Source organism: Bidens hawaiensis, unplaced genomic scaffold (assembly GCF_021521415.1).
Source record: "Bidens hawaiensis isolate Kalapana, Puna unplaced genomic scaffold, B.hawaiensis_p1.1 tig00046762_1, whole genome shotgun sequence".
In the NCBI taxonomy this organism is placed as follows: Eukaryota; Viridiplantae; Streptophyta; class Magnoliopsida; order Asterales; family Asteraceae; genus Bidens; species Bidens hawaiensis.
The window spans coordinates 67,978-140,066 of record NW_027498348.1 but is presented as its reverse complement, the minus strand read 5'-3'; positions in this window follow the sequence as shown (position 1 = coordinate 140,066).

Genomic DNA, 72,089 nt, shown 5'->3' with positions numbered 1-72,089 from the left:
ATTCCCATTTATCCTTTGGAACAAGATTTCAATGTTCATTTGTTATGGTGTACTATGATAGGACGAATCGGGAAGCGGTGATTGTTGTGGAACTGGGTGAAAAGAAATATGATGTGATTACTGTTCTAGATCCCATGTAGTTGATTAATTGTTCAGATGAAGATATTTATATTCTTCACGTGAACAAGATCCAGATCTACAGTGAAAAGGATGAAGATCAAGCTCAACAATAACAATCACTTTTGAATTTATGTTTTTCTTATAAGATTCATTATAGTAGGACTTGGGAGACCTAGTGAGGAAAAGTGGGGGAAGAACAAGAACAAAAAGAGGCAGAGCTTTAAGATGAATGCTAAGATAAATTGAAAAGAGATTCTTGGAACAGATTTTGATATATGCCTTCTGGAATTTAAAGACCAACACCTCAAAGTAGGTCTACTAAACCATAGTTTGAATTATCACATAGGAAGTATCAAGAGAGAGTGTTTGGGCAAAAAGATTAAATAGTTTTGAAGATCAAGACGTATCAAAATCCAAAGGGGAGTTTGTTAGAGCATAAATGTCTATCTCTAGGGTTTTGTATGTATTAGAATCAGCCGAGCATATATTTTGTATTGAATGTAGCAAATAAGTCATATACGACGTATAAGACTTATATGGTGGACAGGTTATGCGTCAGAAAAGACTTATGAGGCGTATATGATTTTGTCAAGTCTATAAATAGGTGTTTGGACTTATGCGCTGAGTAGTGATCATATCATTCTAGAGTACCAGTGCTGTAAGAGAGTCAAAACTTGATTGTACTAGAAGAAATTGTTAAATGCTTTTGCAAAATGTTACATACAAGAGATTTGCAATTTTATTCTGAGGCAATCTAAGTGTGGGTTTCTAAAATGGACTCCATAACAACCCAAGTTACATATCTCACGGGTGAAAACTGATCCCGAAACAAATGATGTTGTGAAGAAGTTGCGATACCCCGACATGATACGTTAAAGGTTATTCCCATTTATCCAATGGAACAAGATTTCAATGTTCATTTCTTATGGTGTACTATGATATGACGAACCGGGAAGCGGTGATTGTTTTGAAACTGGGTGAAAAGAAATATGATGTGATTACTGTTCTAGATCCCATGTAGTTGATTAATTGTTCCGAGGAAGATATTTATATTCTTCACGTGAACAAGATCCAGGTCTACAATGAAATGGATGAAGATCAAGCTCAACAATAACAATCACTTTTGAATTTATGTTTTTCTTATAAGATTTATTATAGTAGGACTTGGGAGACCTAGTGGAGAAAAGTGGGGGAAGAACAAGAACAAAAAGAGGCAGAGCTTTAAGATGAATGCTAAGATAAATTGAAAAGAGATTCTTGGAACAGATTTTGATATATGCCTTCTGGAATTTAAAGACCAACACCTCAAAGTAGGTCTACTAAACCATAGTTTGAAGAATCACATAGGAAGTATCAAGAGAGAGTGTTTGGGCAAAAAGATTAAATATTTTTGAAGATCAAGACGTAACAAAATCCAAAGGGGAGTTTGTTAGAGCATAAATGTCTATCTCTAGGGTTTTGTACGTATTAGAATCAGCCGAGCATATATTTTGTATTGAATGTAGCACATAAGTCATATACGACGTGTAAGACTTATACGGTGGATAGGTTATGCGTCAGAAAAGACTTATGAGGCGTATATGATTTTCTCAAGTCTATAAATAGGTGTTAGGACTTATGCGCTGAGTAGTGATCATATCATTCTAGAGTACCAGTGCTCTAAGAGAGTCAAAACTTGATTGTACTAGAAGAAATTGTTAAATTCTTATGCAAAAGGTTACATACCAGAGATTTGCAATTTTATTGTGTGGCAATCTAAGTGTGGGTTTCTAAAATGGACTCTATAACAACCGAAGTTACATATCTCACGGGTGAAAACTGATCCCGAAACAAATGATGCTGTGAAGATGTTGCGATACCATGACACGATACGTTAAAGGTTATTCCCATTTATCCTATGGAACAAGATTTCAATGTTCATTTCTTATGGTGTACTATGATAGGACGAATCGGGAAGCGGTGATTGTTTTGAAACTGGGTGAAAAGAAATATGATGTGATTACTGTTCTAGTTCCCATGTAGTTGATTAATTGTTCAGAGGAAGATATTTATATTCTTCACGTGAACAAGATCCAGATCTACAATGAAAAGGATGAAGATCAAGCTCAACAATAACAATCACTTTTGAAATTATGTTTTTCTTATAAGATTCATTATGGTAGGACTTGGGAGACCTAGTGGAGAAAAGTGGGGAAGAACAAGAACAAAAAGAGGCAGAGGTTTAAGCTGAATGCTAAGATAAATTTAAAAGAGATTCTTGAAACAGATTTTGATATATGCCTTCTGGAATTTGAAGACCAACACCTCAAAGTAGGTCTACTAAACCGTAATTTGAAGAATCACATAGGAAGTATCAAGAGAGAGTGTTTGGGCAAAAAGATTAAATATTTTTGAAGATCAAGACGTAACAAAATCCAACGGGGAGTTTGTTAGAGCACAAATGTCTATCTCGAGGGTTTTGTATGTATTAGAATCAGTCGAGCATATATTTGGTATTGTATGTAGCACATAAGTCATATACGACGTATAAGACTTATTTGGTGGACAGGTTATGCGTCAGAAAAGACTTATGAGGCGTATATGATTTTGTCAAGTCTATAAATAGGTGTTAGGACTTATGCGCTGAGTAGTGATCATATCATTCTAGAGTACCAGTGCTGTAAGAGAGTCAAAACTTGATTGTACCAATGTCAAGTATCAAGAGAGAGAGTGTTTGGGCAAAAAGATTAAATATTTTTGAAAATTAAGACCTAACAATATCCAAGGGGGAGTTTGTTAGAGCATAAATGTCTATCTCCATGGTTTTGTATGTTTAAGAATCAGTCGAGAATGTATTTGGTATTTTATGTAGCACATAAGTCATATACGACTTATAAGACTTACACAGTTCATATGTTATGCGTCAGAAAAGACTTATGAGGCTTATATGATTTTGTCAAGTCTATAAATAGGTATTAGGACTTATGCGCTGATTAGTGATCATTCTAGTGTACCAGTAAGAGAGTCAAAACTTGATTGTACTAGAAGAAATTGTTAAATGACTTTGCAAAAGGTTACATACCAGAGATTTGAAATTTTATTGTGAGACAATCTAAGTGTGGGTTTCTAAAATGGACTCCATAACAAACCAAGTTACATATCTCACGATTGAAAATTGATCCCGAAACAAATGATGTTGTGAAGATGTTGCGATACCGCCGACATGATACGTTAAAGGTTATTCCCATTTATCCTATGGAACAAGATTTCAATGTTCATTTCTTATAGTGTACTATGATAGGACGAATGGGGAAGCGGTGATTGTTTTGAAACTGGGTGAAAAGAAATATGATGTGATTACTGTTCTAGATCCCATGTAGTTGATTAATTGTTCAGAGGAAGATATTTAAATTCTTCACGTGAACAAGATTCAGATCTACAATGAAAAGGATGAAGATCAAGCTCAACAATAACAACGGCTTTTGCATTTATGTTTTTCTTATAAGATTCATTATCGTAGGACTTGGGAAACTTAGTGGAGAAAAGAGGGGGAAGAACAAGAACAAAAAGTGGCATAGCTTGAAGCTGAATGCTAAGATATATTGAAAAGAGATTCTTGGAACATATTTCGATATATGCCTTCTGGAATTTCATGACCAACACCTCAAAGTAATTCTAATAAACCGTATTTGAAGAATCATATAGGAAGTATCAAGAGAGAGAGTGTTTGGGCAAAAAGATTAAATATTTTTGAAGATTAAGACCTAAAAATATCCAAGGGGGAGTTTGTTAGAGCATAAATGTCTATCTCTAGGGTTTTGTATGTTTAAGAATCAGTCGAGAATGTATTTGGTATTTTATGTAGCACATAAATCATATACGACTTATAAGACTTTCACGGTTCAAAGGTTATGCGTCAGAAAAGACTTATGAGGCTTATATGATTTTGTCAAGTCTATCAATAGGTGTTAGGACTTATGCGCTGAGTAGTGATCATTCTTGAGTACCAGTGTTGTAAGAGAGTCAAAACTTGATTGTACTACGACTGATTCGATAATATAAGATGAATTTAAGATAATCATTGTATATTTCATTTTCTAACAGATTACACAAATTAAATGAAGAGCAGATATTGTTATATTTAGTGTTTCATAGATCCTAGACATCACTAGCATGTCTACACATACCTATGGTATTCTTTATCGACAAATATTGTTCTTATCTGGTCCTATCATAAACCATATTCAACATATATCGTGCAGAGAGTAGGTACTTGTTCAGTAAACAAGATGCTAAACAACGTTTGATCCGATGGATTTTACTCCTATAAGAATTTTACATCGAAATCAAGGACAAGAAAGGTGTTGAACAAGTTGCAGCTGATCATCTTTCTCGTCTGGAATGCCCAACTTCACAAGAAGTAGCGGGGGGGCATATAAATGACAACTTCCCCCATGAATTTCTTATGCACATCTAGATTCGTGAAGGAGATAATCCTCGGTTTGCTGACATCACAAATTACAAAGTAAATGAATTTTTTCTCAAAGGATTGACCTTTCAGCAGAGAAAGAAATTCTTCTCCAATGTCAAGTATTACTTTGGGAAGATCCTTACCTACTCTGTGTGGGATTTGATCATATCATCCGAAGGTGCTTGCATGGAGAAGAAGCACGCAAGATTCTAAACAATTGTCATGAAGGTCCAACAATAGGTCATGACAACCTCATTTTATGCTCAAACATGGTCCAAACATGTCTCGTTCATCCTGATCTACTATAAAAGGAGTTCTTGGCAGATTATAAATGTTGCATCACTCTCTTGGGAGTTTTGCACATCTTATAACCAATTTTCTTTGAATTACATCCTCTAAAATGCATATGGAGCTATCAAGTGCTGGTAACCAGTTCCCGATACCTACGAAGAATAAGGTCAATCTTGAGATGATTCTGCAACTTCAAGAGCTTTCTAGGGAGCTGACTAAGATGCTCTCCAAAACAAGCATCGAGTCATTTCTCTCACGGAAACCATCAAAGAAATGAAGATGGAGCAAGAGAAATTAATGAACAAATACAGTTGTAATCCATCCGGTTTGGTTTCTTTCCACCACCACCACCACCACCACCATCTTTTGGTTGTGAGGACCCATTTGGAGGAGACTTACCTGGAGGGGGCGGGGTTTGGTGATGCCTATTCAAACCTCTTTTGATCTGTTCGTTAAAGAGTTATAGTTAGGACTATTCCGCAGGGGTAAAGGACAGGCGGGGAAGCAAAGCCAAGTCTTTAAATATATATCGCATCGGATCAAGAATCGAATGGCCAAAAAACATTTTCCGGTGGGAACAGTGGTCGGAGTTCATAAATCTCAGGATCGGTGAACTTACAGGTCTCCATGGATGGGTTGGTGATAAGGTTCTATGATTGCATCTCCGATAACTCAGAATGCTCCGAATGGTCATAATGGTCGGAGGAGAAGAAGAAGCGGTAGACATTTTTTATTATTCAAAGAAAAGGAAAGGTAAAGGAAGAAGGATACCTGTTTGGCTGCCGGATTGTGTGGTTATAAAAGGATTGAGATGATCGCATATATAGGAGCTAGAATTGATAATAAGGGTTAATGATAATAATGATGTCTGACACCAGTCTAATCGTTCTATCTTTTGAAGGCATTTCACAATTCAAAATGACAGCTATATTTCATAACCACCCGCCATTTTTGGGGAAATTGTTAGGGCATATAATTTATACTGAGGATCCTATATTCTTAAGTAACTTATGGTTAAATTATCCTTGAGATATGTTCCAAGTTGTGAAGGATTAAGGATCAAGACGGATTTTTAAGAGTTCTTGTGGGCTACGGGTTCATAAAAGTGAATCAAATGCTTAGGACTTGGGCCATCAATAGTGATGGTCATGGGAATATGTGGATCTTGCTCAAATGGTCTAAGAAAGACTATAATCAAGAATCCTAAAGTAGTTCTTAAACCGTCACTTGGATTCCTCAAAGTCATTTTCCTAAGTCATCAATTTTGGAGGCTTAGTAGTAGTTCCGACCTCGTTCTCAAAGATCACATAATTTCTTACAGCCACATTCCTAACTTCTTCATTTGGATTTGACATTGCTTAAACAATTTCAAGATCAAACATAAACACAACAGATTTTGCTTGAAAACACAAGTATAAAGTATTCGAATGGGGAGTAATCGAATACAGAGTAATCGAATGTAATGTAAGCAAATGAAAGGTAATCGAATGGATAAGCAACTTCTGAGAAAATGCTTAAGTATAAAGTAATCAAATGGCTAGACAATCTAATCGAATGGATGAGCCTAATTGAATTAGATTATAATCTAATCGAATGGTATAATCTAATCGAATGAGGATTCGATTCGATTAGGTTGTGATTCGATTAGAATGTAATCTGAATTCTATTCGATTAAAATTGAGATTTAATTAGAATACCATGAGATTAGATTAGATTAGATTAGATTAAGCAAACTTGATTCTATTTGATTATTCTTGAATTAGATTAGATTACAACTTGGATTTGAATCGAATGGAGGATTTTATTTGAATACACACTCAATTCGATTACAAACTGTACTTGTGGAAAGTACAGTGTGTACTTTCTGCCACCTTTTACAAGATTGCCTTTTCTATGAAAGTCACTTCAATCACCTTTTGACACTTTATGGATCTTCATAAACATCCATATTTTAACACTTTTTAGAATCAAACTTTGAACTTTTAAACACTTTAACACTTGAATCTTCAACAATCAACACATAAAGTTTAACACATGAAGCTTGAACACATGAAGATTATGAAATTTTGAAAACTTTTCCTTCACTTTTATGAACCCGTAACCCACAAGAACTCTTAAAATACCGTCTTCAACACAAACAAGACCAAAATCCAAGGTTATGACCCAAGATCTACAACTAATAGAGCCAGAAAGCTCTAATACCAATTGCAGGTCCCTTGACCAGATCTAACAACACTATTACTAGTTAACTAACTTCTACACTAGCTAGCGAAAATCACTAGTGAGGAACGAGATCTCGGATCTTGTTTGGTTTATATTGTGGCCGAGAGGTTAGGGAGAGAGGAGAGAGTTTGGAGTTTACAAGATAAGGTTTGACAAAAGGTTGTTTGTTTATGAGTTATACACTCCATATATAGTGTGTTAGCTCATACACCATTCTATTGATTATTATTGGCCCAATGGGCTCTATTAAAAATAGCCTTGGGCCCAAACATACATAAAGACAAATCCAACAAGCTAACAAATACATCAAGGAAACATTAAAATACAAATACGAAAGACTAACTACAATTCGTGCCTTACAGCGAGCCAAAAGGGTAAACGTTCTTTAAACAATGCTATGGGTTGTAAATTTAAGGTTGTGCTGACTCGAAAGTCAAATTGGCCAAAAGGGTAAACTTTGTAATGGACTGAAAAGGCTAAGATCGGGTTAGGTCAAAAGTCAAACAGCCCCGGGGGGAATTTTTTGGTTCAAGTCAAAACAAATTGTCATCTCTTAATTAAAGTCATTTTTCGGCATTGTGTGAAGCTCAGGATCGACTTGTAATTGAAGATGACCCGCCAAACCGTTTAACTCGTTAGATAAATGGATCACACGTTGGCCCATTTACCTAAACAAGTTGACCTAGAGACCAATATAAATTACAAATAAAAACTTCATAAAGTCAAGCCACCAGTCTATTTATGTGTCGTTTAACCCGTTTACTAATCAATTATAACCCACAAACCCTTTTAAGTCATCTAATAAAGGTATAAACATTGCACTCAAATATATTCCAATATATCAAAAGCTTCAAGAAATTGACCTAAATAACGCCTCTATGATCTTTAGGTTTAGAGTTCCTAATGAAGTTATGTTCCAAATGTTGGAGTTTGCCAATTTTGTTATGGTTGCCATTGGCAAGTCGCAATCCAGGGCAAAATCGTAGTTCATGGATGCTTTCAAAACTTTTTTGTGTCAATTACTCTAATGGGATGTACAACTTTCTTTTGTGAAATATGTGGAGTTCCTTATAATTCAAATGACATGCTAATTAGTTGTATTTGTTTCTCCAATGCCATGTGAAATATTTTGATGATGAAATGGCAGCGTCTTGATTCAAAGTTTTGAAGCTACAATTTGTTTAATGAGAAAATATAAATCGGGTCGGATTTTGCATAGATCTTTTAGTTGCAGTTAGAAAGTAATAATCTTCATAATATTTATAGGCTTAAGGAATGTTTATACTTATATTGATCTTCATTCTTATAGTTAAGAATTCGAATTATTTATACATTTTTTAAATTGACTAAAGGATAAAACATGTTATTAAAACAAAGGTTTGATTAAAATGAAATTTTTATTATCTTTTGATGCTCTTAATTGAAAGGATTACTTTGAAAGTCATTTTATCAAATATATGAATACCGATTTTGAATGTATAATTACTAAAGATTCACTCATAATTATAGTTGTGTTGTTTACACTTTACAAAGTAAATAGAAGTGACATTAATGATTTTTCATATTTTTCTAATTCATATTAATAGTTGGTATTTTTCCTTCATTCGTGACTTGTTTAAAGTTCATTTGTTGGCCATCGTTGTCGTCGTCGTCATCATCCTCCTCTACAAACTCGTAAGAATGTAATAACAAACCAAAACCCTCCCGATCGAATCCTTGTTACGTTTACGCCGCAACGCGCGGTCTCTTCTACTACTATAATATAATACACATTTCTTATGTCATTTCCATGTTTTTTATTAGTAACACATTTCATGAATTAGTTTTTTACCATAAAATTACACAAGCATTATAAAATCTTCAGTTGTGTAAATTTGAGTTTACAATTTTCAATACCGAAAAGTAACTATTAATTAAAAGACAAAACTATATTTTCTCTAATAATAGACAAGTCCATTGCAACAAGTAAACTTTTCATCTTTTCGAACAATATCAAGTTACGTGTCAGGTTGATGCGCAATAGCCATTGTTTCCTATTTTCAAAACGGGAATAGAAGAAGAAATTAGTTAAATAGGTTCATTCATCAACTAATATCTGAATTACAGTTCAACTTTTGACTATTGACAATTGTGTATGTTTAGAACAACTAGGATAAATACCTGGCTCGCCACATATTCACGATACTCCCATGAGAAGAAGAAAATTGCTGGGGAGCTGCAAAGCCGACCAGGACAGCCAAATTAAAATCATTAAAAATTTATTCTCACTATATAACAATTAATATCACACGTTATATCTTCTGTGTTATAACTTTTATTCTTAGTTACCTCTTAAGTCGCATTGTCCATATAAGGTCCTTGTAACCTGTTCTGAGGGTAACTGATTTGGGTTGTGGGTTGCTGCATCTGTCCTCGTAGTGTCTGATCACTCTGAGCATTACCCCTTTGTGTATAATTAACCATTGGCATTGTACTCGGAAGAAGCTGGTTTGATGGCATATGATATTTAAGGGCATTTTGGAAAGCACTGCCCGAAAACATGGTGCTTTTGAATCTCTTGCATATGCTGGTACCACGTACAAGAAGCTAGTTAGCAAACTGGGGTTTCCTAAAGATGTTTGCTTATAATTGCTTCTTGAGATGCTAGTACATCGACTTGTTAAAATGTGCACGCGATATTAGCATTTATCAACTTGAAATGTTTTATTAATTCACACATGAATTAATATTAATTTTGGGTCTTTTATTATTAGCATTTTCATCCATAAATAGTAGTAAAATATACACAAAAATAACACAATTCAAAATACATATGATATGCATATAAGAGAGTAAAAACTATATCAACACAAAATGCTAACAGGAAACTCCAACTTGATTATTATAAGTAAGTATAAATGAATGAGATTTTATCATATGTGAAGAGTTTTAATTCCGACTCCACCAATTTCAACAAAGAGTTCTTATATACGTCAAATATGAGAAGTGAAGACTCTGTATAAAACCACAACAATAAAATAGAATAGTTGTATAGCCGTTACACTTTTTAGTTAATGAAGATTGAAGAAAATTAGCACACAAGTACACAACAAATAATATGGGCCTTACACTTTTTTGGTCATTTGTGCTTGTGAGGAAAAGAAAGAAAGATAATAATATAGGGCCAACACAAATAAATAACAAATATTATGTTTTTATAAATGCATTAATATTTCTGAAGTAGGATAGAAGGATTCATATGTTGAAACGTGCGTTGTTATTAGTTCATCATTTCAGGACTATCTTCCATATACAATGAAAAAGTATTCATGAATGTTTACGGTGATCGAATCAAAATCTTCCCAGAATTTCATATCTTATACTACCCGTTTACATGGAACTTAATTATTGTCCTACACTATTTGATATACATTATCAAAAATATTAAAGGCTCATATTTAATTTTAGTTTTATCATTCAAAATATTAGTAAGATGGTACTAATTAAATTGGTGACTGTTATATCAAATATGTATTAGTACATTCCCAAACATTATATATTAATGCAAATATATATAAATATGTATAAACTTTAGCCGTTGGCTTCTTAAATTATTGTCAAATCAGAAATAAATAATCTCAACTTTTTGTATATTGGCTGATAACAATATCAACTTTAAAAATCTCTACCAATAGTCAAATCTTTCGACTATTTTCCTCTCAATTGACTTCTGTTAAAAAACACTTAACGTCGTTGATTGTTTTACCAAATTTCAAACTGCTGTGTTTAGGGCTTTCGATCAAAATAAAAATACAAGTCAAAAAACTATTAACGGAGTTAAGTGTTTTTTAACAAAGGTACATTGAGAGAAAATTAGTCCAAATGTTGGACCGCAAATCGAGATTTTTAAATGTAAGATTATTATCGACCAATAAAAAAAAGGAAGATTATTTATTTCTAATTTAAAAAAATTATTTGACTATATATTAAAGGATTATCTGTTTTGGTCATAAATGACTACCTTTTATTTTAAGAAATAAGTTTTATCTTACTCCACTGTCAACAAAGTTTAGAACTTTGGATAATAGAATTCAACAAAATAAAGCACTTGGCTGCTATATAAACAAATTACCCCAAAACGATATCTAATTACCCACACCAACACCCCCACGTGGAGATTAAATAGCACCTTTACTCTATATGATTATATCTTGTAATATGTCTTCTGATACGTTTTTGTGTTTTTAATAACTTTGCATAAAGTTATAAAGGTGCAGTAAAATAGGGAAGGTTTTATAAAATAAATATTACATTAAATGGGGAAGTCTTTTTTAACGACTACATTCACTCATTTATCCCTTCGTCTACTCCTAATTACCCTTTTACCTTTGTTTAAAAAAAAAGAAAATAGTAAATAGGAAGTATTATGCGACTGGGTTAAATGATTTGTTTGTTTTCACATGGGATAGTTTTTAAATGATCTACATGCACACACACATACATACATACATAATTATATGAAATTGAATATGTACCGGATCTTGCATAATGAAGGATACATCCTTCTACAATAGCAATTGATGTGTTTACTTCTTATTTCCTAAATCAAGAAAGAGGTATTCAAAAACACATGAAATAGAATCAATATTTAATGATATATATGTACTTTATAATTTCCTATGTATTTTAATTCTCATTTTGCCATTAATTTTATCAATTAATTAAATTCTTCGTTAATAAGAAAACTTGAAAAAAGGTCGATACAAGACGAACACATGAAAGAAATGCTAAACAATCAAATATACACGCACATTAATTTTCTGAAGTACTAACTTATTCATTACGTAATAAACTATATTGCAAATTTTCATAACATCGATCAAAATATTTTTCTATACAAATTATAAACATAAACATAAACATATGTGTATTTAGATAAGCAGTCATATACCTTATTTAGTAGCTCATGAGATTTTGATATGTGCAAAGGATGATAAAGCAATTGTATGCAACACTTTCTTCTTGTAAAACTAGCAGACTATGTTCTAACAATATAAGAAGATGACTCAGTGGACAGATCTGGAATGGATGGAATAATTTAAGTTTGTACTTATAGGGACAAAAATTATTTGGTGAGAGAGAAGATGGTAAAGTGGCAAGCAGTGGGATTGACATTTGTCTTAGTTGAATCCACGTGTTAGTCATTCTGGTATATTGGTGATGTAATCATACTAACTTTAATATGTGAATAACATTACAATTCAAAAACGAATATACAAATTCCATATATATTATTCTTCATAAAAGTAACTTAAGTTTTTTTTAGATTTAAATTTTATATTAGCCATTAATGGGTAAGATAGGTTTATATTTTGTCCGTTGAGTTATAATAGGTCATATTATCATGGGGCATATTAGGTCTTAAGAGTCATGAACTTGTGATAATGCTTAGTGAGTTATGTTATGCCTTTTGGGGTCATACTAGGTTTTACATGGTTATATTTCGTTGTGATAAGTGATTATACATAGTAACAGTAACATCTCGGATTTTTCGTATTTGTATTCGTTTACGTTTAACCCCACTCGTGAAATTCGGATCTTTTAGTTTACTGAAATCTTTAATTTATTAGTATTTAACCTTTATTAACTTAATTTATATTTTCTTAACTTTTAAACTCGTCAAACAACTCTTAGAAACCCTTAAAATAACTTAAAATGGTTAAAAAAAACTCATTTATAAAAGTACATGGGCTAAATATGTCAAAAATCAAAGTTTTTATAAATTTTGCTTATGGTATTATGCGGTAAGCCCTCCTATCCTCCCCACGTGACGTGGGTAGCCACATGTTCATTTGAAGTTCGTTTTTGACTCGTTTGTTTGTTTTCAATGCTAAATCATGCCTATTTTGAAACTTTAGCCCAAGATAAGTCATAAATGTAATGACAAGTCCAAGTGCATTACATTGTTAGCCAAAACAAATTTTTAACTTATGGGATTCGGTTTCATTATTTATTTGATTATTATGTTTCCTAAACGAGTTCATTTACCAAATAAGGGAACTCTAACCCTTGTATTTAAACTAAATTATCATAAAACCTTAAAACACTTCTGTAAACTCAACCTCTATATATAATTTTCATAAATATGGTGTTGATGGTATTTTTCATCAGAAAATCTTCATTATAAGGTTTGACTTTCAAGGCTCAAGAACCTTTTACTTGTATTTTCTCATCATTCCTTTATCTTTATGAGTAAGTTATCTTTTGATAAAACGTTTATTTTTACCTAAGAAACAAATGCCCTCAATCAATTTTACTGATTTATGGAGTTTAATCGATCAATATTGATACTCACAATATTGGTTTGCTTATTTCTTATATATTATATTTATTGTCAATATTTGATGATTATTTTCTTAACCTTATGTTGACAAATATACTCTATTTTGTATGCATATTGAAGGTTACCATACGGTTTGAATTGAAGGTGAAGGTCATTTTGAATGGACTTTAAGCTATTTAAATAAAGAGACAATTTGTTTGGATATTTTGGTTATTTGTTTTTTGATTTATTTGTATATGGTTGAGATGATGTGTACTTGAATGAATTAATAAAGTAAGTTACGTATTGTCGTTTATAACTGTATGATAGTGTCTTGTGAGCTGTGAACAATCAGTTCGTGCCCCCGGCATTTCCGTCTTAGGTTAGGGTGTTACAGTAAATTAGAAGGATAATACATGTCGTAATAGGTCATATTATGTGTTAAAGGTAATAATTTGTCACATGTGACTAGTTAAAGGCATGAGCTGTACATGCGTAGTAATTACAAAATAATTTGGCACGGAAATGCACTTTAAAAGCTCTAACAAAGGTAGTAGTATATGTAAAAACTTAAAAAGTGCACATAATTGGTGATGACTGTGTTGTACAAATCATACAAAAATCCAAAGTTTGATCAATGTCATACATTTTTTTATTTGTGTAATTATTTACAAAATAATTATAAAGTTTTCTCGAGTGTTAATCACACTAGCAGGTTTTGTTTAAAGGTAGTTACTTTAACGATTTTTACAACTAACAGAAAGCAAATCACAACCCGACTTCATTTTAATAAGAAACTAAGATTTACTTATCGCGAAAGGTTTGATTTTAATTAACCACAACTAATGTAATGAGTTTGCTAAAATGTATTTATGATCATAGGTATCAACACTTGTCTAACATATGAAACTAGTTAACCTTCACTCTATGAATCATTGACATTTAACAAGAACAATTAATAACCCTAGCATGAATCTATCCAAAATAGTAATGGTCATTTCACAAATTCGACGATGTAGGGAAATCTCAACATTTGCGAGCTCATAACACTACTACTAATCAATCAACACAAACTCAATCAAAGGATTATAAATTTTATGACTCAAACCAAAACATGAAAGAAACTAAACCCTACGTCTTACACTTCTACATCTTGGCATGATTCGGAGGAGACTAGCTACAAGTGATCCTCGATTAAGCTTCGACTATTGACTCTGGATGATGAACTACGAACCCTGAGGTGATTGATGGTGATCAAGGCTCCTAGAATTGCTCATGTTCGTCCCCCAATGTCTGGAAGTGAATTCATCAAATATAACAAATAGGTTAAAACCCACTCGTTCTTTCTGATTATTTATATCCTTCACGTGTCGCAAAGTATATTGATTCATTTTTTCATGACAAGCGAGCCAATAAATATCATTTTTGGATTCGCCTTCACGTGTCCCGTAACTCATTTTTTAGCCCAAGATATGTCTGTTTTACTTCTAGATGATTTAATGTTAACCTGTCTTTTTCAGTTTTCACTTCAGCTTTGGGTTTGTTATTAAAAACCCTTCTTGAATCCTTCTAAGGTATCCATATATACTTATTGTCAAACTCGGCCTTAGAGGCTTAGCCATATGACCAATAGTTGGAATTGGTTTTTTGTTAACTTGTCTAAGTTTGGTTACGTAGCGAAAAATGTTCAATAAAATATTTACTTTCATAACGTAGGGAATTAGAAACCTTTTATCCCCACTAGGAATTTTCATCTCTATATGTAACTCCTGGTTATCTAAAAACAATTTTAAAAATACTTCAGTTGTATGCTAATGAATAATGCTGGCTTGATAAAAGATTTTCGTGATTCGTTATGACACAACACCAATAGCGTTAATGACTCAATGGGTCTCAATCGCATATTGTCGGAACTAAATATACACACAAACCACTTCACGGATGGTTACCTAACCATGGATAGTATGTTTGTAATGTGCCCACTACAATTCATATATAAGGATTCAAACACATATATATTTTTTTTGAGAGTTTAATTACTACCTTATATCAAAAGGTTTTAGAGTATTTGAATCAACCCATATGTAAATTCTTTTTGACACTTTAAATATGGATAAATATGTATATTTTTAAACGGTAAATACTTCATAAAATTTAGATGTATTCATGGCATAAACAAATATTAAACGTATTCATGCTATATAATGGTTGAGCGTATTCCCATTTGTATAAAGATTAGCCGTATTCACATCATAAATAAAATTTGAACGTATTCACGCTATAATAAGGTTGAGCTATTCACCCATTTAATTCCTTCATAATACCTTGTCAATAACCTTCACATTTCATTTTGTTCCTTGGCCTCCTATTGCTAGTAAGTTAGCTCGACTATTCAAGTTTGGGATGAATGAAAATGAACTCTATCATCTTCTATTTATAATGTTAGAAAACTTAATGAGTAAGCATGAGGTGCTACTAGAATACGGCATGTGTCGTTCTTTGTGATGACTCATTTATAATGTGCTGACACGTGGTTTTCCGTGTTGATAGTCATCATCAACATGCCACTTAATGAGGATACATGCCATTTGGTGGAGACGTGTCATTCCATACCGATTAGTCATTTTCCATATGCCACATGTCGCTTCCTAAGTCTTTTATATTTTTATTTTAGCTAAATAACAAACTGATCCCTCAACTTTCTAATTGTCAAAATAGAAAATGAAAAATTTCGGAATGTTACATTTTCCCCCGATTGAATTAATATTGTCATGGAGATTGGTTAAATAAGTGTAGATATTCCTTTTCATTTTTGACTCCGGTTCTCATATATATATTTTGAACCACGTCTGTAGTTACATCTAACTTTCACGAGTTTCAATATTTTTCAATTAAGAAACTTTACTTTATAATCTTCAATATGTAAATTTAGTTTTATGAATTTCAAATTTTCGTTAACCACTACATCATTCAATGACATAGCTAGAATTTCTCCATTCAAACATTGCACAAATTTTAGATATGGAATACCTTGTTGTTAACCTTAATATTAATTTATGTTCCTTGGCCTCTTAATGTTGGTAACTTAGCTCGACAATTCATGTTTGGGATGAATAAAAATGACCTCTATCATCTACATTTATGGTGTTAGGAAACTTAATGAGTAAGCATGAGGTGTCACTAGAATTCGACGTGTGTCGTTCTTTGTGATGAGTAGTTTATTATGTGCTGACACGTGGCATTATATTTTGATAGTCATCATCAACATGTCACTATGTGAGGATACGTGCCATTTGGTGTAGAGACGTGTCATTCCATACCAATTAGGTCATATGTCACATGTAGCTTCATGAGTCTTTTATATTTTAGCTAATTAACTAATTGGTCCCTCAACTTCCTAATTGCCAAATTAGAAATGGAAATTTTCAGAATGTTTTATTCTCACCACAATTGAATTAATATCATCCTGAAGATTGATTGAATAAGTATACATATTCCTTTTCATTTTTACTCCAGTTCACATATGTATTCTGGACCACGTTTGGAGTTCCATATGACTTTCACGAGTTCCAATATTTTTCGCTTAAGAAACTTTACTTTTATCATCTTCAATTTGTAAATGTTGTTTTATGAATTTTAGATATTCGTTAACCACTACATTGTTCAATGGCATAACTAGAGTTTCATCTGTCAAACATTGTACACATTTTAGACATGGAATACCTTGTCGTTAACCTTAACATTTGATTATGTTCTGTGGCTTCTTATTTATAGTAACTTAGCTCGACTATTTTTGTTTGGGATGAATGAAAATGACCTCTATCATCTTCTATTAATAGTGTTAGGAAACATAATGTGTAGGCATGAGGTGTTACTAGAATTCGACGTGTGTGGTTCTTTGTTATGACTCATATATTACGTGCTGACACATGGCATTCCATGTTGATAGCCACCATCAACATGTCACTACGTGAGGATACGTGCCATTTGGTGTAGAGACGTGTCATTCCATACCGATTAGTCATATGCCACACATTGCTTTGTGAGTCTTTTATATTTTTATTTGAGCTAAATAACTAACTGGTCCCTCAACTTCCTAATTGTCAAAATTAGAAATGAAAATTTTCTAAATGTAACATTCTCCCCATAATTGAATTAATATCATCCTGGAGATTGTTTTAATAAGTATAGATATTCCTATTCATTTTTTATTCCAGTTTCCATATATATTTAGGACCTGAATTCCATCTGACTTTCACGAGTTCCAATATTTTTCGCTTAAGAAACTTTACTTTTATCATCTTCAATTTGTAAATGTTGTTTATGAATTTTTATTTTTGTTAACCACTACATCGTTCAATAGCATAGCTAGAGTTTCATCTGTCAAACATTGCAAAAATTTTAGACATGGAAACCTTGTCGTTAACCTTAATAGTTGATTATGTTCCTTGGCCTCTTATTGCTGGTAACTTAGCTTGACTATTCATGTTTGGGATGAATGAAAATGACCTATATCATCTTCTATTTATTGTATTAGTTATCTTAATGAGTAAGTATGAGGTGTTACTAGAATTCAACGTGTGTCGTTCTTTGTGATGAGTCGTTTATTATGTGCTAACATGTGGCATTCCATGTTGATAGTCATCATCAACATGTCACTACGTGAGGGTACGTGCCATTTGGTGTAGAGATGTGTCATTCCATACCGATTAGTCATTATATGTCTTTTTCAACATCAACTTGATTGGATAAGTCCTTTTTTTAACGACTCAATGATATAACTTTGATGTGGCTCTTTTCACAAAAAATTTCAACTTTTGAACTTCTTTTCATTACAATATTTCAAATCAACAACCTCAACATTTGGCTTCCTTGAAACATCTTTAACGGTATCGTCTTGTCTTCTTAACGTTTGTTTAGGATGACCCTTTAGAATACTTGATTTGATGTTTGAAATAGTATTTTTGGATTTTGAACTTTGAAATTTTTGATTTTCTGTTTTCAGAACATCTTATTTGCCCAAATCTGATTTTGGAATGTATGCAAACTTAGAACTATTCTTGTATCAAGAAGATTTCTTAGCTTGTTTACGTTTGTCTTTTTGAACAAAGAAATCCTTATTGGAATGATTTCAATATTGGATTTCTTTCTTCCTCTTAGATGTCATATCATGAACAAATACACCCTTATTAGTATGTTCACGCTTAACATTTTGTAATTTCTATCTGAGTGCATCATTCTTGTCCATTTGTTTTTTAATGGTTTTCTCATTTTGATCAATCTTTTCCAAAAGTGCCTTTTCGCCTTTTTTTCAATTGATCATAAGCTTCCTTAACTCGTTCAAGCTCTTTTAGTAACAAATTAGTATGAGTTTTTAACTTTTTGTACTCTTCACATTATTCACAAGATTAAGCTTCCTCGGACTTGTTTTCAACTTTGAACTCCAATAATGATCCTAAATTCCAAATCTTCATCATATTTTGAATCACCATCATCATCGAATTTTGGAGTTTTTTCAAATTCTGGTAATGACGGTTCTTCAGTTTTTACAAACAGTACATGATTCTTTATCTTCTCGATGAACTGAGAGAATTTCATGTGTTGGGGTTTGACATCTCAACGAGCGTATCTGCCAACCTTTCAATATATTCTAACTCTTGTTTCACAATCCCGAGATGTTTCATTTTGTTCACAAGCTTGCAATATCTATTGGCTAAGGAATCAAATGATTCTTCAATCAATATATCAAAATTATTGAATTCGTTCTTCAAAGCTCATCTTTTGTTTCTTTTCAAATCCTCGTCATTATAAAACGAACTTGAACAATCCATTTTCTCCAAAATTGCACGTAAATCGAGAAAATCAGCTAATTCAGCATATAGGTATATAAGTCACAAGACCTTATACGGTACAAATACTTTTACGGACACAATTATTTATATGGTGAATCAAGCTTCTACGTATCCCACTATAACTTATGCGGACAACAATATCATACGGATGACCAATTTATACGGCGAAGAACAACTTGTACGGCCAAACAATCATATAAGACAAGAGAATTAGCAAAGTAATACAACTTATACTGAGATTTACTTCAGTCAACGTATAACCCAAACAGCACACGTCCATCAATGTATATGTGAATCGTATAATCAGTATGCAACAATTAGAAAACCTGATTGTCAAAATGTATGTGCGGCAAATAGTAGATGATCAAAGTCAATCCAATTAGCCGTTAATCTTTGACTGTAACACCCCTGCTAAAGTGGAATACGCCCGGGTGCGACTTACAGATTGCTCAAAACACATGTGACACTATTAAGTGACAATAGTATCATTATTTCTATGATGATTCAAATAACAAATACTTTTGCAAATAAGAAATATTACAAGGAATAAACAAGTCAAACACTTTATTAATGATAATCCTATGTCTAGTGTCTTCTCTTGTTTCTTCCTCTAATAAGCATACTTGTAACATATGTATAAAATAATGTCAACTAACTTAATAGTAGGTGAGTTCACACAGTTTTTATATAATACATAAAAATCATAGAATTCCATGAAAACTCGTGAAAAGAAAATAAGGTCCTTTCCAATTGGGATTATGCGCCAACGTACTCGGATAATGACACCCTATTCCACTCATAACAACAAGGTGTTCATTGCAAAGGGGGGGTGTATGATCATACTATATTGAAGTAATTTATGAGGAAGTAATATTGAGCAAGTAACAAGTAAGCACACAAGTCCATGAAATGAACTGTAGTTTGTAAGAAAATTCTTAAGCAATTGGGTTTTTGTAGGATACAGATGCTACCCCCAAAAGAAATAAAAGAGTAAAAAAAAGGGGTATGAGAAACTCACCTTCGAGGTTGGATGACAACTTGAAAGTATTATGTTAAGTGCATTATATGAAACCGAACGATCGAATCTCACGAGCTAAAATAACAAGAACATGAGAATTACTAACTAATTTAATGGGATAATATGTCGGTTTTATAGTTAATACGTTTTTATCTATAAGTATTTTGTTACACATTTTTAAGTGTATTAATATTTAAGTTAACATGTTTTTATGACTTATTATTATAATATTACCTATAAGATTAATATTAAATTTGAATCATGTTTAAGGAATTAATCGTTGTCGGTATGTTTTATTTTAGTATAAACGTTTGTTGGTTTAAAATTTATAAAGTTACAACGTTATTATATATATTATCTGTATAATTATTTTACAAGTTTTAACGAGGGTTTCAGGTTTGTAAGGGTTGATTCTTGAACGAAAATGCTTAACGGAACAACTTTTATTTAACTTATAAAACTAATTTTATTTATTTTGTATGATTTATATTTGATTAAAACAAAATGAAATATATTTTATTATAAATAATAACATGATAAAATAACAAAATTGGATATGTAGTGACCCGGTTTCGAACCCGGGTCTCCATGACATAGACAATAATACAAAACCACTAGATCAGGCTGTTTTGTTGTTAACATATGGAAAACAATAATTTATAAACACATGTCCCACTTCATCTTCTCAACCATAACCCTGTAATTTCAATTATCTTAATCCATTCCATATTTGATTGATTTAGGTTAGGGCTTTTATTAAACGGATCAAAACCATATAAATCCATCTAACAATTACCTCGTATAATGCCGGAGTGGATGAACGGTGAGTTGGCTGGAACCGAGATTATAAGAACAAATTGGTGATATTAGCGAGTTTGTTAGTGTAATTTTATGTCTGTAGCATGTTTAGAAGGGGATTAGGATGCTATTTGTAGATGTAATTGATCCGCTGGATGATAAATTCATGTTATTGCGATTTTAATTATAATCTATCGGTTTGGAATTTAAATCCGAACGCTGGGGGCGTTAATATTCGTAATAAGACTTAATTAGGCATTAAGGTTTTGGTGCAACGGTATCAAATCATTAAAATTGGATTAATTTGGCGTTTTGGCGAGTTTTAATGGTCGTCGGAGATTATCCTCGTCGTCGCCGGCCGGTCACCGAAAAACCGAAGAGGGAGATAGGGGGGGTGGCTGGTAGGTTGTTATTATTATTATTGTTGTTATAATATATATTAAATTCCAATGTTACACTTTAATCCCCTCAACTTTGAATAAGTTTATATATTGTTTTTAGACTTTATAAATCTTTAACCCTTGAACTTTATAATTATGCAAAGTTGATTAAAACTTGTTATATTTTTAATATCTTTAGATTTTTTACATTGTATACTCGATATATTTAAACTTCGATTATTTTATAGACTTTTATAGCTCGGAGATTCGTTATTCGAACTAAACAGATAGACAATGAACGAGTAATAACTATAATATGTCATAATTAATATTAAATGATAAACGAAAAATACGAATTTATTGAAACGACACAACGGGTCGGTTTAACGAATACAAATACAAATACAAATACGAATACCATGAAAATTGACAAATGTCACAGCATTCCCTACTTTTGAGAATTTCGTCCCCTACTTTTCGTTCCTTCTTTTCCACCACACTGGCTATGAATGCTACATACTTCTTGCGTAGGTACGTTTGGGCTTGAAAACAAGTGATAAAATTTAGGCTCGAGGGCGAATGCTTTTCACCAAATACACGTAGAATTTAACCATCAGCAAGCGAAAGATGAACGAACTTCTCAAAGCAAACAATTTCAACTCGTTGCACTGATAGCCAGTCCATGCCTACTATGATGTCAAAACTTCCCAATTACACAGGAATAAGATCGATTGAGAACTTATGGCCATTTATATTTAATTTGCAATTTTGAATAACCGACTCAATTGTTACAGATTTACCATTAGCAACCTCAATAGAATACGATTTTTTGAGCTTAGATCGGGGTTTAGCATGTAAAGGCTCAGATTCAAAATACAGAAAGCTCATATCAGCACCTGTATCAAATAAAATGGATGCAAAGTGGTCATTTACGAGGAACTTACCGTTCACCACATAGCCGTTTTGCTGAGCTTGATTTGCGTTAATCATAAAAGAACGCCCACGATTTTCTTGAGGAGCTTAAACGTTTTGACCACATTGTGGTGCAGGAGCTTGAATGGCTGGATGCGGCTGAACTTGAGCTTGGTTATCCAACAATAGTGGAACTTGCAGCAGATAAGCTGGTTGGGTTTGATAAGTTTGCACTTGATATAGCAGAGCTGGAGCTAGCTGAAGCGAGTTCACATTGCGAGTCGTGGACACGCGTTGCGAAAGTGGTTAGGATCACCACAATGGTAGCAAGCTCGCACTTGATTCAATGGTTGGGCATAAGACACAGGACGAGGTTTTGGTTGAGCCAACCTTGGGGGAGCAATGACAGAGGTCTCTCGGCAAGTGTCACAAAGGTGCCCAAAACGGTTGCAACGAGTGCATTAAGGACAAACAGAAAAGGCGGGATGGTGTGGTTGACAAGCGTTGCATAACGGATGGGTTCCATTATACGGTTTCCGAAGAGGTGTTCTAAGGTTGGGTTGGGGTTGATGTGCAGTTTGTTGGGTTAGTGCATAGTTCCTGCGCGTCTTGTTATGGAGGTGTGAGGAGAAAGAAGGCTTGGATGACTCGGGTTTCGATTCTTTGGGCTCGGTAGTGGGGTTATCAGCAGGTTTCTTCGATCCCTTCAATGTCAAAGTCCCGGCTCTAACATGATTATCAGTTAAAGATGCAGCAAAGTTAATCATGTCACCAAGTTCCTTGGGAGCACTACTCTAGATATTATCTTGAATTTGTCTCGGTAGTCCCTGAATGTAGTAAACCACTGGCATCTTGTCCTCCGCCTTACGATGAGTCATCGCAAATGGAATAACATCCTCCCAGATCCAAAAGAACTTCTGTTTCCAGCCATGGAGGCTACGGATTCATTCAGTGCCGATAGCCGCCTTCCCGGTAGTAGCAAAGCTATACCAGCCTTCACGATAGGTCATCTTGTAAAAGACAACAAACATACCGACGGATGGTTCAAAATCACGAGCTTGACAACAGAATTCTAAGTGTCGAATTCTTAACATCCCAAAAGGATGGATTTGTGATATATGAATTCTGTATGTTGTCAAGATTGACTTGACAAACCTCGTCATTGGCACCCGGAAATTTCCCGTTGTAAAATGGTCCACATAAAAAGCCATTTTCTTTGTTGTGGGTCAATCGCAATAGCACCACTCACCGGACGTTCTGGTTCCCATTCCGATGCCAAGCCGTATACATTGACAACGTCATTGTAATCTTTCTCCTTGAGGTCAACGACAACCTCATGAATAGAAGGAGCACTCCTCTTATCTCCCGCCATCTAAATGGACCAATATATTAGATTCTAAAAAAGAACATAAATGGGAGGATTGAATGATGGAAAGAAGAAATCTCAGATCTGCTTTTGGAAAAGAAAAGGTGAAGAAATATGTAAACGATAAAGATTGAATGGAGGTGGATGTAGTCTATTTATACGCATCGCAATTATGCGACTGACTTCCTGCCAGAGGAGAGAGAAATGGCGGACCAGTAGATGATTGACACGTCAGGCGGGAAAGACGAAAAAGTGGGAATAGGCTGTCAAAAGGCGTTGCACACGTCTTATCAGCTGTCCCACGAAATTTCTTTTCCGCCACATCATCACAACCATCCCACTTGCAAAAATTCAAATTATTGATAAATCAAAGATATCTCACAAAAGATATTATGTTACATATATTATAATATTTGCAAGACAAAAATTTCATTTTCATTCAAAATCAAAGATGGTTACAAAAAATGAAAAGAAATTACAGGTCTCAGAGACTAAATCTAGCCTAAGGATTAGGAACTGATGCATCTTCCGGAGGTGTTGATGGAGTGTCCTCAGGAGGGGTAGACGGAGTGTCCTCAGACTCATCATCCAGGTAGTTCCTCAACTGTTGCACACCGTCGTTGGCGGATGCAAACTCCAGAAGCATACCCTGCAAATGGAACACCAGATCTTCATATTCTTTGATTCGCATATCATACTCTTGCTTGACGTCAAAGCCATGAAGCGGATGGTCCTCAAAGGAGCAACTGGTTTGAGCATACATCATCTCTTCGTTAAAACCTGTCACCCGGCCAAGCTGGGATGAAGCAGTAATCAGGAAGGCGAAGTTGTCAGTCAGCTCCAGACCATTTTTAACGTGTCGAATGACCTGACAAAAGAAAAAGTGATTCATTAACATCAACAAAATTAAATGGGTGATGAAATATATGTAAGGAATACTTACAGAGTCAATTCCTCGACCCAATAACCATTGGCGATCTGTTCAGCGCGTTCAGCCCTTTCCTGAAGTTCAGCTGCACGGGCTTACGTTTCCCACGAGCTTGTAGAAGTGAGTCATAAGCAGCTTTTATCTTGGCAGCGCCTTTATCCTTAAGCTCGGCTTGCTCCTTCTGCAGCTTCAATTCTGCCTCAAGCTCTTGAATTTTGGTACCTTGGCGGGTCACTTGGCTTTCCAAAGCGGAATTAGCCTCAAGTGCTTTGGCCAGGTCCTCTTTCTTCTGCTGAGCATCACCACGGGCAGCTTCAAGGAGGGAATTTTGCCTCTCACGGGCTTCTTTCCATTGATAGGCAGCAGTAGAATTCCAATCTCTTTCATTCTTCAAAGCAATCTCTGCATCGGATAATTTCCACTTTGCCGTATTAGCTACTGCACGATGCTCCTCAGCCTCTTTCTTAGCATCATCGGCAGCCCAACTCATCTCCCCCAGCTTCCCACCCATCATTCGCCGTTCGCGTAATATTTCTTGTATGCAAGCCAAAGTGTTGGCAAAAGACGAATAAAAGTACGTATGAAGATCATGGCGGTAACGCCCACGTTGGTGAATTCGTTCCGCAGGCGGTACACACTGGTTGATAAACACTATACAAATGTTCGGGTGAGTAAAACGAGACCCATTAACAATATCCTAGTGAGGGGTAAACAAGTGATAATCCTCCCATGGATTCACCTCCCCGTAATAATCAGAGCTCGTTGCATGGAGGCGAACAGGGATTGAGGAAGATTGTTGAGGGGCACCTCGTGTCGCCGCCCCCCGGAATCATGAAATGATCGCCCGAACTGAAAACTTCCCTCCGCACCAGTGGGCGGAGGTGAAGTAGTCAAACGAATTTGTGGAGGAGAACGAGGCGGAGACTCCTGGGTTCTGAAGCCTTCCTCATTCACCACAGGATTGCCCTCTTGAAAACCAGTAGCATCCCCGGTCTCAAAACGATAATCAAATGAGTCATTAGCCTCCGATTGTAGATTCAGACCCTCTGCATTTGTTTCAGTAGGAGGGGTAGGAGGCTTATGAGATGCTTGCTTCTCAGACTCAAGTGTTGGCGATGGTAATTTATCTGACACAATGTTCCCGCCAACAACCATCGATGGATCTGCATAGTAAAACAACACCTAAGTATCGATCAAAATAATGAACTACCAAATGATAATACTTACAGCCAACGTCTTCATGCGCTCAGCAAGGCTGACCTCCTTCTTCTTAGAGCGATGGGTCCTTCACTTCTTTTTCATCGGCTCTTCTCAGGCATCTGCAGAACTTGTGCCCGCGCCACTCACCTGCGAGGACCGAAAGGTACTCTCTTGCTTCAATTCTGCTAATAAGTGCGAGACAGATGAATACTCAAAATCATCGTCAGAGCTCCCTTCTTCTTGAGTTGCAGAATCGTTACTCGATGATAGAATGACGATTACCCTATCAGAAATAAGGGCATTAAGCGGAGGAGGTTTAAAACATGCGCACCTGATTGGAAGGTAGCGTCCTAAACTACGGGTTCGGCACGCACCTTCACAGGAAAAAGAAAGTGGCCCTCAGTCTTTTCAAGAATAGGTTTTTCTTTTGCATCGCGAATACTCTTCCTGGTACAACCCCTATCCTCAAAAAGAGCGTTTAACATAGGCCCCGGACCTGAAAGAGAACATAAAAAATCAATCATAAAGTTTCAAACAGAAGAAAAAAGAGAGTAACTTACGATCGTCCAAACCGATGAAAACATGCTCCAAAAATGGAGATGGCCACAAACGGCTCATACCCGCCCATACAAGGGCTTCCTCAGGCAACGATCGCATTGGGGTTGGTTCCGAAACTAGAACGCGGAACAAATCCCGACCCTCATGAGGAGCTGTGACAATCTCCGGGAGCACCCCGCTGGCAGGACGATAAACCATGGGACTGGCACAACGTCTTCTGAAATCCAAAAGAACTTATGATGCCAATCCTTGGAACCCCCTTAGGCAGAACACCAATAACCCTGTTCTCTCTATCATAAAACTTAAACCACCCGCTGTGATTGGCCATCCGGTAAAACACCGGGAAGTCGTCAACACGAGGCAACATTCCTTTCTTCGTACACAAAAATTTGAAATGGCAAACCAGCATAATGGCAAGAGGATGTAATTGGGATAAATGGATCCCATAAGCACTCAGTACCTTCATAAAAAATTTCGTCATAGGAAACCGGAAATTTCCGTACTCAAAATATTCAGAGTATACGGCCATCTTGAAAATTGGAGGCAAGCTAGCCACAGATCCGGCTGCAGGGAACTCGGGTCCCCACTCAGGTGGGATTCCATAAGTACAAAGTAATGCTTCGTATTCAGAGACATCCCATTCAATCTCCGCAGTATCAATAGTAGGTACCAGAGATCCTGTGCTACTAGCCATTGATTCGCTTATAAAGGGTAAGCAACGAGCAATTGTGACAAAAATCAAAGACATTGGCTAGATATATCGAGAGAAAACAAAGAAAGTTCAAGGAAATCAAAGGCGATAAAACTTCTCAATAAAGGCAACCTTCACTACTTATACCCATCGCAATTAATGCGATAAGATATGAACAGTGGAGATAGAAAATTAGGATCCAATCGGCAGATGACACGTCACGCGGGAAATTCGAAAAAGCCAAAAGGTGAACAGTTGGGTACAGTGACAGCCGGCATAAACGTTATATTTCCTGACACACATGCACGCAAGTTGTCACAACGTACTATTGATATGGTTATCCATTACGAAATATCTTCAACACAACTTGCACATTTCAGAAATTCCCAAAAACATCATTAAGTCAAAAATTTCAGCCGCACATAAAAGCTTCATGCGGAAGAAACACTGGACTGGGGGTACTTATAGAGGTAGGATACCAAAAAAGACCCAAATACCCTTAAGAACCTCCCGCGTGGTCAGAGGATTCATCCTCATAGGACACCCGCAGAACATATGAGTCACTCGCATAACCGTTTAAGGAAGGAACACTTATACGACCTATGCGAAAGCATTCTGGCACCCTCAGAAGTCATACGCAGGACAAAGCATTTGTCCACTTAGATGATCAGGAGGTAATGCCTCAGGACAGCTGTATTTAACTAATTACTTTTTAAAAGATTTACCAAGATGCTTTCTTGGGCAATACGTGGTCTCTCGACCAACGAATAACGAACACCTGGCAAGGCCGTTATAACCATGCACATGGCCAAGGTTATTGGTGAGACAATCTAATAAGGACGCGTGTCTAGGTTTTTATACATGCACATGCGACGTATAACTGAACCTATCATCTGAGGACACGTGCCCAGGTGGTTACGAGAGCATCTTCTGGAAAGGACAGTTGGCCCAATCACTTTCCCACATCCTTCGGCTATAAATACCCTCTTAATATTCATAAGGTACCCATTCACTCCCACTGTACTCTCTTGATATTTAAATATTTTATCTCCTTCAGAACTATACTTATTCTCACGCCGGAGGGTGGTTACGGGAAGACTCCCCCTCTTATCCTTCTCGTAACGAGCTCACGGTGTTAGCTTTGCAGGTTTACGTCACTGTACTTCGGGAATTTGAACTCATATCATATTGGTTGTTATTCGTATCCTACCATGTGGACTCATCGGATCTAGGACCCGTTAAAGAAAGTAGATCCGTGTTTCTTCATGACTGAGCCCAATTTAGACTTTGAAATACACTACTAATTCCAGTTTCTTTTTGTACTTGGCGTCCATAAAACTTTAAGACAAACAGTTTGAATCAGTTACATTTTCTATTTCAAAGCATCAAATGTTTCAAATTACTTTTAATTGAATCTCGCTGCTTATCTTCGTTTTGTTGTACTGGATAACGAAATCAGACCTTTCACAAATTGTCCAAGACAAGTATTGCACCAGATTAACTATCAACCGTTCGAATTAATCACCAAACTAAATTAAAGTGAATTAACTCGAGTCCTGATTTTTTAGTGTGTTGTTTTACTCGGATTGAGCTACAAACTTGCTATATATATTCCAAAATAACATTTGCAGAGAAAACAAACACGGTATGCTTGTTTATCCAAACACTAGAGTTATCTGCCAAAAATAAACAATAGAGACAGAAATTATCAAATTGAGCAATCACAAATTAATACCCATGTATATAGAAATATAAACTAGTTATAAATTACACACAAACAGCAACATAAAAATTGAAGTCCCAAAATAGACGCAAAATTGTAGTAATGTTCAACCCAATTGAATAGATATACTGAAGCCCCATTGCAAACTAACGTTTAATCTTGGGAAGTCTCTTTGCATTCGTCAATTCAGTTTACCAAAAAAATGGCAATTGACGTATAATTTGTCATGATTCGAACACAAGAGTGCCTATAAATCCTATAAAGCGATCGTTGGATGATCTAACAATCGCGATCTTGTGAAGCTCAGAAAATTGAAACTAGTGGTGCAAACAGTTCGTGATTTCGCTCCTGACCAGGAATCAAAGAAGTTGACAGAATGCCATTGAAGAATTTAAGAAAAGTTAACTCATGTCTTGTAAATAATAAACTCGGATGCTTGAAGCCTAATAAGCTTAATACCAACTAGTAAAGTTATGTTGCGGGATCCCGCAAATTCAAACAACGGTGAAACCCAAAAACCTAAAGTCACCACCACCATTGTTAATGTGATGAAGCCATTGAAGCTATTAGATCATGTAGGGAAAAATTTTGGAAGATAAATTCTCAGCATTCGGAGGAAAATAAACTTAAAAGCACGGAGCATGCAGAATATAGGTGGAACAAAACCTCTTTAGGTCAAATTATGCTTGAAAGGTTAGAATTTGGACCCTACAAAGGAGGGTCTGGACTCATGATCAACAAACAAAGGTCACCACTACCATTGTGTCAAGGAGAAACCTTTGAAGAAATAAGAAAATGTTCTTAAAAATATATAGCATATTAGTTTATTGCTTTGAACTTTCTGATACATATAACTGAAATCATAATACAATATAAGTAGGCAATGAAGAAAGCCTATACAAGGAAATACAATAAAAAGAAATAAGGAGGAGATTCCTTTGACTTTGCCTCCAACGGTCCTTAATTGGTTGTTGTCAAAATCTTTTATTTTGTGAAGGCATGATTTCCTAATTTCTAACACTCCCCCTCAAGTTGAGTAGTGGGATTTCCAATGCTTAACTTGCCAAGACAATTGATGAAGATCCTTCCATTAACGGCTTTGGTTAATATATATGCTATTTGGTCTTCTGAACGAACGAAAGGTAGTTCAATGATCCCTGCTTCAAGTTTTTCTTTAATGATATGTCTATCAACCTTCACATGCTTTGTACGATCATGTTCAACTGGATTTTTTGAAATTTGTATCGCTGCTTTATTGTCACACATGATCTTACTGGCTTCGGTTTGGGGAAACCCAATTTCTGTCAGAAGTTCACTGATCCACAAAACCTCCGCTACACCCTGTGCAATTCCACAATATTCTGCTTCTACACTGGACAATGCTACCACCTTCTGTTTTTTACTTCTCCATGTGACAAGATTTCCACCAACTAGGGTAAAGTATCCCGATGTTGATCTTCTATCATCTTTATCTCCTACCCAGTCTACATCACTGTATAGCTGGACTTTTAAGTGTTTATGTGGTTTGAAGAGAACCCCATGGCCTGTTGTACCTTTAAGGTATCTAACAATCCTCCATGCGGCTTCCATGTGACCCACTTACGGTTGATGCATAAACTTGCTAACCACCCCTACAGCATAATCAATATCGGGACGAGTATGCGAGATGTATATCAGTTTTCCTACCAAGCATTGATATCTTTCTTTGTTTGCCAATTATCCTCCTTCTTCCATATGGAGTTTATGATTTACCATTATCGGTGTGTCGGCAGGTTTGCAATCAATCATTCCTGTTTCAGCTAGAAGGTTAAGGATATATTTCTTCTGGCATATGAATATACCTTGTTTAGACCTTAGTACTTCAATTCCAAGAAAGTACTTAAGTCTACCAAGGTCCATTTCGAATTCTGTGAACAACTTTGCTTTTAGCGTCTTCATTTCTTCCTCATTGTTTCCTGTAATGATCATGCCATCAACATATATAATTAAACAAATCACAAGTTACCTCTTTGTTTTAAGGAAAAGCGTATGATCAGAGTTGCTTTGTCGAAATCCATATTCTTTCATTGCTAGAGTAAATCTGCTAAACCACGCTTGCGGGGATTGATTAAGCCCATATAGAGACCTTTTTTAACCGACATGCTTCCTTTGCTTTGAAATTTTCTGTGAATCCTGGTGGAGCTTCCATATATACTTCTTTTTTTAACTCTCCATGTAAGAAGGCATTCTTAATGTCAAATTAATGAAGAGGCCATCCTTCATTTGCGGCGATTGAAAAAAGGACCCTGATTGTATTGATCTTGGCTACCGGCCAGAATGTCTCCGAGTAATCAATCCCATATGTTTGGGTATAACCTTTAGCCACTAGTCATGTTTTATATCTTTGAATAGTTCCATCTGGTTTAGGTTTGATCATGAAAACCCATCGACATCCTACTATTTTTTCTGGTGGACGATCACACTTCTCCCATGTGTCATTTTTCATTAGCGCTTTCATCTCTATTTCCATCGCGTCTTTCCAGTTCTTTGATTTCAAGGCTTGTTCCACAAAGACAGGTACTTTTCAGTGTATATGGAAGAGTTAAAGGCTTTAGCTTCTTCAGATAAGTTTCCTTCGGCTATGTTTGCTATGGGCTATTTGGACGATCGACTTTGTTTTTCTGGAGAATATCGTTTAGGTGGAACTCCTCTATTAGCTCTTGGTGGTAGAACATATCCTTCAGTTGTCTCTTCTTGTGTTGTTTCTCCTTGAATTTGATCCTAATGCGTCGTTTCTTCTATTTCTATCTTATTATTATCAGTATGTGATTCTATATTTTGTATATCTTCATGTGTTTGGGATTTTCTTTCCTTTCGCATCAGGTCGGGAGAATTTTGGTCAAATGGAACACTTATTGTTGGGCCATCTAGATGTTGTAAAGCTTGTGACTCATCTTGGGTACTATGACTGACTTCTTCGGATGATAAAACCCACTTTGGAACCCATTCCAGCCAACTCAGTGTGTCACACTCTGTCTCCCCCTGACCACTGTGTTGGGAGGTATAGAAGAATTCAGTTTCAAGGAAGTCACAATTCATGGTAGTGTACATGTGACGGCTTTTCGGGTTATAGCACCGATACCCTTTCTGGTTGACACCATAGCCCAAAAAATCACATTTTTCAGCACATGGGTTGAGTTTGGTTCGGTGGTTTTTGGGTATGTATACAAATACAGAACACCCAAATATTTGTGGTTGTAATGTAAGGGCGGGTGGGAGTTTGGTAAATTTTGAAAGGGTTTGGAGAGGCGTTTTTAGGTCAAGCGCTTTGGTTGGTAGCCGATTTATAAGGTACGTGGCAGTAGCGAGAGCTTCAGGCCATAATGATTTAAGAACTTGAGATTCAATAAGAAGTGCCCGAGTAATTGCTAGGAGAATTCGGTTTTTCCGTTCGACGGTGCCGTTTTATTCAGAAGTGTAAAGTCAGGTTGTTTGGTGAATTATTCCTTTTGTTTGATAAAAAAGTTTCATTGAATAATTTATGAACTCCCCTCCGTTATCGGACCGAAGAGTTTGGATGTTAGTTTTGAATTGTGTTTGTATCATGGTATAAAACATAGTGAATTTATCAAAAACTTCAGATTTTTGTTTTAGAAAGTAATCCATGTCATACGAGTGCAATCATCAACAAATAGAACAAAAAACGAAAGTTTTATCCTCCAATAACTTATGTCGGTCCCCATACATCCGAATGAATAAGAGAAAAGGGAGAATCAACTTTTGTGTTATTTGGTTTAAATGTATGTCTATGACTTTTAGCCAAAGAACATGTTTCAAAATTTAAAGTTTCATTAGAAGGAAAAAGTTTTGGAAATACGAGATGTAAATAACTGGCAGATGGGTGTCCTAATCTTCTATGCCATAACCAAGCTTCTCTATGTGTAATTCCATGAGCCAACATCACAGTACCATGTTGAATCACTTCATCCGCATAGTATAGACCTTAGCATTCAGTACCACGCCCAATGATTTCCCCCGTCCTAATATCTTGTAAAATACAAAAGGTTTGATGCATTAAAACGGTACAATTTAATTCTTTAGTCACATGACTAATAAACAACAATTTATGTGATAGAGACGGAACATAAAGACAGTTTGAAATTTTTAACGTTGGAGAAATTTCTATAGTTCCTCCTCCTTATACGAGAACTATTCCCCCATTAGCAGTTTTGATGTGGTTAATTTGGGGTTTAGTACTTGAAGCAATGTCAGAAAATTCGAAAGTCATGGTATCGGTAGCTCCACAATCGAATATTCATGACTTGTCTAAATTTTCACAAGTTTTAACCATGTTGGCTTGTCTAACGGGATCCAAGTTTTCATTTTTCGGTGCTAGATTTTTCCAAAATTTTATTTTGGAAAGATTTATTTAAAATAAAATCAGGAGATTCTTCCTAAGTTTTATTTTGGCAAGATTTATTTAAAATAAAATCCGGTTGGGTTTTGTCTTTTGGGTTTTCAAAAAATTGGCCAGTATCAAAATTTATTGGTTGTTTAAGGTTGCTTTCTAACATTTCAAAAGGATTAAAACACTCAGGATGCTTCTGCCTAACAACTTAATTTTGAGGCGCCATTTTGAAATTCTCAAAGCAAATGCCTTTATCCATTAATTCATTGGAAGAATCAATTATCGATTCTGACACTTTGAAATTTTCATGGTCAATATAATAATCCATATACTCTTTGGAGAAATCATTTATCAATTCTGAATGAAGGGATTATAAAGGTTACGATTTAATAAAGAGGGGTTTGAGAATAGTTTCTCAAACCTGTTACCTTTATCGCTTCCTTCATCTCCGGCTGATGTGATGCCACCAAAGCCATTACTTCTTCCTTCGGTTTTGTGCAGGTAACCACCGGTACTGGTACTTTGTGGGTTATCGAAGGTGGCGACAGACTTTCCCCCTTTTTTATTTCTTTTTTCATGGACATCCTTCCACCACTCTGGGACACCACGGGGTTTGATTAGGTTTTGGTTGTTGAGATTGTTCTTGAGAAAATTGCGTATATTTAAAGCAAGATCATCATTGTTGTTACTGCTATCTCCGGCCATGGTTTGTGGGTTTGAAAATTTTGAACAAACTGTTTGAAAGGTTTGAAAAGGATTGAGAAATTGATCAATATTGGTGAGTAGATGATGAGTGGAAACAAATAGGTTGATCCTAAGATCATATGCACTGCTTTGATACCATCTTAAAAATATATAACATATTAGTTTTATTGCTTTGAACTTTCTGATACATATAACTGAAATCATAATACAATATAAGTAGTGGCCTAGGTTATGTGGTTTGAGCTTAGTTTGCTTTGAGTTTAACTTGTTTTGGGCTAGGGTTTTGGGTTTATATGTGAGCCGAGAACATCTATGTGTTCTCGGTGGGCTTTTGTTAGTTTGGGCCGGCCAGGTTGTTGGCATCCGTATATATAGATGTTATGATGTATAGGGTTGGTTGTTGATTCCTAGTTATTTTGTGTTCAAGTATTGTAAGTGCTTAAGCACCCGACGTATTCTTAATATACGTGTGTTTTGAAGCAATTTCGTGTTATTCTTTATTGTTAACTCTTGTTCTTGAATCACCAAGTATCGGTATTCCGCACCTATACTTGTTATATTGATATCATAATTGTAGTGATCCAGATTCGGAACTTACAATTGGTATTAGAGCCTTAAACCTTTTCAGGCTCGTTATTGTGATATCAATGATTCGAGAATATTATCTACGGTGGTTATAACTTTATCCGGCGAAACAGTGACCGGAGAAGGGAAGAAAGTATTTTTGTGAACATATTGACTTTGGTTTGAAAATGTAACACCCCGTAACCGGAGCGGAAACGTAAACGGGATGCAACAGACACATCTGATATCAACAGCATTGTTTATAAAGAAAACACCACTACATTAATTTAAACGTATTACATTGTTCCGAGTTTCGTTACCGTCTAGGCGTTATCACATGAGTTTTACCGATAGTATGTTAACATGTTTAATACAAAATATAGACCCTTAAGCTTCCACAAAATAGCACACATCATCAAGCACGTATCACTCATTCCAATTTGGGTGTACCTAGAAAGCATGTAAAGAAAACGGGTCAACTACGAATAGTTGGTGAGTTTCACTAATTTAAATAAACCATGACAAATCATTATAATAATCATAAATTAGCGATGTAATTATGCTGAGCCTACAAGTGAAACCTCTGTTAACCCAGAAACACATCTAATAACCTCTGGGGACACTGTTAACCCAGAAACACATTTAATAACCTCTGGGGACACTGTTAACCCAGAAACACATTTAATAACCTCTGGGGACACTGTTAACCCAGAAACACATTTAATAACCTCTGGGGACACTGTTAACCCAGAAACACATTTAATAACCTCTGGGGACACTGTTAACCCAGAAATACATTTAATAACCTCTGGGGACACTGTTAACCCAGAACACTGTTTCGGGCCTTACAATATTAGCAACTCAGACAATTACCATCTTAATACATTACCGTACGATTCCCGTACAATAAACATTATATAAATACCTTCATTTCCATGCGATCGGCATGTACTTAAACACTTTGATAAAAACATGCTTTCCGCCCGGGGATAATATTTAAAACAGTTCAGTAAAAAGGGGCTCGTGAAACTCACCTTTTCGTGAGTAAAGATGTAATACTGTGCGCGGCTACCGGTCCGGATCTGTAATACGATCCCTAAGTCGTTACTACACAATTTCTATTAATATAACTTAAATTCGTGTTAACCGGTACGTCTGGGGACACTGTTAACCCAGTACCGTACACGATCCGGGGACAATGTTAACCCCGAAACACTTCTCAGGACTTAGATTGTGATATCACTTAGAGTTCTTTAGTCAAAACTACCATTAGTTTGTTTTTCTCGTTTTGCGTGCCTAGCACGGTTATTCGTCTTTATGTTTTCAAAAATGAGTTTGGTCACATACGACCCGAAAATAGTTGTTACTGATATTTTAATTAAAGTGGTGAAATTAGAGCTCCGTTTAGACACCCCGTTTGGCCGCTGGGCCCGTTTCCGTCTTTAATATACCGGAAACTGCTAAATCGGGTTAAATTACCCAAATCATCCGAATTACTTTCGGATGATTTATTTTTACTTGATTAACTTAGTTTCATGAAAATAGTCCATTTTTAGAGTTTTTATACACCAGTCAGCTCGCTTAGGCGAACTTTGCCGGTTTACACGTTTTAAGCTTTAAAATTTGTTTTTATGTTCTGTTTAGCACAAATAATTATCCGTTTAGTCTCGGATCTTGAAATTTTGCACAAATCAGTTTTTGACAGTAAGGAATTTTATAAATATATTTCCAGAATTAATTTCTATATTTAACATTTATTTATCTATTTTTAAACGTCATTTAAACACCAAATATGTCGAAAATACCAAACGACCTTAGAAAAATCCCAAATTTTTCTGGGATGACCCCTGCCATCCACATAGTTCCCTGTAATTTTTCCAGAACCAAAATCTCATTTTTCATGCCATTTTCACCAAAACAGAGCAAGAAAACCCTAGAACTTGTTTTACCGAAAAGTCTACTTAGACTTCTCCAATGGACCTGAAATTTTGTGTGTGACTTTTATATGTTATAAAAAGCTTATCTGAAATTTTCCAGAATTTTTCATGATGTTTAGCTATTTTTCACCATTTTTAGCCAAAACCGAGCATTAAATTCACCAAATATTCATCCTTTATCCAAAAATTACCAAAATTTCACAGATCTCATATTTTCATGTGTAGATCATCGCTGTGAAATTTCATGACCCAACTCTAAGTCTACCCCAATCTGTCCAAATCATACAAATCATACGAAAAACCGAACTACCTTGTGTTTCTAGCTTTAGATCGCAAAGATCTTTCTTTCTAGCCTTTGCTAGCAACTAGATACAAAACCTACAAGCACAACAACACCACACCAAGCAAGTTATACCCACAATCAAGCCATTTCTTTCATGGTTTCGGTTAAGACATCAAAACAAAGAAAAAATTCGTTTTTGACTCTTTTAACTCCTTTCTTGGACCAAGATCCCTTGTATAACTTGTATACATCCATTGATCATGCAAGAATCAGTTTCATCTCGGGTTTTCACCCATTTTTCACTTGAAACCTCATTTTCTCAAGATTTTGGAATTAAAAACCAAGATTAAACCATAACAACATGTTTATACCTTGTGGATCTTCTTAAGAATCAAAGGTTTTTGGTTGAATGTGTAAAGGGTTGAGAGGATTTTGGGAGTGTGGTGATAGAAAAAAGAAAAATGGAATGTTAATGTGTGGGAAATGGACCGATCGGTCCATGTAGTGGTGTGGGGTGGGGCCCACATCTCAAATCTTGGCCACACATTCGGATTGCGTAATCCGGATAATGTTGTGGATAATCTGGTTCAGTTCGTTTTTCGGTTAAACGTTTAATTCCGCTCAAAACGAGGCCAAAACGGTCTTTTTTCGGCTTAAAAATAAAATTTATATAAAACCGATTTAAAAACTTTAAAAAAACTTAAACCATGACATTTATTGACTTAACACATCATATTGTCGGTAATTGTGCATCTTTTTCGGCTTGATCGATCGTCTCTTGCTTGGTTTGATATTAAAGGTTTCGTTTAACGTACCGACGTACCATTAAATCGAAATCCTTTTTTTGTGCTATAATTCACTTATCCCGAAGCTTTAATACTTCGTAAACCTTACTAAACATCATATATTTCGTCTATAATGTAATCCCCGATTCGTTCGGGTTTCAATAACCGTTCATCGGTTAATCGTAATTCCAATACGACTAGCTGTACATTCGAGTATAATTCGTACTGTGAATCTTATATACTCGTATAAACATATTATAATTCATATATTCAGTATTAAATAACACATAAATGGTATATTCCGGCTAGGGTATACCTGAATTTGCCGGAATCGTTACATTCTCCCCCCGTTACAAAAATTTCGTCCTCGAAATTTTACGCGTCGACTACTTCCTTTTGAGGAAATAGGCGGGGGTATTTCTTCCGAAATTCGTCCTTTCGTTCCCATGTATATTCTGGGCCTCGTTGCGAGTTCCATCTAACTTTGTCCAACGAGATCTTATTGTGTCTAAGTTGCTTGATTTTCCCGTCCACTATTTCTATGGGTTCCTCTACGAAATTAAGCTTATCGTTTAATTGGACACCCTCTAGTGGTAACACCGATGTCTCATCCGACAGACACCTTTTCAAGTTCGACACGTGAAACACGTTGTGAACTGCACTTAATTCATCAGGCAGTTCTAATCGGTATGCTACAGGACCGATTTTTGCAGTATTGTCGAATGGTCCAATGTATCTAGGGGCTAACTTCCCCGCCTTTCCAAATCTGACTACTCCTTTCCAAGGTGATACTTTCAAATACACTTTATCACCTTTCTCAAATGATAACGGTTTTCTACGGGTATCGGCATAACTCTTCTGCCGATCCCGTGCGGCCTTCAGATTGTTCTTAATTTCAAGGATTTTGCTGGTCGTTTCCTGGACCAGATCTAATCTAATAACCTGTGTCTCGCCCACTTCAGTCCAGCAGACTGGTGATCGGCACTTCCGTCCATACAATGCTTCGTAAGGTGCTGCCTTTATACTGCTATGGTAACTGTTATTATAGGAAAATTCAACGAGTGGGAGATGTTGATCCCAATTTCCCTTAAAATCCAGTACGCATGCACGAAGCAAATCCTCTAGTGTTTGGATGGTCCTCTCAGACTGACCGTCGGTCTGAGGGTGGTAAGCTGTGCTTAGATCAATACGCGTTCCCAGCTCTTCTTGTACAGCTTGCTAAAGATTGGAGGTGAAATGGCTATCTCGATCGGAGATGATTGAGATGGGTATCCCATGACGAGACACAATTTCACTTATATAAATCTGCGCAAGTCTTTCGGTGTTATAATTATTTCTAATCGGAATAAAATGTGCCGACTTGGTTAGTCGATCCACGATTACCCAAATTGCATCGTGTCCACGGGACGTCTTAGGGAGATGTGTCACAAAATCCATCGTGATTTGCTCCCATTTCCATTCGGGAATTTCCGGTTGTTGTAACATCCCCGAGGGTTTCTGGTGCTCCGCCTTAACCCTCGCACATGTCGTACACTTGCCGACGTATGTGGCTATATCCTTTTTCATACCCGGCCACCAGTAGAACTCCTTCACATCCTTGTACATCTTATCCGATCCCGAATGTATGGAATATTTCGATTTATTCGCTTCGTCCATGATTAATTCTCGAAGGTCATGGAGGGTCGGGATCCAAATCCGATTTTTGAAATAGAGAATTTCGTCCACGCGCTGTTCGAAATTCTTCTCGTTACCGTAAAGTCCCTCTTTTTCCAATTGTTCCTCTTTCAACGCCTTGCGTTGAGCGACTCAAACCAGGTCCGAAAGGTTCGACTGGACTATCATTTCCAGTGCTCGCACTCGCACTGGCTTAACCCGATCCTTCCTACTCAAGGCATCGGCTACGATGTTAGCCTTGCCGGGGTGATAACGGATGTCACAGTCATAGTCGCTTAACAACTCGACCCATCTTCGTTGCCTCATATTCAGTTCTTTCTGATCGAATATGTGTTGCAAACTTTTATGATCGGTGAAGATGGTGCACTTTGTACCGTAGAGATAATGTCTCCAGATTTTAAGTGCGAAGATAACTGCTCCCAGTTCTAAGTCATGAGTAGTGTAATTTTTCTCGTGTATTTTTAACTGTCGAGAAGCATAGGCTATAACCTTATTATTTTGCATCAACACGCATCCTAACCCTCTCCGGGATGCGTCACAATACACGACAAAACCATCGTCTCCGTCGGGGAGACTTAAGATCGGCGCTTGGCACAATCTTTGTTTTAGCGTTTGAAACGCCGTTTCCTGCTCTTTACCCCATTCATACTTTCGATCCTTTTGGGTCAGAAGGGTTAAAGGTTGGGCGATGCTGGAAAAGTTCTCTATAAATCGACGATAATATCCAGCTAAGCCTAAGAATTGGCGGATTTCCTTTGGCGATTTAGGCGCTTGCCAATTCTTAACTGCTTCAACCTTACTTGGATCAACGTGTATTCCTTGATGGTTTATAACGTGACCAAGGAATTGCACTTCTTGTAACCAGAAGTTACACTTGGAGAATTTTGCATACAACTTCTCCTGATTTAGAAGCTCTAAAATTAATCTTAAGTGTTGCTCGTGCTCTTCTTTACTCTTCGAGTATATCAAAATATCGTCAATAAACACGATGATGAATTTATCGAGGTAGGGTTTACAGACTCGATTCATGAGATCCATGAACACTGCTGGCGCATTTGTTAGCCCAAAAGGCATAACTAAGAACTCGTAATGGCCGTAGCGAGTCCGGAATGCGGTTTTTGGGATATCCTCCTCCTGAATTCTAACCTGATGGTATCCTGATCTAAGATCAATTTTTGAGAAGTAGTTCGCACCTTGCAGTTGGTCGAACAGGTCATCAATTCGGGGAAGAGGATACCTATTTTTGATTGTTAACTTGTTCAACTCCCTGTAATCAATGCACATTCTAAGGCTCCCGTCCTTCTTTTTCACGAATAGTATAGGTGCACCCCACGGGGAATAACTAGGACGTATAAATCCTTTATCCAACAATTCTTGCAACTGGTTGGATAATTCTTGCATCTCTGATGGTGCAAGTCGGTAGGGTGCCTTAGCAACAGGGCCAGCTTGAGGTAATAGATCGATTCTGAATTCGACCTGTCGGGTTGGCGGTAATCCAGGAAGTTCCTCTGGGAAAACTTGTGGGAATTCGCGTACCACTGGGATATCGTCCACCCGTTTTTCCTCAGGATCCATGGCCGTCAAGCTCGCTAGATACGCCACGCATCCCTGGCGTATATATTTTAACACCTTGAGGTGAGATATAAACGGTATCATATTGCCCGACTTCTCACCCTGCACTAATACCTCTTCGTCATCCGACACCAGGATCTTGACGATTTTCTTTTCACAGTTTATTTCTACCTTGTTACGTGCTAACCAATCCATTCCCACTATCACGTCAAAACTACCCAATTCTACCGGTAACAAGTCAATCAGAAAGGATTGTTCGTTCAGAATAAAAGGGCAATTCCGAACTATCTGATTAACTATCATGGTTTTACCGTTAGCGACTTCTACGGTGTAAGGTTCTATGGTTTCACTAATTGGAAGGTTTGCAATCGATAGGAATTTAACAGAAACAAAACTTCTATCGGCGCCTGTATCAAATAATACAGAAGCGTAATGATCAGAGACGAGGAATGTACCTGTCACTACGCTGGGGTCCTGGCGTGCTTCGTTCGCCCCCATCACGAATGCTCGGTCTCGCGCCGGGTTGGACGACGATGCCGGACCCGCGGTTTGCCGCCCATTTCCTACCTGGTTCAGTTTCGGACAGTTTCTCTTGAAGTGCTCTGTGCTGCCGCATTCAAAGCAAGCACGGCTGGTGGTCATCACGTGATTTCCTTGTGGGTTTTGTTGTCGGGCTGGTTGGGTCCTAAATGGCTGCGCACGGATAGGTTGCGGTTATCGGTTCAGGTTGTTCAGGTTTGTCCTACATCTCGGTGCGGAGTGCCCTTCCCTGCCACACCGATGGCACACTACCACCCTGCACTCGCCTCCATGTTGGTAACCGCATTTCCCACACCTGGGAAACGTCCTTGTCTGCGGTTCCTGCCTTCCGCCCGAACTAGTCATGGCGTAGTTCTGGGCAGCGGGCCTAGCACGTTTACCTTGCTGCTTTTCCTGGATCCTATGGTCATGTGTACCCCGCTTTCCCCCAGCGGATTCTCCCGCCACCTTCAGTGACCCGCTCCTTACGAAATCATACGTAACGATACCAGCTTGCGTCACCGCACCCTCATACGTCTGGTGTCCCCCAAAATTGACTATACTCCTTACAACTGGAGTTAGCCCCCAAATATAACGCTCAACCCTCTTCGACTCTGGGGTGACCAACCATGGTACCAATCGCGACAACTCATTAAACCGGTTCGTATAACCCAAATGGTCTGCCCCCTGCATCTCCAGGTTCCACAATTCATTTTCTAATTTCTGCAATTCGTTTTTCGGGCAGAAATGTTCCAGTACAAGAGCCTTAAGCTCTGTCCAGGTCATGCGGTTTGTCGCCGCCTGACCCAAGGTCTGCACTATCGTGTTCCACCATGTCAAGGCATGGTCCGTGAATGTGCAGGTGGCGTACTTTACAACACAGTCCTCGGGGCAGTTGCTGATGTTCACAACTGATTCTATTTTCTCGATCCACTTAACCAACCCATTTGGTCCTTCAGACCCGCTAAACTCTAGAGGTTTGCACAACATAAAGTCTTTGATCGAACATCCCCTGGATGCAGGAATCGGTTCAGTACGGTTCGTCTCTACAGTTGGTATAGGGCCATTACTGTCCGTAACGACCACCCTAGGCGGTGCGTCATTACTCGGAATCGTGTTATCATTCTGTGGAGGATTAACATTTTGTTCCCCGTCATTATTGGTGGTCGTTTGATTGCTCGGAGGGGTTGGATTGGTCGAATTGTTAATACTGGCGGCGATGCGCGATACTATATCCGGAATCGCCGCCTCTAACTGTTGAGCAATCAAACGGCTCACATCTACTTCCGACATTTGAGCTGATCGTTTTGGTGCCATTCTACACAACATCAAGAAAATACATATAATTAATACAAGTTCCAATCATAAAACACAACAAACATTCCATTCATTAACAAACATTAGTACATATTACATCCATGTCAGTTCACATACTTTCCTGTCATCATTACATAAGTTAAGTTTTCATACATAGGGCCTATGTCGGCATCATCTCGACATAACCCGCAATGAGTCAGTGCTTGAATGATACCCAAAAGTATCTATAATGATATACCCCAAAAGAGACCCCCAAAGGGCCAGTGGTTGTATTATAACTACACAAGATTCACTCTATGTTAGCATCACCACTTAACTGCTTACACAGAGTATCAAAAAGCGGTCCATGACTTCTACCATCCTAACATCACTAAACACGGTGGTATACCAACCCTACCAACACAGCCACCAACACCACCATCACAGCCAGCATAACCCGGATCCGCGTCTCCATCCGGCCGATCATCCACTGGGAGTGTGAGCACTCCCTCTTCAGCTGCGCAATCGCAGAGTATGCAGTCCCCCAGATACATCCGCCTCTGCACTCTCAATGTCAAGGCGGCGGAGTGCTCATTCACCTGCTCAGTGAGCACTCGAAGCCATGTCGCCGCGTCCCTTTCCTGCCTAGGGAGACCCCACACAGGTAGAGTCACAGGCTCGGGCTGGGAGTGGGAGGACTCGCCCCTGCGGGTAGCAGGTCTGGGTGGAGGCGAGGTAGGTGGGACATGAGCGACACTGATCCGCGCCGTGAGGCGGGGTCCGAATCCGGGAGGGACAGGGATGGCCTGTGGTGCGGGTGGGGTAGGGGATCTGACAATCCTGACTGGGGAGGACTGGCCAGAGCTCCTACGACTAGCCTCGCTAGGCTCAGAGCTGGATGATACGCGTAGGCTCCCAGAGTTCCCGGAGCTGACTTCCTCCGGGTCCTCCTCCACCGACAAACTAGGAGTTCTCGACATTCTTACCTGCACACAAGTTAACAAACATATAGTTCTTTCCATTGTGTAAATCATAATCAAATTAATATGCACTAACTTATACAACTTGACCACATAACAATATTATCATATATTTGCACATATGTTGCCAATTTTACCTATTAAAGTCCCCCGTAACTTCCCCTGAATTCCCTCTTGCGGACAAGTCTGTTATTATGTTCCGGACCATAATAACTCACTTATCCATCCAAGTTCATCCAGACCTTGTCACAATAAATTATTAGTTGATATTCAGATCTTATAACACTTGTGACTCATCTTGGGTACTATGACTGACTTCTTCGGATGATAAAACCCACTTTGGAACCCATTCCAGCCAACTCAGTGTGTCACACTCTGTCTCCCCCTGACCACTGTGTTGGGAGGTATAGAAGAATTCAGTTTCAAGGAAGTCACAATTCATGGTAGTGTACATGTGACGGCTTTTCGGGTTATAGCACCGATACCCTTTCTGGTTGACACCATAGCCCAAAAAATCACATTTTTCAGCACATGGGTTGAGTTTGGTTCGGTGGTTTTTGGTTATGTGTACAAATACAGAACACCCAAATATTTGTGGTTGTAATGTAAGGGCGGGTGGGAGTTTGGTAAATTTTGAAAGGGTTTGGAGAGGTGTTTTTAGGTCAAGCGCTTTGGTTGGTAGCCGATTTATAAGGTACGTGGCAGTAGCGAGAGCTTCAGGCCATAATGATTTAAGAACTTGAGATTCAATAAGAAGTGCCCGAGTAATTGCTAGGAGAATTCGGTTTTTCCGTTCGACGGTGCCGTTTTATTCAGAAGTGTAAGGTCAGGTTGTTTGGTGAATTATTCCTTTTGTTTGATAAAAAAGTTTCATTGAATCATTTATGAACTCCCCTCCGTTATCGGACCGAAGAGTTTGGATGTTAGTTTTGAATTGTGTTTGTATCATGGTATAAAACATAGTGAATTTATCAAAAACTTCAGATTTATGTTTTAGAAAGTAATCCATGTCATACGAGTGCAATCATCAACAAATAGAACAAAAAACGAAAGTTTTGTCCTCCAATAACTTATGTCGGTCCCCATACATCCGAATGAATAAGAGAAAAGGGAGAATCAACTTTTGTGTTATCTGGTTTAAATGTATGTCTATGACTTTTAGCCAAAGAACATGTTTCAAAATTTAAAGTTTCATTAGAACGAAAAAGTTTTGGAAATACGAGATGTAAATAACTGGTAGATGGGTGTCCTAATCTTCTATGCCATAACCAAGCTTCTCTATGTGTATTTCCATGAGCCAACATCACAGTACCATGTTGAATCACTTCATCCGCGTAGTATAGCCCTTAGCATTCAGTACCACGCCCAATGATTTCCCCCGTCCTAATATCTTGTAAAATACAAAAGGTTTGATGCATTAAAACGGTACAATTTAATTCTTTAGTCACATGACTAATAAACAACAATTTATGTGATAGAGACGGAACATAAAGACAGTTTGAAATTTTTAACGTTGGAGAAATTTCTATAGTTCCTCCTCCTTATACGAGAACTATTCCCCCATTAGCAGTTTTGATGTGGTTAATTTGGGGTTTAGTACTTGAAGCAATGTCAGATAATTCGAAAGTCATGGTATCGGTAGCTCCACAATCGAATATTTATGACTTGTCTAAATTTTCACAAGTTTTAACCATGTTGGCTTGTCTAACGGGATCCAAGTTTTCATTTTTCGGTGCTGGATTTTTCCAAAATTTTATTTTGGAAAGATTTATTTAAAATAAAATCAGGAGATTCTTCCTAAGTTTTATTTTGGCAAGATTTATTTAAAATAAAATCCGGTTGGGTTTTGTCTTTCGGGTTTTCAAAAAATTGGCCAGTATCAAAATTTATTGGTTGTTTAAGGTTGCTTTCTAACATTTCAAAAGGATTAAAACACTCAGGATGCTTCTGCCTAACAACTTAATTTTGAGGCGCCATTTTGAAATTCTCAAAGCAAATGCCTTTATCCATTAATTCATTGGAAGAATCAATTATCGATTCTGACACTTTGAAATTTTCATGGTCAATATTATAATCCATATACTCTTTGGAGAAATCATTTATCAATTCTGAATGAAGGGATTATAAAGGTTACGATCTAATAAAGAGGGGTTTGAGAATAGTTTCTCAAACCTGTTACCTTTATCGCTTCCTTCATCTCCGGCTGATGTGATGCCACCAAAGCCATTACTTCTTCCTTCGGTTTTGTGCAGGTATCCACCGGTACTGGTACTTTGTGGGTTATCGAAGGTGGCGACAGACTTTCCCCCTTTTTTATTTCTTTTTTCATGGACATCCTTCCACCACTCTAGGATACCACGGGGTTTGATTAGGTTTTGGTAGTTGAGATTGTTCTTGAGAAAATTGCGTATATTTAAAGCAAGATCATCATTGTTGTTACTGCTATCTCCGGCCATGGTTTGTGGGTTTGAAAATTTTGAACAAACTGTTTGAAAGGTTTGAAAAGGATTGAGAAATTGATCAATATTGGTGAGTAGATGATGAGTGGAAACAAATAGGTTGATCCTAAGATCATATGCACTGCTTTGATACCATCTTAAAAATATATAACATATTAGTTTTATTGCTTTGAACTTTCTGATACATATAACTGAAATCATAATACAATATAAGTAGTGGCCTAGGTTATGTGGTTTGAGCTTAGTTTGCTTTGAGTTTAACTTGTTTTGGGCTAGGGTTTTGGGTTTATATGTGAGCCGAGAACATCTATGTGTTCTCGGTGGGCTTTTGTTAGTTTGGGCCGGCCAGGTTGTTGGCATCCGTATATATAGATGTTATGATGTATAGGGTTGGTTGTTGATTCCTAGTTATTTTGTGTTCAAGTATTGTAAGTGCTTAAGCACCCGACGTATTCTTAATATACATGTGTTTTGAAGCAATTTCGTGTTATTCTTTATTGTTAACTCTTGTTCTTGAATCACCAAGTATCGGTATTCCGCACCAATACTTGTTATATTGATATCATAATTGTAGTGATCCAGATTCGGAACTTACAATTGGTATTAGAGCCTTAGACCTTTTCAGGCTCGTTATTGTGATATCAACGATTCGAGAATATTATCTACGGTGGTTATAACTTTATCCGGCGAAACAGTGACCGGAGAAGGGAAGAAAGTATTTTTGTGAACATATTGACTTTGGTTTGAAAATGTAACACCCCGTAACCGCAGCGGAAACGTAAACGGGATGCAACAGACACATCTGATATCAACAGCATTGTTTATAAAGAAAACACCACTACATTAATTTAAACGTATTACATTGTTCCGAGTTTCGTTACCGTCTAGGCGTTATCACATAAGTTTTACCGATAGTACGTTAACATGTTTAATACAAAATATAGACCCTTAAGCTTCCACAAAATAGCACACATCATCAAGCACGTATCACTCATTCCAATTTGGGTGTACCTAGAAAGCATGTAAAGAAAACGGGTCAACTACGAATAGTTGGTGAGTTTCACTAATTTAAATAAACCATGACAAATCATTATAATAATCATAAATTAGCGATGTAATTATGCTGAGCCTACAATGAAACCTCTGTTAACCCAGAAACACATCTAATAACCTCTGGGGACACTGTTAACCCATAAACACATTTAATAACCTCTGAGGACACTGTTAACCCAGAAACACATTTAATAACCTCTGGGGACACTGTTAACCCAGAAAACATTTAATAACCTCTGGGGACACTGTTAACCCAGAAATACATTTAATAACCTCTGGGGACACTGTTAACCCAGAAATACATTTAATAACCTCTGGGGACACTGTTAACCCAGAACACTGTTTCGGGCCTTACAATATTAGCAACTTAGACAATTACCATCTTAATACATTACCGTACGATTCCCGTACAATAAACATTATATAAATACCTTCATTTCCATGCGATCGGCATGTACTTAAACACTTTGATAAAAACATGCTTTCCGCCCCGGGAAAATATTTAAAACAGTTCAGTAAAAAGGGGCTCGTGAAACTCACCTTTTCGTGAGTAAAGATGTAATACTGTGTGCGGCTACCGGTCCGGATCTGTAATACGATCCCTAAGTCGTTACTACACAATTTCTATTAATATGACTTAAATTCGTGTTAACCGGTACGTCTGGGGACACTGTTAACCCAGAACCGTACACGATCCGGGGACAATGTTAACCCCGAAACACTTCTCAGGACTTAGATTGTGATATCACTTAGAGTTCTTTAGTCAAAACTACCATTAGTTTGTTTTTCTCGTTTTGCGTGCCTAGCACGGTTATTCGTCTTTATGTTTTCAAAAATGAGTTTGGTCACATACGACCTGAAAATAGTTGTTACTGATATTTTAATTAAAGTGGTGAAATTAGAGCTCGGTTTAGACACCCCGTTTGGCCGCGGGACCCGTTTCCGTCTTTAATATACCGGAAACTGCTAAATCGGGTAAAATTACCCAAATCATCCGAATTACTTTCGGATGATTTATTTTTACTTGATTAACTTAGTTTCATGAAAATAGTCCATTTTTAGGGTTTTTATACACCAGTCAGCTCGCTTAGGCGAACTTTGCCGGTTTACACGTTTTAAGCTTTAAAAGTTTGTTTTTATGTTCTGTTTAGCACAAATAATTATCCGTTTAGTTTCGGATCTTGAAATTTTGCACAAATCAGTTTTTGACAGTAAGGAATTTTATAAAAATATTTCCAGAATTAATTTCTATATTTAACATTTATTTATCTATTTTTAAACGTCATTTAAACACCAAATATGTCAAAAATACCAAAAGACCTTAGAAAAATCCCAAATTTTTCTAGGATGACCCCTGCCATCCACATAGTTCCCTGTAATTTTTCCAGAACCAAAACCTCATTTTTCATGCCATTTTCACCAAAACCGAGCTAGAAAACCCTAGAACTCGTTTTACCGAAAAGCCTACTTAGACTTCTCCAATGGACCTGAAATTTTGTGTGTGACTTTTATATGTTATAAAAAGCTTATCTGAAATTTTCCAGAATTATTCATGATGTTTAGCTATTTTTCACCATTTTTAGCCCAAACCGAGCATTAAATTCACCAAATATTCATCCTTTATCCACAAATTACCAAAATTTCACAGATCTCATATTTTCATGTTTAGATCATCTCTGTGAAATTTCATGATCCAACTCTAAGTCTACCACAATCTGTCCAAATCATACAAATCATACGAAAAACCGAACTACCTTGTGTTTCTAGCTTTAGATCGCAAAGATCTTGCTTTCTTGCCTTTGCTAGCAACTAGATACAACACCTACAAGCACAACAACACCACACCAAGCAATTTATACCCACAATCAAGCCATTTCTTTCATGGTTTCGGTTAAGACATCAAAACAAAGATTTTAACCGTAAAAATTCGTTTTTGACTCTTTTAACTCCTTTCTTGGACCAAGATCCCTTGTATAACTTGTATACATCCCTTGATCATGCAAGAATCGGTTTCATCTCGGGTTTTCACCCATTTTTCACTTGAAACCTCATTTTCTCAAGATTTTGGAATTAAAAACCAAGATTAAACCATAACAACATGTTTATACCTTGTGGATCTTCTTTAAAAACAAAGGTTTTTGGTTGAATGTGTAAAGGGTTGAGAGGATTTTGGGAGTGTGGTGATAAAAAAAGAAAAATGGAATGTTAATGTGTGGGAAATGGACCGATCGGTCCATGTAGTGGTGTGGGGTGGGGCCCACATCTCAAATCTTGGCCACACATTCGGATTGTGTAATCCGGATAATGTTGTGGATAATCTGGTTCAGTTCGTTTTTTGGTTTAACGTTTAATTCCGCTCAAAACGAGGCCAAAACGGTCGTTTTTCGGCTTAAAAATAAAATTTATATAAAACCGATTTAAAAACTTTAAAAACTTAAACCATGACATTTATTGACTTAACACATCATATTGTCGGTAATTGTGCATCTTTTTCGGCTTGATCGATCGTCTCTTGCTTGGTTTGATATTAAAGGTTTCGTTTAACGTACCGACGTACCGTTAAATCGAAATACTTTTTCTGTGCTATAATTCACTTATCCCGAAGCTTTAATACTTCGTAAACCTTACTAAACATCATATATTTCGTCTATAATGTAATCCCCGATTCGTTCGGGTTTCAATAACCGTTCATCGGTTAATCGTAATTCCAATACGACTAGCTGTACATTCGAGTATAATTCGTACTGTGAATCTTATATACTCGTATAAACATATTATAATTCGTATATTCAGTATTAAATAACACATAAATGGTATATTCCGGCTAGGGTATACCTGAATTTGCCGGAATCGTTACAGAAAACAAATCAGAATCCCATTTTCCCGGGAGTTTGTTACAAGTTAGTTGAAGAATTCTCTGGTTTTCGGCCACTGTTGGTTTTCGGTAACCATCAGTTCTCGGCAATCAATAGTTTTCGGCCACTGAAGTTCTCAGTAACCATTGGGTCTCGGCTCACAACAGTTCTCGGTCAAGTTTTAGTCATCCCTGTGGTTCTCGGTGTTCCTTTGGGTCAAACTTGAGTTCTCAGTCAAAGACTTGAGTTTTCGGTCAAGGTTTTGGTCAACACAAGCGTTTTCGGTCAACGTTCAGTTACAATTTGAGTTTTCGGTCAAATATTGGTCAACATCTGTGTTCTCAGTTAACTTGTTTCAATGTATTCTTAGCCTAGTCTGTTGGTTTGGGCTTGTTCTCCTTGGACTTGGATTACTGGACAGTACTTTAATTGGACTCAAGACTTTCAATTGGACTTAATTTAATTGGACAAAATTGAAATGGCCCAGCTAACTAACACTAGTAACTCAACCAACTCGTCACATCATCAGGAACTTGACTCCATCATGGGAACTACCACTCGTATACCCCGTTTATTATCCCATGAAGGGTTCAGTGAATGGAAATTCTGTTTCGAACACTATGCCAAGATGAAAGATTCAAAAATTTGGAAAAGCATTGTGAGGGGACCTCAAAGGATCACCTATCAAAGGGAGGGTTCAGACAAGGTTCTTGTGAAACCGGTTGCTCAATATGATGATGATGACTTTGCTAAAGTTGAAGAAGATGAGAAAGCTCTTTCTACTCTAACCATGGCACTCTCACCTGAGATTGCTCTTCAGTTTAGAGAACTCCAGTCTGCTAAAGAGTTGTGGGCTGCACTGATAGAAATTTATGAGGGAAATGAAGATATGAAGAGAAGTTGCCAAGATCCGCTGCGACAGAAATTTAATATGTTTAATCATGTTTTGGGAGAGACATTGGAATCCCAACTTCAAAGGTTTATATCTCTCATGACTGAAATGAGAACTGCGGGAATTTTTCTACAAACCTCAGAAATTAACAACAAGTTAGTGAACTCTTTACCAAAGAATTGGGACATGAATGTTGCGGTTATCAAAAAGACCAAAGATCTTAACAGAATGAGCATGACTGAAATGATAGCCACTATTAAAGCCTGTGATATGGATGACAAACAGCTGGCAATAAATCACGCTAGTTCTTACAGTGCTGCGGGATATAACGTTGCTTCTAACAGTGCTCTTATGTCTCAGGATAGCTTCTCACTGTTCAAGCCTACTCAACAGCCACAACAAGGAAACTTCCAGATGTTTTCATCCACTCTATGTCAATCATCATCATCCAATTCGCCCAATCCAGCTCCAGCATTTTTCACCAAATCTGGTCAGTCTACAAATGATTCCGGTAAAACCACTTCCAATCAGAACTTCGGCCAGATTCCCACAATAGCAAAAGAAACTCAAAAGAATATAGCTTTAATGGCGGGATTTATGAAGTGTTATCATGCCTTTCTGGCAGGAGATTTGGTTCAACTCGTGGTTGCTGCTGAACTAGATCAGATTCATCCCGATGATGTTGAAGAAATGGACATCTCGTGGCAGATTGCCATGGCAGTCTTCCGTGCAAAGATGTTCACTAAAAGGACGGGTAGAAATAATTGGAACATGCCTAATAACCAAAAGGTGGGTTTGAACAAAGAGACTCTCAGGTGCTACAATTGTCACGAGCCGTCGTGAATGTACTAATCCAGCTAAGGATGGGAATACGGAAAGGGCATTAGTTCCGGTTGGTAATACTCGGGGTGAGGCTGGAGGAAGTTCGGGTAATTGTGAAAGAGGTATGGTTGCTCAAACATTCTCTTGGGAAGGTCAGATGGCTGCGCTTAACATTGGAAATCAAACTGCAAATTTCGCAACTGTTGAAGACTCTGAAAAAGAAAACTCTCCTGAGGAGAAGGTCAAGGAACTCCAGTTTGTATACATGGCGTTCACCTCTCCGGATTCATCTGAGGTACGTTTTCAACCATGCTCTTTAAATTGTGTTGAGAAAATAGAAATGTATAAGCTGCATAATGACAGTCTCAGTAGAGATATGGAGAGAATAAAATCAGAGAATTTTAAACTTAAGAAAATTGAAAAGGGTTTTCTAGACAAAATAGAATCTCTTAACAAGGATATTAAAAAACTTAAGTCTGATTTTAGCATCTTGATGCTAAACTAGAAATCGTTGAATTAACTGCTAAACTGGAAGCCTCCAAGTCGGAAATTTTAAATCTAACTAGCAAGTTTGAAAAGGCTGAATTTAATTTTAAAAAATTCGATGGCTCCAGTAAAGTTGTTAACTCAATGATTGAGAACCAACTGTGGTGGAAAGAAAATGAAGGTGAGGGAATAGGATATAGTCAAGTTCCCCCACCTTACAACAATAATTATGTTCCTACTCCTGTCACCAAGGAACAGGAGGAAAAGATAAAGGACATGAAGTATGGTAAACAAGACAAATGTAATGGGACCAGTTCTGCGAGTGCTGGTCCGTCTACTTCAAATATGAACGATTCTAATATATATACTTCATGTGCAGAAAAAGTAATTGTGAAGGAGTTGACTGATGAGGATGACGACCCGTGTTTTAATTTTGATAATAATGCTATTTCTAATGTTTCTTTAAAACTTCCTGTTTTGAATTATGTTATTCCGACTGTTTGTGTGGGCTCTGTTTTAAAGAGCAAGGATTCTTGTGTGTTTGATTCGGTTGAAACTTTCAACTCTATTAATGTGGTTTCTAATAAAACTAAAAATTCAAAAATTTCAAAAACATCAAACAAAAATATGTTGCACCTAAATTTGTCAAAGAGGGATGCTCTAATGACAAACAAGGTGATAAGTTCAAAAAGGAAAACAGAATTCTCCCGAACTTAAGCAGACTGGTCCACACAGTCAGTCCAGACAAGGAGTTGCCAAAAATGATTTTTTCATAAAACTTCAAACCTGTTTTAACTGTGGCACTCCTGGTCATATTGCCAGAAATTGTCCACATCGTCAGTATGTTCCTTACTACGGATTTTATCAAAGGAATATGCCATACATGCCCCATAACGTGTACAGCCAAGGATTCAGGCATTATCAAGCTAGTTCCTTTAACGATGATTGGAATCGAAACAAATCTGGCAGGTTTAGTCCTTATCAGACCAAATCTAACATGTCCAACGGAAAGGTCAGAAATGATGTTCCAAGTTCAAATTCTCGCATGAACACTAAGGCTAGACCAAAACAAGAAAAGAAGACTGATTCGTCTCCATCTACATCTAAAATACCGGAGATTATGACAACCATTCGTACCTATATATCCAAATCATACAGACATAAATGGTTGCCTAAATCTTCGGCGAAAGTGTCTACTCATTCCATTTTTGATGATTAAAAGGATATGTTATGGCAATCCATGACAACTGTAGATGAGTCAGGATCACCAGTGTAAGTATGGACTGAGTACCAAAAACTAACTAATCTCGCGCTTTGTGCAGGGACAACTATGGAAGAATATCATCAGACCTTGGTATGTTGATAGTGGATGTTCCAGGCACATGACAGGGGACATTACCCAGCTGCACAATATTCAAACATTTAATGGCGGGTATGTGTCTTTTGCGGGAGGAGAGAAAGGAAAGATCACTCAGAAGGGTACTGTAAGTAACGGTGTTTTAAAGTTTGAAAATGTTAATTTTGTTCCAGAATTGAAGCATAGTCTTTTGAGCGTGTCACTAATTTGTGACAAGATTTTTCAACTCATTTTACTAAAAAGGAGTGCTTAATTCTGAAACCTGGTATAATTATACCAGAAGACTGAATTCTTGTTCGATCACAACGAAAAGATAATGCTTATGTGATTGACATGAACAAAAATGTTCCTGACGAAATAACTTGTTTGTTTTCAAAAGTGTCAGAACATAATTCAATGCTTTGGAATCATCGGCTTGGTCACGCTAATACAAAAAATATAAATCTTCTTGCTAAAGATAATCTAGTGCGTGGTTTACCAATCAAGGATTTTGTGACTGTTGAAAAATGTGTGGCTTGTGCTTTGGGTAAACATCATCGTAAACCTCACAAGCCAAAATTGATTAATACCATCTCGTCTGTTTTTCAACTACTTCATATGGACCTTTTCGGGCCAGTTCATGTTTTGAGTCTATCTCGTAGTTCTTATTGTCTCGTTATTTCTGATGATTACTCACGTTTTACATGGGTATTTTTCTTGTCAAATAAGAGTGAGACTGCAGATCTAATCAAGAAGTTCATTGTGCTCATGGAAAATCAACTGAATCTAAAGTTGAAGGGAATCCGTTGTGACAATGGAACAGAGTTCAAGAATGCGACTTTGAATCATTTCTTTTCAGAGAAGGGGGTGCTCCATCAATACAGCGCCCCACGAACACCTCAACAAATTGGTGTAGCTGAAAGAAGAAACATAACTCTTATCGAAGCTGCAAGAACAATGTTGTTGTACTCCAAACTACCACTGTTCTTTTGGGCAGAAGCTGTTAACACAGCTTGTTATGTTCAGAATCGGGTGATAATCAACAAATCCAAGATGAAGACACCATATGCGATTGTTTACGGTCATCAACTCACTGTTGCACATTTCAGAGCCTTTGGTTGTCCGTGTGCTTTACTGAACCTCGAAACCACTCCAAAGTTTGGGGCTGCAGCCGATGAGTGTTACTTAGTTGGGTATGCGGGAAATACAGCTTACAGGGTCTACAACAAGTCCACCAAACAGATTTTAGAGTCTTATGAGGTTCGTTGGCTGGAAGAAAATGAGACTGATGCTCGTGTTGGTCCCGATTGGTTATTTGATTACAATGAATTTTTCAAACCATTCAATGTGTTTCAAGTCATCAGCACTGAACCTCTATGTGGTCCCACAGTGGAAGTTGCAAAGGAAAATCCACATACTGTATCTCATTTTTCTCCACTTATTGATGATGATGTTACAGAATTAAATAATGCTTCACCTGCCACTGACAATCAGTCCAACAAAACTCCAGAACCAGAATGCTCGCCAAACATGACTGAAAATGCAACTGATGTTGAGGGGGAGAGTTCTATTCGTCAGATCTTCGGAAGCACTTTGTTTCCCGATGACATTCCAAACGAATATGTCGCTAGCACTTCGTACTCTCATAGCACGGCGACATCTGGATGGAAAAACCCTCTTGTTGATGATATTGAGAACTTGTCAAATCTGTAATCTATCGGAGATGTCTCTGATGAGTTAATTCCATTAAAAATTCAGAAAGATCATCCGATTGAAAATGTCATAGGTTCATTTGAAGCGGGAGTGTCCACCAGAAGCCAAACAGGACACATAAACAGTTGCATGTTTTCGTGTTTCATCTCTCAAATTGAACCTAAAAATGTAGAAATGGCTCTTCAAGAACCAAGTTGGGTTGATGCCATGCATGAAGAATTGAATCAGTTTGATAAGTTGAATGTCTGGAGATTGGTTAAACTACCAGAAGGAAATAAAGCTCTTGATACTGATGGGTTTTCAGAAACAAGCAAGATAACACCGGGGTTATTGTTCGTAATAAGGCACGATTGGTAGTTAGAGGTTTTCGTCAGGTTGAGGGGTTAGATTACACTGAAGTCTATGCCCCAGTGGCTAGACTTGAGACTGTTCGAATTTTTCTGGCATATGCTTCATTCATGGGTTTCACAGTGTATCAGATCGACGTCAAAACTGCGTTTTTGTATGGTGAAGTCAAAGAGGAGATTTATGCTGATCAGCCACCAGGTTTTGTTAACTCCAAGAAACCAGATCACGTTTACAGACTAGACAAGGCCTTGTACGGGTTACACCAAGCTCCTCGAGCGTGGTACGCTACGTTGACCAAGCATCTTCTTGATCATGGGTACAAGCGTGGAACTATCGATCAAACCTTGTTCCGGAAAACTGTCAGAAAAGATTTGATTCTCCTCCAGATTTATGTTGATGACATCATTTTTGGATCCACCAGCACTGAGTTGTGTACCGAATTTGAGGGTGTAATGAAGAAGAGGTTTGGAATTAGTTCGTTGGGTGAGATGACTACATTTTTGGGGCTACAGGTTCGTTAAAGCTTAGAAGGAATTTTACTACATCAAGGGAAGTACGTTGAGGATATGTTAGTAAAGTTCGAGTTTCAAGATTCAAAGAGTGCCAACATCCCATGGCGGAAAGACCATTGCTGTCCTCAGATCCTAATGGGAGTCCCGTAGATCAAACATACTACAGATCGATGATCGGGTCTCTGATGTATCTAACAGCAAGTCGTCCTGACATTTTGTTTGCAGTCTGCCAGTGTGCTCGGTTCCAGGCTAATCCTAAACTCTCTCATTTAATTTTTGTTAAACGTATTTTTAGATATCTGAAGGGACAACCAAAGTTAGGCCTTTGGTATCCCAAACAATCAGAATTTGATCTTTATGCTTTTGCTGATAGCAATTATGGTGGAGATGACATTGACAAGAAATCCACATCAGCTGGTTGCCAGTTCCTAGGAGACCGTCTCATTTCATGGCAGTGCAAGAAACAACAGACGGTATATACTTCGACTACCGAAGCGGAGTATGTTGCGGCATCTGCTTGCTACTCTCAGGTTATCTGGATTCAAAACCAACTGCTAAATTACGGTCTGGAATTTCTTGACACTCCTATTTTTTGTGATAATGATGCGGCCATTGCCACTGTGAAAAATCATGTTCAACACTCCAAAACCAAGCACATCGATATTAAATTTCATTTTATTAGTGACTGTTTCGATTGAAAATTAATTCATTTTGAACAAGTCCACACTGACAACAATGTGGCGGACTTATTTACAAAACCGGTCAGAACAGCCAAATTTAATGTACTTGTGGGTTTTCTTAAAATGTTTGTTTCGAGGATTGAGTCTTTTTCGGTATAAATTTGTACATTTTTTGTTATTCTTGCAAAAATTTAGGGGGAGAAAAATCAAAAATTCAAAAATAGTGTGTGTGCGTTTTTATTATCAAAAAGTCAAAAATAGTGTGTGTGCGTTTTCTCAAGATTCATTCTCGCTTAAAATTATGTCGGTTGCTAAATTTTGAAGGACATATATTCGTATATGGTTGGTCCGGTGTTCTACTTGTAGCTTCACAGGATAGCCATTTACCCAACGACTGAAAGCACCCGGGGCGATTATGATGTGTTTTGTGTTTTGTATTCTTTCACTTAAAATTATGTCGGTAACTTTGAGCTGGAAGGACACGTATTTCATACATGTTTGGTCCGGTTAACCACTTGTGGTCATACAGAATAGCCATTTACCTAAAAGCTTAATAGTGACCGGGGTGATTGAATCCTTAACACGTGTGTTTTATGTAACTCCATGGGAAATGATATTACTATTCAGTTAACAGCTTTTCAGAAGCCTCAAAATATTTTCAAATGAAAATTGATCCACTTTTGAAAAGTGATAGATAAATTATTTTTGTGTGCCTAACGGGTGAAGTTATTAAGCTTAAAAGGCTCTAGAAAAGTCATTGATATTGTATGGTAGCTTCCATGGTGCGTAAAAGTTGAAGTGATATAAACTAAATTTGCTAAACTTAATGTGGAGAGTCATTTTGAAGACATGTGCATGTCTCCAGATACATCTCTCCGAATGATAGGCAGAAAAGCAATTACCCAGTCATACACGAGCCCGTTAGTGTCTTGATCACCAAAAATATTGTGCTATTATGTTTATTATACAAAAAAATCAGCAAAAGAGTTATTTGAGTATTATTTTAATCATTAAAATTATTTTGAGAGGTTTAAAGGGATAAACTAGAACTACAGAGATGGGGGCACACAAGTAAGTCATGTCATGTCTCGAATGAAAGGCTTGTCAGTTATTGGCACTAAGTCCAACGTTCAACCTTAAAGCCTAAAATTTTTGCCTTTATAAAAATCTTTTGATCAAGCACTAGGAGGTTGGAGTCAAATTGGGGTGATCTGGGGAAAGCCAAATACGCTTTGAGAAGAGATAGGAGGCACCACAGGTCCATAAGTGATGTCCATCTAAGCTTTATGCCGAACTGAACCTTAATCATATCACCGATGCAATGAAAATCATGCTAAGTATGTTATGCCTGCTATCAACCTGACTCTTTATGCCATAATAACGCTGAACATGAATCCTTGTGATAGCCTCTTAAACAATATGATTCCATTCTTTTCATAAAACGGGTAGCGTTTCACTAAAACTAAAATTTGATCCCGATTTTTAAATTCAAAGGGAGTTACTATGTATATTAAAATGTGTATTTATTTTGCCTTTATTCTTAGCTAAGTTTATTTTGTATTACTTTGCCTAATTTTATTAAATTTTTAAGTTTTCCTCGAAAGTACTCTCCTCGAAATGATCGTATAATTTGAGTTTGTTTTGGAAATCGGGCTTCAAAATTTGGGCCTTTTTGTTTGCTGGAACATATGTCAGTTGGGCTGCTCACTGGTTTGAGCCCATTTGGTGTTCTCGGCCCGACTCCGGTTGTTATCTCTATCATTATTTTCTCAAAATCAAAACCCTTCTCACTCTCAAGCCTCTTAGCCGAAATCTAAAATCTTGTCTCTAATCATCTCTCAGTGTGTATCTTATAGGATTAACAGGTATTGGACAAGCCTTACGAGATCTGTGTACAGTTAGAGTATTATCAGATGAATATCATGAACTGATTCCATGAATAACTTGATGAATTTACAGTGGATTCATGTGTATTTAAGGGTTTTGGTGGATATTTGAGGGGTTAATCAAGAGTTTTCGGTTGACTATTTTTGACTAATTGCAGGTTTAATGGAGGTTTTAGGGATCTCGGCGAGGTGAAGATGATTACGTGTTTCCCGAGGTGGAATCCAAGGGGTTCTCTGTCCCCAGCTGTCAAGGAGTTCTCGGTTGACTTTCGTTGACCGAGAACCCCCGGTCTTGACAGAAAACATACGTTCTCGGTCAAGTCTTGACCGAGAACCCTCGTTCTCGGTCAAATGTGACGAGAACCCAAATTCTCGGTTGATTTCATTATTTTTGTTGACTTTCGTTGACCGAGAACCCACCCTGTTGACCGAGATCTCTCCAATTGGGCCTTACTCTCACCGTTTGGGCCCACACTTATACTATATTGTTCACTTGGGCCATATAATATCTTTTGGGTTCTCCTATGGGTTCTCTGTGGGCCGGTTATAGTCATTTAGACCAAATTCCTTTTTTAAACCATGGACAAATTTTAAAATATTATCAAATTAATCTATTGGCTATCTAACTTGATACGTTTGGTGCAGAAATGGCTGATCAGAATCCGTTAAAGATTGCTGACTCACACAACGTGGCTGGATACTTATATGATCCACCCCTATCTCACAAGGAATTCAACTCTATGATTGTCGGCCTCAACACGTTCAGGATATCTCACGCACTGCGAGAAAATCCTGTCATTTGCAAGAAGATGATCACGGATTTCTGGATCAATGCCTCAATCAACCCACACGGACAAGACGGAGTCATATCCATAGATTCAAAAATACAGAAGAAGCCAGTTAGCATCACTGAGGCGATTGTGAGCGAGGAGTTATTGTTTGGTGATCAACCCGATTACCCGACTGAGTATTCCCCTGCTGCTGTTACAGAGGTTCTTACAAGAATGGGTTACGAGGGCACCTATCCTCCGGCTATCAAGAAACTGTTTCACCAATATTGGAGATTCTTAATTCACACGTTTTTCACTTGCGTGTCCGGTAGGAAAGGGGGCTCTGATGAGATTAGTCATACTCAGATGTCCGCTATCGCTGCTCTGATCATGGATTGGGATTTCAATTATTCCAAGTTCGTTTTTAATGAAATGATGAGCAATCTGAAAGGGAAGAAGAAGGAGATGTTTCTTATGTATCCAAGATTCCTGCAGATGATTTTTGACTCTCACTTTACAGACCTTGTAAAATCTGTTGATACTATGGATATGAAGTCATTGGGACCAGTACCTTTGGGTTGATGAAACAAAACAGGAAAGGTGCCAAGATCGTTTATCGGGGCCTTCATGCTCTGGTAAAATTTGGACGATTTGCTGAGACAGGAGCTAAGCCGGTCATAGCTTAGGTTGCTGATGAATACGTGGCACCAGTTCGACCACGTGTTGCAACTTAAGAGATTTCTGATGATGAAGAATATGAGACTGAACACCTTCAGTCAGATTCCTCTCAAAGTGCTGAGACTTTAAGTACCTTGGATGCTGTTAAAGCTTTGTTACAGTCAACTGCTTTGAAGCCTCCTCAGACTGTTGCTGAAATTGATCAAGAAAACATAGCTGAGGATCCAGCTGCAGACCTCGGTCCACGTAAACGAAGAAAGAAAGACCCGAGGCATGGCGTGCTGATAAGTGAATCTGAAACAACCGCTACACCAACTACAGATGAAACAAACAACCCAGTTCAACATACTACTCAACCTGAGACACCTGCCCCAGAAGTACAAGCTAAACAAGATACACCTACTGCTGAGCCATCATTTCATGATTTATTGACTAGTGATTTTGGTGATAATTTTGATTTTGATTTTGAGACAGATATTCCACAAATCAACACTAGCGATATTCCCTCGGGTTCATCTGGTCCAGATACTCAAGGTCAATCAAGTTCAGACACATCAGACAAGATTGCCCAAATGCTGGCTATGCAAGAGACTTACCTTCGAGATAAAGGTAAGGGTGTGGTTCTTGAAGATGCTCATGTTGACGTTCATGCATTACAACGTCGAGTTTTTGAACTCGAACAAGATTCGGTAGTTAAGGATGTTCGTATTCAAGAATTGGAAGTAGGCAACTCTGATAAAGATTCCGAGATTAAAGAACTACAGTCAAACATGGGAGAACTAACGGCCTTGTATCTCGACCTCCAATAAAAGCTGTTTCAAAAGTTTTGAGATGAGTTTAAAGGCAGTGATGACGTAGTTTCTAAAGCGCCCGATAGTTCTACTGCTCGCCCTGTTGAAAACATTGATGACTCGGAATCACTGCAACAGTACATGGATGCTCCCCCCGTCTCCAAAGAGAAATCAGATAGAATTAAGAAGAATTTACTTGAAAAGGGGAAGAAGAAGCTGCTAGTGATGAAGAATTCAAATCAGAACTTCGAATCATCGGATCATCTAGACAGGTTCGTGTTTACCTTTCAAAAGGGATTCTCAGGTAAATACGGTGATCGATCAGGAGTTCTATCATGGGGTTTTGATACGGATAAGAATATGTGGTGGGTAAAAAGGAAGTCAAGAACAACTGAGTACTACAAGAAGATGAAGGACTTTGGTTCATGGACCAAAGTGGAACTTATTGACTTGATCAACTCTCCATTCACAAATCCAACAAATGACAAACACGGGACTGATTTCTAGAACTTTCTGAGAAGACAAGTTGACAGAGGTTTTCCCAACATGAAGACTGCTGAATCATTCCTGAAGAAGGCTAAGGGAGTTCAAGATCCAAAGACTGGGAAGACTATGGTGAATGTCATGTGGCCTGCCACAGACAAGGCCACTCATATTCCTGTTCCAGATGAAATTCCAGATGGCACGTTGGATAACAAGAGATTCTGGATGTACGACAGTTTAACTGCTACAGTTGTCAGTTAAGATTTGTTGATCCCAGAGACCTACTGAAGTTCAATGAAAGGGATATCAAGACTCTAAGTACAATCCAGATAATTGTTGATCCGATTTTTGAGATGGCTGCCAAAGAATTTACTAGCATGGTAGCTTCAATTATCAGGTGCAGATTTTGGGCGGGTGCTTTGAAAGATGTTGATATAGACTACATGGAGCATGATTAAAAGACAAAGCTAGAAACCAAGGGGGAGATTGTTAGGCCTAGGTTATATGGTTTGAGCTTAGTTTGCTTTGAGTTTAACTTGTTTTGGGCTACGGTTTTGGTGTGAGCCGAGAACATCTATGTGTTCTCTTTGGGCTTTTGCTAGTTTGGGCCGGCCAGGTTGTTGGCATCTCTATATATAGATGTTATGATGTATAGGGTTGGTTGTTGATTCCTAGTTATCTTGTGTTCACGTAATGTAAGTGCTTAAGCACCCGACGTATTCTTAATATACGTGTGTTTTGAAACAATTCTGTGTTATTCTTTATTGTTAACTCTTGTTTTTGAATCACCAAGTATCGGTATTCCGCACCTATACTTGTTTTATTGATATCATAATTGTAGTGATCCAGATTCGGGACTTACAAGTAAGCATTGAAGAAAGCCTATACATGGAAATACAATAAAAAGAAATAAGGAGGAGATTCCTTTGACTTAGCCTCCAACTGTCCTTAATTGGTTGTTGTCAAAATCTTTTATTTTGTGATGGAGATGATTTCCTAATTTCTAACAAATGTTGATTCAAACAATAAGAGGTTAACTTCAGATGGTGAAGATAAAAGGTTTCCACCCAAAGAATTGGGCAGTAATTAACAAACCTTCTTTTGTCTCAAAGGAAGGTGAGGCCAAAAAGGCAGAAGTCACAACATACCTTCTATCGAGTAAGGAACACGCGACACGTGAAAATATCAAAGAAGAAACGAGTGTTTTTATAAAGTCTACCCACAACTTTTGCGAGAAAACATATTGAAGATGAAGGGAGAAAAGATTACTCATTGGAGGTTGTCAAGTTGACCAAACAAATGTTAAAATGGGTGGAGCCTGTAACGAGCTTAGGCCAATATGTGGTCTACAAATTGGGGATAAGCTCAAATTTTGGGTGCAGCTTAAGATGGCAGGTCTTCACTGCCAACTTAAATCAGGTATTGATTATACCAATATTGAAGGGAAAAAAATTGGCTATAAGTATTGTTGACTATCAGCGTTACGCAAATGAGACCTGATCAACTGATACCCTGATATACTGTGCCCATGGTGGTCTTAAATTCTTAGGGCCTAAATTACCACCAGAAGATCAAGAACTTAAACCTGGTAATCTGGCATTAAAGAATAGTATGAATGAGAAAAGCGTAATTCGAGTGATTAAGAAATTTGAATTTGATAAGAATGATGTGTTTGTGTATGATGGTTTGTATGTTGCGAATCCTTATACACAAAAAAGAAATGAAGATGGAAAGATTATGTTAAGGTTTCATTTAAATAGATTAACTAGACAGCATGCAGTTAACCAAATGTTGAATGCTAGCTATTGCTTTCATTTATACACAACTATATGGTAAAGTGCAGGTTGCCAGGTACTCTATTTAAATGTAACTTCAAAATAACTTCAACTTGATCTTGTCTTCTTCATTTCTTTCTCTCCCTTTTTTTTTTGTGTGTGTGTGTACAATGATTCAGAACATACAAACCATAATCCACAAACACCTCATTCTTACCAAACCCTTCAAGTTTCTTTACCACTGAATTATGCTTCTCTCATCCATACTGTTCTTCAAAGCCAGATTACCATGTATAAGTTATCGATCTTCTAGTGGCAATTTACACCTCAATAATCCAAGACTACCTTGACCACAATATATATTAGTGTATCACTAGATCCGGTCGCATTCGAGTAACAATGAGAGTCAACAATGCCTATATCTAGATAGTTACTTTAATACTGGTATAATCAATACCTGATTGAAGTTGCTAGTGAAGACCGATCACTTTAAGTTGCGACATGTACTTGAACTTTTGCCCCATTTTCTACACCAAAAATATGTCAAAAGATCTTTATAGGATCCATCCACTTGAACATTTGTTTGACTAAATTGACAGACTCCACGGGAACCCTCCAATGAGCAATCTTTTTCTCCCTTCAATCTGTTTTCTCACAAAAGTTGTGGGTAGACTTGAACAAAAAGACTTATTGTTTCTTTGACCTTTCCATGTTTCATGTGTTCCATACGCAATACAGTATTCGTTTTGACTTATGACGTTTTGGCCTCATATACAGTTGAGAAAAAAAGAATGTTTGCTTCTGCCCAGTAATGTGGGTCGGAACCTTTTATTTTCCATTTAAAGTCAACTTTCTAACATTTGAGTCAACATTTCGAAATTATTCAGAGGTTTTCTCCTTGACACGTTGGTGGTGTTGACCACTGATTGTTGGTCATGATCCTCCTTTGTAGCGTCACAAAGTTTGACCTTTTAAATAGGCTTTTACCCAAATGAAGGTTTGTTCCTCCAGGATGCATATTCCACGCTTTAAAATTGAGAATTCATCATCCAAATGCTGGTGTCTACATTATCATTGTTTTAACATGTGCGATCCCTAATGTTTACTTTACTTGGTTATGGTCTTGAGGAGGAAGAACCATTGGTTCTTCCAAATTCATTAAGATTCAACAAGGAGGGAAAATATTTCTGGAGTTCTCCAAAGGCTTATTGCCTCCTTTGATTCTACAACGAGTAGGGAAATCATGAACTGCTTGCACCATTGGTTTTTGTTTTCTGAGTTTCTCGAGATCACTATTGAGTAATCCAACAATCGCATTCATGAAATTATAGGCTCACATGAGTTCTTCATTAACTGCGTTTTCAAATTTAGAAGTGTTACTTTGGTAAGAAATCTGAATTTTTAAAGATTGGTTTAAAATCTGGTCGTACACATCGATTGCAGGAGCAAATCAAATCAATAAACGCTAATTTTCATTGATCATCGGCTTCTAACCGTCACAAATAGCAAAGTCTAATGAGGAACTAATTAATTAGTTTGATTTAAGAACTTATTGACACAGACCTTAGAAACTACAAATATGCAGACAAGCCTAATTGCAATTCATGTTTGTGGTGTGCGATTTCGATTCAAGGTATAATGAGGACTAACTATTTTGTATTAAGAAAAGATTTACGCAATAAAAACATTATAAATTCTCTTTAAAGTCACAATCAAGAAAAATATAATGGATTGTACGACAATGGGAGTAATCTTGACCACACACCATTGTTAATAATCGATTTCAATGCCCAAACACAACCATGCCAAAGATGTCAAATTATCAGTTAAATCGGTACGTGAGGGAAAAGCGAAGATTAAACAATATATTTATGAATATTTATCAACAAATCCTATAAAGATATGTATGCATCAAATTTAGAGTAAAGATTAAAATCAAACGGATGATGAGAATTTCATTCACTTACCTAATGGGTACATTCAAAATTTGATTTGAATGCTTAAGGATGTTAACAAATGCATTTCAAAATTTATTTGACTTTGTAATGGATCCTTTTTCAAATTTTTTTCAATTTTGCAATGGATACATTTCAAAATTTTATTCATTATATTATCATAAAATAACTATTATTAGATCATATTTTGTATAATTTGATAATTATGTAAGTAGCTAATATATGCATTTCAAAATTTATTTAATTAGCTAAAACATATATTTAATTAATCTATCGTTTTCTTTAGAGATATTCAGATGATTTATTTAACGTTAAATTCAAGTTTTTATGTTTTAAACAAGTTTGTCCGTAATTTACAAACTTTTGTTGGAATTTTCAGGATTGGGCATAATATCTTGAAATCTTAACAACTCGGGTTTTCATATAATATATCAAATACCAATACCCGACCCATTTTCGTTTTCGGATAAATTAATTAATAAATATCCCATTTATCAAGTTATCAATATTTTATTATTATTGTTTATTATATATGTTTATTTATCAAGATACATTCAACTAAATATATATTTATCCCTAAACTAGGTTTTATCTGATTTTGTTTCCACACAAGAAGTTCAGGGGTCTTATTGTAAAATATGATATAATAATTATATTATTTTATTTAATTCCTAACCCAAACCCGTTTTGTCCATACACATATCCAGTTCCAGCTCCAACTCGTAACCCGTTTCCTTGCTTGCACCCTAATCCTCGTAACATAATTGAAATAGATTTTCCTAAATCGTTTGTAAATGAAAAACGAACTATACCGACACAATTATTTTGGAAATCATAATCAAAAGGATATGAGTTTACATTATATGAAAACCGTCTTTATCAATATATGGAGATACGATCTAGAACCCATAATATTCAATTAATTGGGTCTGCACCTCATACGTGACCCTACGATCAATAGCCCTCGGTGAATTCCATTATATCAGACCTGCAATTTACGTTCTCTGTCACGTTTGACCATGGCTAGATTGTTCGTCGTTTGTAATCAATTTCACAGTAATTTTGGTAATTTCTTAATAATTCTGGTAATTAAACCACGTAGGGGCGCGGTTTGTTCAAATCCATGGACCGGCAGGGGCGCGGGTTCAAGCCCCCCAAGACGCGGTTTTGTTATTCTTTTTGTGCTAATGCTTTATTAAATGGTTTATAAATTATTTTAATTGGTATTAAATGTAAATTAATCATTTTATTAAACTGGCATCTTAGAGTTTACGTTTCTTGTCAATTAATCCCGTTACAAGTTTTCGTATGCGTGTGTGTGTGTGTGTAGGGGATGGATCATGTGAGAAGTGATATTACAGTGAGAAGTGCGAGAAATGAATCTGAACCATTGGTTGTGTTTAATCAATGGTCTACAATATAAATGACATTATCGTAACTAAAAACACATATTTATAAATATTTTATTTAAAAATGGGTAGACATGTCTTTTGTGATGTAGGCCTCATTAAACCAAGCATTAATGTATTCAACGGTTATATTTTCTTATGCGTAATTAATGCTCATAAAATTATTAATACTATTTAATTTTCCTCATTAAAAAAATTCAAATACATTATTTTATTTGTTCTTTTGGAATTTATGGTTATGTACTTCACTTCTTGTTTATTTGCTTTTAGTATTCATTCATAAAGCATATAATTTTTTCAACGTTAGGTTGTATATTATGGTTTTTATTATATAGTATCTACGTAGCAAAATTAGAAACATAAAGTTATGTGTAGGTGTTTTGTGAAAGTGTAGTTACCTATTGAATACATATTTGTGCGTGGGGGGGGTAAATGTTTGTATAGTAGTGTATTGTGTGGATTCATATATTTTGTTATGTAAGAATTACTTTTTATGATGCAGTTTCACATATGTACTGTGTAGATGGTATCACGAAGGTATATGTGAAATTTTTACAACTGTAGGTTATAAGCATTATCCGTTTTTTATTATATGTAGTTTAATGTGATAAAAAAGTTTATTTTGTACTGTGTAAGTGGTATTTCGAATTATGTATCTGTAGTTTTTTTCATATGTAGGTTTATTTATGTACTATGTAGGTTCATATATGTATTGTGTTAGTGGTATTCTGAATTGTGTATGTGTACTTTTTATCGTGTGTAGGTTAATTTTTGTACATGTAAGTTCATATATGTACAGTGTAGGTGGCATTTCGAATTACGTATGTGAAATTTTATCACGCGTAGGTTTATTTATGTAATGTATAGGTTTATATATATATACTGTGTAGGTGATATTTCGAAATGTGTGCGTGAAATTGTTTTCGTGTACATGTTCATTTATGTATTGTGTAGCTAGTATTTTGAAGTGTAAATGTATAATTTATAAAAAAAATGTTGAAATTTAAAATAAAATAAAAAGATGCAGATTTGTATGTTGATAATAATATTAATAATAATAATAATAACAATAATTAGTCATGTTTTAGAATAAAATGATTTTAGATCAAATAGATTTTAATGGTGATCAAACTTTAGATGAAATGAAAAATAATAATAATTTGTAACTTCCCATTTGCTAGTAACTTATCATTAATTATTAAATTATTAATGAGCATGAGTTACAAAACAATACAATTTGTATTTCACTAATATACCCTTGAATATAAATAATCAGAAAATAAAAAAGAAATTATGTGACTAGTTTGAATCTCTTCTCGCACTTATCACAATAAGAAACACTTCTGAAATGAACATAATCCTTATGTATGTATTATAAGTATATATTAATAATAAACCTTATCTTTTTTTATTAAAAATCGACACTTATAATTCACGTTTTTCTTGTCGCTGAACGACTTTACAAACTCGTTATGTGTGTGCGTGTGTGTGTATATATATACTAAGAGAGACCCACGCGATGTTGATGCTAGACTGTCGCTATCTAGTCAAAAACACTTATAATCAAATCCTATCAACCTAAGCAAGCTAGGGTAAGTAGGGTGTCGAACACAAGGAGTATGTGGTCAATGCAAATCGTGTAAACCAATTCAGTATTATGAAGTAGTAAATTGTAGTGCTGATCACACAAGAAAATAAGTTGGTTTTAATAAAGATTAAGCAAATTCACGAATTCAAACAATTAACAAAGAAGACTCGTCCCCGGGGTTCAAGAATGTAATTAAACAGTTTCTCATGCAACCTAACAGATTAATTATCACAGACTGATTAACGAATTAAACTTTAGGCACCAACAATCGCTAACACACGGCACTTGTAACACCCTAGCTAAAGCGGAATACGCACGAGTGTGACGTAGATATTGCTCAAAACACATGTGATACTATTAAGTGACAATATTATCATTAACTTATTTAAACATCATGTACACAAGTTTGTAATAATAAATACAAGGAAAATACAAGAACAATTAACAATTTGTCCATTTATTAATATAACCTAAGTACTAATGTCTTCGTCATTACAGCGTTCTCTAAATAAGTTACCTGTAGCATATATATATAAAATAATGTCAACTAAATGAATAGTTGGTGAGTTCACACAAGTTTTGATATAAATACATAAAAATCTACAATTCCATGAACAAGCGTAAATGAGCAAGTAAGGTCCTTTCCAGTTGGGATTGTGCACCAACGTACTCGGATGATAGCGCAAGTAAGTGTCTTTTCTGTTGGTAACAACCAATGTACTCAGATCGGGGGTCCCTAACATCGAGGTCCTGAGTGCATAGGGGGGCGTATGATCATACTTAATAAGGAAACCATGAGCACGTGATCTTTGAACAAGTAAGCAAATAAACACAAAAGTTCATGTAACGAATTGTAGTTTGTAAATAATGAATAAAGGAAATTGTAATTTGGATAGGATATATATGCTACCCCCAAAAGTAAAAGCGTAAAAAGGGGTGTGAGAAACTCACCTTGAAGTTGAAGACAAACTTGAAATAAAACCGAAAGTGCGTAAATGAAACCGAAGCAATTGAACGTCACGAACTAGAATTAAAAGTACATAATTAATATTAACTAATGACTTATAAAAAGTAGATAATCGGGTTGTCGGGATTTTTTTATATATTTTTCATCATTTTATGAAGTTTGATATTATAATATTATTCTAACGAAATTTTAACGGATTATTAAATCTAATATTTTTAAATTACGAGGTTAATACTAAGTTTGAATATTATAACTTTACGAAATTTTGGGTGTTCAAGGTATATTTTATTTTGAAAGAGAATACGTTAACGAATTATAGAGTTTAACGAACAAAACATAACATAAAAAAAATATATATAATTATAACGAGTTTAAAACGAATTAGCCGGGTTCGAGATTTATAATGTTTATGAAATATGGATATTTAACGGAATTTTTAGTTTGAAAATAATTACGTTGGCGTGTTATAAAGTTTAACAAAATAATAATTATTTATATAATATGAATCGGGATTCTAACGAAACTTCAACGGAAACGGAAGTCGGGTTTTTAGGTGAAAAGTGATAAATATAATTTATAATAAATTTTACTCAACTTAAAATAATTTTATATGACATATATAATTTTTATAACTTTTAATTTGGTTAATACATATTAAACAAAAGATTTTATATATAAAAGAAAATGTTGAAAAATAAAAAGAAGAAAACGGGCTGACCTGGATTCGAACCCGGGTCTTTCTGCCCACACTAACGTGAACCAACCATTGGACTAGTTTGCTTTTTTGAGAACAAAATAGAAACAAAAAAATATAAATACTAATATTCAACTTCATTTTCTTCATCAAAACCCTAGGATTTCAATATTGTTATTTGGTTCCTTGTTTGTTAAAATGAAGTTAGGGGTTTTGTTAATTGGCTAAAAATGTTTCAAAACCATATAACAAATACCTCGTATGGTGCCGGATTGATGACGAACGGAACTCGCCGGAAAACGGGTTTTGCCGGAAGAAATAGAGGTTTTAGAGGGTGTATTAGATAGAGATGAGCATGTGAGCGAGTTTAGACGAAACCTTGGGTCCTATTTATAGTGTTAATCGGAGCGTGTTATCGTTAATTTGTAGTTAATGCGTTTAAATTATATCCGGTCGTTGGTCGAGGGTTTTGGTGATTAATACAAGTTATTAGGTTGTTAATGACGAAATAAATTGTATATTGTTGTTTGTCTTTTGAGCAGAAGTTGTTTAGAATATTTACCAGATCAAACGATGATTTAAATATGATTTTTGGTTTACTCCGGTGCCGATTCCGGCCGCCGGAGGTCTCGTCGGAAAACGCACAGGGTGAGGGGAGGGAGATGGGCTGGGAAATTTTTTATATTATTATATTTAAATTATATTTAAACAATCAGCCCTTCATCTTTCATTTTATATTTAAAACATAATAAAAACTTTAATTACCATTTGAACCTTATACTTTTAGATGTCTTATAAGTGTAATAAAATGTTTTGAATTATTTTTATATTAAACCTGGCTAGTTTGCGACTCGTTTAAATATTGATATTAAATTCCGGAGTTTTGTTATTGAACTAAGGGCAATTGTGTGCTTCATTGTATTCAATCTAGTTAATCAACCCTACGAGCAATTACTATAGCAACCGACAAAATAATCGTTCTGATCAACGTAAACCTAAACCGATTGAATGCACAACAATACTAAATATCAATACTCATAGATAAATCAAAGACAATTATAAATAGTATGTTCTTGGTTACAATCAAAACTGGAATAAAGACAAACTCCACATCCCGGGAACGAATCAAAGAGATTAGCCGAGCCTCGACATCATGGAATCGTCAATAATGATGAAACAGATCATGTATGTGGTCTCGGTATGATCCGGAATGGTAGAATCGGCCTCCGTGTGCTCTGAAAATCGCCTGGAATACCATATGAAAAACTAGGGTCGTTAATGATGAAAATAACTTAAAATCCTAGATGCCCCGTCTAGGCCATCCATCGCGATACACGATGGGTTCTTCGTCGCGATGGACCAAAAGTCAACATTCATTTAAGTCACATCGCGATACGCAATGGGTCTTCAAGCATGCCCATCGCGAATCGCGATGGGTCTTGTCACCAGCAACAATCTTTTGTTCTTCCTTGTTTTGCGTTTTGGACGTCCCGGGTCTTCATCCCGTGCCTCAACAGGTCCAAATTAGCTGTTTTAACGTATATGACCTGAAGTACAACATACACGTTTGAAGTATCGAAGTTCCCAAAATAAACAGATAAATCTAACAAATAAACGAACTTTAATATATACAAATTAAACAACCATCAAATGCGGCGGAGCGAAAATTTGCAGTTCGATATTAGTTCATGTTATTTTATCATCCATCTTAATTGAGGTGCACAAAAAACCGGTTCTGGACCCAACCCGACGGTTCCAATCCGGAACCGGAACCGACCCGACCCTATCTGCGGGTACAAATCGGGCTTTGGGTTTCTCTATGGAATTGGATCCGGAACCGGAACCGACCTGGTAGAACCGGTTCCACCAATACTCGGTCAAATACCCGATTATTCTCAACCTGGACCCAGTTTTGACTTTTGTTGACCGTACCTGGAACCGGTTCATACCTGGTTCCGGTTCATGAAAATACCCGGTTTGTGCACCTCTGCATCTCAACTTCAGTTAAAACAATCACATCCAAGAGACTGAAAGTAATCAACTAGTCTTCTTTGTTGCTCAACCTAAATAATGTTTTAATGTCAAAGATTTAACACAACACGGGGCATAAAAGATGTAACACACCAAAAGAGTTACAATATAGTAAGCTCGTTTTCTCAAAGATAGATTCTATTATAATCTAACATTGATATTTTGGACATAAGAATCCACCCAAACTATATTTAACTTCAGAAAATAACAAGCAAGAACCATTAACTACGTATTCATGCAAAACATAAATTTGAAGAAAAAAAAAAGTACAAGGCTCAAAGTTGATAGCTTTGTTACAACATCTCTACGACACTTTAAGATCTCAATTGTCTAGCATAAGCATGAGCCTCAAATAAAGAAGTAAAGTATCTTTAACAAAACAAAAGCAAAATC